This window comes from Triticum aestivum, chromosome 5B, assembly GCF_018294505.1.
Source record: "Triticum aestivum cultivar Chinese Spring chromosome 5B, IWGSC CS RefSeq v2.1, whole genome shotgun sequence".
NCBI lineage: Eukaryota > Viridiplantae > Streptophyta > Magnoliopsida > Poales > Poaceae > Triticum > Triticum aestivum.
This window is the reverse complement of record NC_057807.1, coordinates 161,540,314-161,612,402: the sequence shown is the minus strand read 5'-3', so window position 1 is coordinate 161,612,402 and position 72,089 is coordinate 161,540,314. Positions and strand designations below refer to the sequence as shown.

At 45.6% G+C, this 72,089-nt stretch overlaps 1 pseudogene; it reads right to left on the bottom strand.

Moving 5' to 3' along the window:
- Positions 1–35,524: 35,524 nt before the first annotated feature.
- LOC123110911 (probable serine/threonine-protein kinase At1g54610) lies at positions 35,525–40,775 on the bottom strand (annotated as a pseudogene).
- Positions 40,776–72,089: the final 31,314 nt, after the last annotated feature.

The following is a 72,089-nucleotide window of genomic DNA, read 5'->3' as shown; positions in this document are numbered from 1 at the left end:
ATCCCCCCCCCCCGGCAAATTACTAAAGTTCTTGTTACATGAAATAAACAAGTTTGTTCTTTTTTGTGCCTACATAGTTTTTTATTCTCTGAACTTCTGTCGTAGCTCCCTCTGAACTTCTATACGTATGTCATGAATGTTCCCTAGTTTGTTTTAACCTTTTCTTTTAATTTTTCGAACTCTAGGATTAGTGATTTTTTTTCTTGAACTTCGTTGGTTTTCATTTTTGGACTCGAAGGGGTTGGCATATCAACTAATATCTTTTTTATCATTCCTCTTAAGCATCTTATTTTATGAACTTCTAGTGTTGACGAATGCACTAGACTTTGGGAACACCTCGTTCTTTCATTTTTTTGAACTTTTTTCAGCAGTAGTAATACTTGAACTTCACTGACTTTTTTGTGGAGCAACCAAATGTGCAGACCACATAGGGAAGAGGGCACATTTTCTTTCGTTGTGGATATTTTTAAAAAATCACATGGAGAGAACACAATCACAAAGAGGAAAATAAAGAGGGGAAAATATGCATTTTTCTTGTTTTTTGCTCATACATAGAAAATGTGTGTATCCACATTTTTAAATTTTCTGTGTTCTTTCTTTAATCTACATGACAGAAAATAGTCTTTTTCAATTCAGTGTACTACGCACACACACACACACACACACACGCATGCACAACAAATTCGCATTTTTTTGGCTGACATCAATTCACTTTTTTCTATTCAGGCATAAAGACAAACACATTTTTATGCACTATAGCTTGCCTGCAAGTATCATACTTCTTTTATCGGACTCGAGTTCTCTGCAATCCTTGAAGCTCCATTGGGAAGCTAGCAAGCAACCGTAGTGCTCTCAGATGAAAATCAATCGACCAAAAAACAGCCTCTCCACCTCCACGGGTTCGTTCACGATCTACTTGTGCTTGTTCGACTCCATCGACGGGTGGTGCAGCCTGCTGCTGCTAGCATTCAGAGACAAATACCTTTTCCTAGGCAGCCATACAAAGCAGCAACTTCTTGCAACAAGAAGAGGTTGAACATGAACAGAAAGCTAACACAAAATTCTACCTCGCCATGGTCCTTGAACTTGTATCCTGATTTCTTTTGAACTGCAACAGTTTTGTGCAGGGATCCGACGAGCTCGCCATGGCGTACACCACACGTAGAGGAAGATGAGGTGAGGTCACATCCCCATGCGGAAATGCACCCCAAAAACAGCACAAAGATCACATACATCATTCTGAACTCCGACCTTCTTTTCTGCACATTATGTGATATTCTCCCCTTCCTGATAGTGACATTCTTTATTCCTATATTCACGCAGGTAGCGAGCACCGGCAGCACATAGGTCTCTGCAGACACAATTTTTAAACATAGGCAAACAAGAATCCACCACAAGCATTCAGGAAGATATTCTTTGTTTATTTTTTTGGTCAAACTTGTTTCATGAACAAGCATTCTAAACAGGAGTGTGTGACAAGCATTCAGGAAGTGCATAAGTGTCAGATGCATAAGCTTCAAGCTTCGAGTCTCTATCTGATGTATAGTCCACTTGAGAATAGAAGTGAAAAGCCCAACAACAATACTAGAATGACGCTTGCCATTGGAGTTAGTCTGTCAATTCTTCGCGTGGGGCCTAGTTCTGTTCTCACCTTGTTGTATGAGATCATAGCACAAGGAGTTGCATCTGAGCTCCTGCCGTTTCTACAATTTTTGATCAATGAACACAATTGGCCTGCTAACAGTCAACACATTGGACTGCAGCCATACTTATTACAGAAGAAAACAGTGGTTTTGCAAAATTTACAGGGAACAGTCACCTTTTTGTGAAGAACATCAATGACATACAGAGCACGACGCCTGCGGGGCTTCACCAACGAACATCAGGATGGCGCGACGGTGGTTGGAGAAGAAGTTTGAGCAGAGGAGGGGAAGCCATCCATGGTGAGTCAGAGGTGTGCAAACAAGGAACAGAGCGCGGGATCACGGGTGAAAGGCGGGGACAGTGGCTAGCGGGGTGGATGGCGGCGGTGCCGGCGGCTGGTGGGGTTAATGGCGGCTGGCGGCGGCACTGGATCGGGTGGATCCAGCAGTGACGCGCATTGGCATGGCCGGCAATAGGGATGCGGGAGGAGGTCACCGACGGGGTTGCAGGAGGAGGCGTTACTCTATATCTATATCTATATCAGAATAGCGTTAATCTATATCTATATCTATATATTTTTGAAAGAACCGGTGTATCATCGGCATTCATATATTAAGAGGAGAGAGGCGGAAAATATGTTCATGATCAAGTGATCATGGTGGGTTACAAGACTTAGTCATGAAAATATGATATGTGATGGCCCTAGCCCGGATCGCCCAGAGGAGTCGCGAGGCATTTGGCTCCTGCCAGCTTCCAACCTTCAGCATCTCTCCTGATTGCAGCGACGACATTGCATACTGGGCTTGTCTCGTGCCTGAAGGTGCGATTGTTCCTTTCCTGCCAGATGTGCCATGTAGTTAGGAAAATAATTGTCTTGAGCTTCTCTCTGAGCCTCGGTTGTGCCTGTTGGAGGATGTTTCGCAGCCGTGGGGCAGAGGTGGTTGTGTCTTGGATGTTCTCTGAAGTGAGCGCGAGCTTGTCGCAGTCAGCCCAGGTTGCAATCTGCCTCCAAATTGCTCTGGAGACTGGGCAGTCCCAGAATAGGTGAGTTGAGGTTTCCAAGTTTCTTCTGCAGAGGGAGCAAAATTAGTCATTTTCCCATCCTCTGCGTTGCAATTTGTCATTGCACCATAAGCGGTTGCGGAGGAGCAGCCAGAAGAAGATTTTGATGTTTCCAGGAGCCCATGTTTTCCATATGAGTTGCTTGTCATCTGTCTTCGGGCATTCTCTGAGTTGCAACTTGTACACTGATTTGGCATTGTAGCTGCCGGTGTTCTCAGTGTGCCATGTGATCTTGTCCTCTACATGAGGTTGCAGCATTGGGCTTGCAGCTCGCAGCGCCCTCCATAGGACCAGGAAGCTATGAACAAGGCCATCATTTGGGCGTAGGCTGATATCTTGCACCCAAGAGTCATCTGCCAGGGCATCGGCTACACATTTTTTCTTTCCTTCTGAGCACTTGAACAGGCCTGGGAACAAAGTGGCTAGGGTGGGGGTGGTGATCAATGGAGATAGCCAGAACAGTGCTAACTTTCCGTTGCCGAGGGTGACCGTGGTCGCAGAGTCAAATAGAGCTATGTCAGTTTTGTCACATGGAAGTTCAGAGCCCTTCCATGGCCTTTCCTCACTTTGCCATGATAGCCACAACCATCACTGGCGCAAGGCACTAGAGAATCTCTGCAAATCAAGAATGCCGAGGCCACCGTTCTCCGTCGGGGTGCAAACATTCTTCCAGGCAACCTTGCATTTACCTCCACTGAGCTCCTCATCTTGAGTCCAGAGGAACTTCCGTCTAGCTTTGTCAATTTCCTTGAACAGAAGCTTGGGAGGCCTAAGAATGGAGAGGGCGAACGTAGGGATTGCTGATAGAACTGAGCGGATGAGCACCCTCCTTCCAGCTATGGTCATGAGTCACCCCTTCCAACCAGCCAGTCGTGCATGGATACGGTCCAGGATGAACTGGAACAAAACCATCTTTGGCCTTCTTAGGCTTATCGGCAAGCCCAGATATTTGATGGGTAATTGAGTTATTTGGCCACCAAAGTTGTGGAGAACTTCCTGTAGGTTTATCTGCTCGCATCTGATGGGTGTGACCGAGCATTTGGTGATGTTGAGGCGCAGGCCAGATGCTTCTCCAAAGCGGGAAATTATCTCAAAAAGCTTGTCAAGTTCGTCCCTGTCAGGGTTGGCAAAAATGACGGCATCGTCCGCGTACAGGCTAGTGCGCAGCTTTAGCTCTCTTCCTGGTAGAGGTGCAAGGATACCATCCTCGGCCGCTTTGGCAATCAGACGGTGGAGAACATCCATTGCTAGGATGAACAGCAGAGGTGATAAGGGTTCTCCTTGCCGCAGGCCTCGATGGTGTATTAGTGGGGAGCCCGGGTTGCCATTCAGCAGGAAGGAGGACGATGAGGATCGAAGCAGTAGAGCGATCCAGTCCCTCCAGCGAGAGCTAAAACCCAGTTGCTGGAGCAGTTCAAGAATGAATTCCCATGACACGGAGTCAAAAGCTCTAGCAATATCCAATTTGATGAGCAGTGCCGGTTTCTTCTTGCGGTGCAGAGAGCGAACTGAATTCCTTACATACAAGAAGTTGTCCTGCAGGCATCTTGATTTGATGAATGCACTCTGGGCAGGTGAGATTACAGCAGAGATCTTGTCAGCTAATCAGAGAGATAGCACCTTGGTGATTAGCTTGGTGAGGGAGTTGATGAGGCTGATTGGTCTGAAGTCGCCTACTGAATCAGCTCCGTCTTTTTTTGGTAGCAGCGCCACGAAGGCAGAATTGATCTTGGCAAAGTTAGCTCCTGATAAGGCATGGAATTGGTTGAAGACAGCCAACACCTCGTCTTTTATGAAATCCCAGCAAGTTCTGAAAAACTGTCCGTTGAATCCATCCGGACCCAGAGGTTTCTCCGCTGGCGATGCCAGAACTGCAGCCCAGATTTCAGCTTCAGTAAAAGGGGCATCCAGGCCTTCTGTTTGAATAGTGGGCAACTGAATTTTAGCCCAGTTGATGGTGCAGCCTCTTGTCTCTGTGGAACCCATGATCTTGCTGAAGTGCTCGTAGATGGTGTTGGCCTTCTCATCATGCTCGATCGCCACCCGACCGTCGACACGTAGAGAGTGTATGAAGTTTTTCCTTCTTGAGCAGATCTTGGCGTTGAAGAATGCAGTTTTGGCATCTCCTAGTTTCAGCCATGTAATTCTAGAGGCCTGACGCCGCCGAGCGCGCTCCACCGCGGCCAGCCCTACCACTTTTTGTTTGAGCAGTTTCCTGAAGCTGAATTCAGTCAGGGTTAGCTGCCGCTTCTCCATTGCCACATCAAATCTCAGAATGATTTCTGATGTTATATGGAATTGCAGTTTGAAATCACTGAAGAGGCTTCCACTCCAAATCTTGAGGTCTCTGGCCACCCTGTCGAGCCTTGTTCTGATCTTGCTGAAAGCACAATTTTGTGTGGCCAAGCGTTGCCATCCCTTTGCACTGTCTCCCTGAAGTGAGGGAATTTGACCCAGAAGCTCTCGAAGCGAAAACGCGCTCGACGAGGAGGAGCGGTGGCGCTTGCCAGGATCAGAGGGCAGTGATCGGAGCATGATGTGGAGGCGGCTACTAGCATGAAGGAAGGGAAGAGGGCCTCCCACTCTAGGTTGACGAAGAATTTATCGATGCTAACTAGCGTTGGCGATCGCCTCTCGTTGCTCCACGTAAATCTTCTGTTCTTGCATTTGATTTCTTTCAGTGCCGCCAAATCTAGTGCAGTTCTAAACCTACTCATCATTGCTTTGTTCAAGTTGAGGTTATTTTTGTCTCTCGCTTCGTAGATGACATTGAAGTCTCCGTTGATGAGCCATGGAGTACCTAATGGCGGGGCTGATCTAGCTAATTCGTCGAAGAAGGCCTCCTTGTTTGTGCCATCCGACGGGCCGTAGACCATGGTAAGCACAAAGCTTGTAGTCGAGTTCACAAGAGACACGATGGCTGCGATCGAAAACTGGACTATGGCTTGTGAAGAGATGGAGACGATATCTCTGTTCCAGAAGATCGCAATGCCACCTCTAGATCCTATCGCCGGGAGAACTAAGGTGTCTCTCATCCAATTGCCTCCTATGTCACTAACCATGGCTTGAGACCAAATATCTATTTTTGTTTCCTGTAAACAGAGAATGGCTAGTCTCTGTGCCGCGCAAACTTCTCTAACAGTTTCTCATTTTGCCGCCGAATTGAGGCCTCTAACATTCCATGACATGATAGCGTAGTTGATGTCATTCATGGGGGCACGAGAGGTTTCTCCAGAAGACTAATACTAATATGAAGGAAATACACATCAACTACATCCGTGGCATATCGACGACCACCAATAGGCCCCAACTTCCGTCGACATGGAAGCTTCTCCTCTAACCAAACACTAAACATCTGCCCTAACTCAAGCCAGTTGGAGACTGACCGCCTCTGGAGACTACAGATAAGTTGCAGTAACATAAACTAAGCTTTCTCCCCGAGGGGAGCTCCGTCCGGGCCGGCGAGGCCGGCGGCAATGCGAAGGGCAGCTGGATCCTGGCGTGTGAGCTTTGCCAGGCCGATGATGTCATCCTCCGTGAGTGGCTCGTCGAACTTCTTGATCGGGGCTTTGGTCGCCTGAGGTGTCATATTGTCTTTTGGACCCAGCAGCCCGAGGTCGCGGATGATGCGAAGAGTGGCACGGTGCGCCACCGGCACCTCCGTGCGGTTGCCTGCCTGGGCGGGCGCTCTGACGCACTAGGGCTGAAGCAGTCCTTGTCTTCTTCGGTGCTGACGGGCGTGGCGGAGGAAGCAGGGCGGGCTGGGCGTCAGCGAAGAGGCGGCGAGGCGTAGCTGTGGCATCTTGGTCCTAGGTGCCGAGCTGCTGCACCCTCTGTGTGACTGCGCCCAGCTGCATCCCTACCGCAATGGCTGGAGCCGGGGCGCAGCAGGCCTGAGTAGAGAGAGCAGCAGCTGCAGGCAGGGTGTTGCTGCTGGATGCGTTGTCGGGGAAGCAGAGCGGCTCCACCGTCGCCGCCTCGGCTTCCAGATCGACGTCGTTAGCCACAGCAGGAGGGGGCATGGGAGGGGCCAGTGTTGGGGCGTCGTCGAAGAAATCAGCCACCGGGTCAGATGGGTACTTCTAAGCAGGGGAACGAGTCGACTTCACTTGCTTGCCCTTGAGGAGTTGCGACGGTGCTGATGCTCGCGACGGCTAGAGGGTGTGTGGCTGCGCTGATGATGCTGGGGTTGGTCTGTCGCCTCACTGCCACGGGAGGAGCGCCTGCGCCCCAGCAGGGTGTCCTTCCAGGAGCGCCGGCCTCCTCCATCGTCGCCGTCGTGGCTGCGCCTGTGGCCTTCGAAGGGCATGCCGTGGCAGCCAGTGCTCACCACGACCGGCCTGGAACGCTGAGACCGGCCATGGTCAGCAGTGGCTCGGCCATCTTCGACCTTGATGTGCCAGGTGCCGGTGTAGACTGCTGGGAACGGACTGGTGTCGACCTCGGACTCGGAGGAGGGGAAGCCGCTCTGAGGCGAGGAGGAGGAGCGCGGGGACAGCAGCGTCCAGTCCTCGACGCGGTCGACGTGGATGAGAAGGTCCCGACGCCGAACCCACGGTGGGGGGGGCACGTCGCGGCTCGGCAGGGAGAAGCCGTACATCTCTTCGGTCCGGCCGGCGCCGCGCTTGATGAACCAGAGGGCGCGCTTGGTCGGGATGTGGGAAACGTCCCACACCCAGACCCACACTCCGAAGGTCTTCGTGTGATCTTGCTCGAAGGTTCTGGAGTCGAGCCGATCCACCCTGCACCGGTCGCCAAGGGCCTCCTCGGCACCCTCGAGCGACCAGAGCTGCATCGGCAGGTCTTCGATCACCAGCCGCACGTGGATCTTGAAGTCGTCGTGGGTCATGTGATCATCCTCGTGCCAGGGCCTGATCCGGAGCGCGCCCCTGTCGACGATCACCATGCCCTAGTGGACGGCGAGGTCGTGGTGCGCAGGGAGGTTGAAGAGAACGAGGAAATCCTCCGGGTGGTGGTATGTGACCCTCAGCAGGTGCGGAGGGATGCGCAGTTGCGCCTCCAGTGCCTTGCCGACAGCCATGGGGTTGGTGGGGCGCGACTTGTCGACGGCAGACAACAGAACAGCGTGGTGGCGAAGGATGGACTCCTGACGCTCCATGGCAGGGGTGGAGGTGATGATCTTGTGGCTCTCGCGGGGGCGACGCGAAGGGTCAACGTGGAAGTGGAGGCTAGCTGCCATGGCGGGTGGCGGTGGAGGGTGGTTGGGCGGCGGAGGGAAACGGAGACGCTGGTGCACCGGCGCCTTGGGGGGCGCCGGGCCGCCAGCGGGGCAGTTACGGGGGTTGCGGCTACACTCTCTACCAAAATGGCCGGTGTTCTTGCAGTAGATGCAGCGGAGAGGGTCTCTACAATCGATCCGGCGATGCTGTGTGCTAAGGCAGCGGAAGCAGAGACCATCGAAGCACCTTAAGAAGGCAGCGCGACCCGTGGAGGCATTGAAGGCAGGGCGCCGGGGGGGCGCTGGTGCGCTGGGGCGGCCGGTGGGGATTGAAGAGCACGCCGGCTTTTCCGCGAGCGATACGTGCTCCATCCCTCCTCATCACCAGAAGGGGAATGGTCGGCGGCCGGTGACGGAACAACCACGATGGATCTAAGTTGGGGTCGCCCAGAAAGGGGAGGCGCAGGAATATCCAGTGGAGAAACAGGGGGGCGGCATGGGAGCAGTCACCCCGGAGAAGGAGGCGCGGCGGATCCGGTGATGGGATGCGCGGCGACAGCTGCGAATCCGGGACCTCGGACGGACCGGAGGGCGTAGGGGTCACACCCCCAGATCTAGTGGACGCCCATGCCGAACGGTCCGAAGGCGAGCCGACAGGCGTTGAAGGCAGCGGAGGGCATGAGGCCATGGTTGTTGATGAGGCGCAGCTGCCCGAGCGGGCAGCCACGGGGGCTGGTGGCCGCCGCGGCCGGAGGGGCCCGCGGCATGGAGGAGGGGCGGAGGAGCGGAGGAGGGCTTAAGAAGCCAGGTTCCACCCGCTACTGAATATATATATATATATATATATATATATATATATATATATATATATATATATATATATATATATATATATATACAGACGGTCTATTCTGCTAATATTAGCAGAATAACTATTCTGCACACCATTTCCGCACTGCACGCTCAACGCAAGTGCACGTCATTGTTTGAACGAAGTGTGCTGCAGTACTCACACGAGTGAACTTCGTGTCGAAAAAAACTGCACGCGGCGTTTTTTCGGTACTGTTTTTGCTCTAGTTTTTTAACCATTTATCGAAATGAGGCGTGTAATATACCGTTGAAAAGCTAAGGATTAGGCGCAACTTCGACATGTTGAACACTTTTCGAGATTCCACACAGGTTAAGAGCAGTTCTGAAAATGGTGCAGCGGATGACGAGTGGCAGCGAGCGTTTTTTCACGTTTTCTTCTAAACCGCTTGTCGGAATGAACCAAACGATACGCCGTTGGATAGATATCGTTGAGGCGCATCTTTTCCATATATAAATGTTTCTCTAATTCGTTACGGTTTAAGAGCAGTTTCAAATTTACTAAATCGCGGAATTCTGTTTTTTAATTTTTTTTCAAATTTTCGGTATTGTTTTCGCTCTAGTTTTTTAACTGTTTGTCGAAACAAGGCGTATGATATGTCGTTGGAAAGCTATGGACAAGGCGCAACTTTCATATGTAGGAATAATTTTGAGATTCCTTACGGTTTTAAGTTAATTTTGAAAATCATGCGGTGGAGGACGAGTGGCAGCGGCCGTTTTTTTTTTAATTTTTACAAACCGGTTGTCGAAATGATTGAAATGATATGTCTTTGGAAAGATATCATCGAGACGCAACTTTTTCACGTAGAACACACTCTCTAATCCCTTACGGTTTAAGAGCAGTTTTAAAATTAGCAAAAAGCGGACACTCTGTTTTTCGTGACACCAAAATCGTTGTCGGACAGAAGAACGCACTGCTTCAAACTGAAAACCGCACTGCAACAGACAGTGAAGTGAACTTCATGATTTCTTTTTGTCGAACATAAACTTTCTCGCACAAGTTTTTTTTGTCTTTTTTTCAACTTTTTTCCGAACGAGAGTGGACCACAACACTTTCGAAAGTGAACCGTAACACTACCAAAAGTGAACCTCATGATTTTTTGTTGTCTTTTTTCTGTACTTCTAATTTTTTACGCGCGTTGACCAAGCGAGTGGACCTTTCATCGGACAGAAGAACGCACTGCTTCAAACGGAAACCGCACTGCTACAGGCAGTCAAGTGAACTTCGTGGTTTCTTTTGTCGGATGCAAATTTTGCAAGAACCACATTCTTTTTTTTTGTCGTCTCTGTAGCATGTTTTTTGCACTTCGGATTGGGAGTAAGTGAGCCGCGACTACCTAAAGTGAACCGCATGAATGAACCTCTAAAAAGAGGATTTTTTAAATGCATTTTGTTCTAAATGGAGTGTACTGAAAAATGATTCCTTCGTAGTGGACTTTTTTAAACCAAAGTGCACCGCATGGTCCAAAAGAATGAACCACAGTGCATTGAAGCAAACCACATTATTTTTGCAAAGTGAACCGCGACACCAAACCAAATTATATACTATGTCCATACAATTTTCAAAAATAATTTCTCCAAAAATAATAAAAAGTGAACTCCTCTGTGCAATATTGGACAAGGTGAACTCCTCTATACTATGCACTGTGCTGCAAATCTAAACATACATTTTTTTAATAAAAATAGTACAAGGCAAGCCGTATATTACAAGGTGAACTCTTATGGGGGTCCGCACGCTGGAACTAGCCATACTGCATTATTTGTGCGCTGCCTGTTCTAATGCTAATAAAAAATATTACAAGGCCAACCGCATATTTTTCATGGAGTGAACCTCACTGAAACGAACCGCTTTGTTCCATCCTACCAGCAGTCATTTTCTTTGTGTCTTTTGTGTTTTGCATCACAAGGAACAAAGTGAGCCGCAACAGATAGAGGAGCGAACCTATCCAAGAGACAGTGAATTTTTCCTAAAAGGAAATATGAACTTCTAGTTCCCTAGGAAATTACAAAAAAAGTTAACTACATTTGCACTTTGATTTCTCCTCAGAAAAACAACAAAAACAATGTACTGCACACGGAAAATCTTTATCGTCGTGGCAGTGAGCCAACGAGGTGGATGGGCCATGGAAAGAGAGCAACTCTTCTCGTCCACTCGTCAGGCTGCAATAGAGCCGAGAGGTAGTGAGGTCAACGTACACCAACGCTGCTATAGCTGCTCATTAGGTGGGAATGAGCTGCATCAGCAGCACTGCATGTTTGCTCGCTGAGGACTGAAACACCTGAACCACAAGAATCAAGAATAGTAAAATGCATTGAAAATTTTATTCTGAAAACAAAAAAGTGAACTGATCTTGCGTCCAACTGCAGAGCAGTTGACTGGTGACCAAAAGCAGTAAATCACACCACCTGAGGTTCTCGGGTGGGTTGTACTACAAGCATCCGAGAGGAGGAACCGAGGCTGCATCAAAAAGAGATGCCCAAGCTCGGAGCGAACTGCACGCGCCGCTGGCTGAAGGAATACACGAGCTGCGTTGCCCCCACAAATGTACTGCATGCGCGCGCATGCCAGCCTGCATGGTCGTGCTGCCCCACCGTGGATCCATGGCAGAGAGGAACAATTAGGGAGCGCCGCTGGCCACGCACGGGTCCCGACAGGCGCAGGGTCGCGTCGGGCGACATCATACTATTATCCTCGCGCTTGATCCTGAATTAGAGGTGCCGGCCCTGCTGCCCCACGTCGGCGCCCTCGTGGATGTACCCGGGGCCGGCCGAAGGAGAGGTTGTGCTGGCTACTACCGCCGGTGTCCTTTGTCCGCAGGTAGGACAACCCGCCGGAGAGGGTGTGGATCTGGCGTGAACCCGGCGACCACCGAGGTGGGGATTCGTTGTTCGGGCTCGGCGGCGTGACCAATCGTTGGTAGTTGGGTGGGTTTCGAGGAGGCAGGGGAGGGAGAGGTGGGGCATCGGGGCAGAGCATGGGGGCGGCCGGCAGGAAGCGATTTGGTTGCCGGCGGGGAAGAAGCGATGGTTGGAGGAGGTGGGGGCAGTTGGTTGTGTGCGTGGCGCCGCGGTGGTCGGGAGGGTCATCCCCATTGTCCCCGGGGCGGATCCCGATAGGTGGTGGGAGGGTGGAGCGTTGTGGTGGTTGGGGCCGTCCCCGCGGTCGCCGGCCAGATCCTGGCAGGTGGTGGTGGGCGACGGGGCTAGCAGCAGGTGGTGGTGGGGTGGGGCGGCGGGGCTGAAGGCAAGTGGTGGTGGGCGGCGGGGCGAGCCGCAGGTGGTGGTGGGGTGCGGCGGCGGGGCTGAAGGCAAGTGGTGGTGGGCGGCGGGGCGAGCTGCAGGTGGTGGTGGGGTGCGGCGGCGGGGCTGAAGGCAGGTGGTGGTGGGCAGCGGGCTCACGACGGGTGGTGGTGGGGTGTTAGAAGGAGGTGATGTTAGCAGAATAAGGTGTTAAGGGTGTTATTAGAATAGACCCACACATATAATATATATAGACACACATTATTAAAGCAAGGTGATATTTTTGGTTTCGTCCCGCGGTTAGATGATTGTTTTAGCTTTTTATCCGATGAGGTGGTACTATATATTCACATGAAAATATTTATCGTTGTTTCATGCATTGAGAAACCATAGTCCAAAGGCCACTACGCCTCAACCGAGTGGGCCTCGGCCTTTCTCTGATGGGCCCTCTCCTACCGCCTTGACCAAAAAAGTGAAAAATATATGTTCCATATATGAATTGAACTCTCAACCTCTACTTCGGTCCCGTAGGTGGTAGCTAGCCGGTCTAATCCCACCTTGCTTCTTTGCACTAAAAAACTAATTTAAATAGTGCTGCGAGTTGAAATCAATAAACTGGTTGGGATCAATAGTGCTGGAAGCGACAGCGCCACTGCTGGGGACTTCCCAGTGGCGCGCGGGGGTTCCGGGCTCTCGGTGGCGGGGCATGGCGCGAGAGGTGAACAACGGCTTGGCATGCAGGGACAGGATGGCTCCACGGGTTCCTGCCAGATGGGGACGACGCAGGCCGCTGAAATCGTGAGAAGAAAGAGAGAGAGATGAAACGGGAGGAAGAAAAGGAAGGGGGAAGGAGGTCCTCCAGCGGAGCTCCGGCGAGGTTGCTTGCCGGCGGCGGGGCATGGATGCAGAAGGGGTGTCGCGGTGGTGCAGCCGACAGAGGCGGCACGTCCCCGGGGGAAGCTCGTGGTTGGGTTGGGGGTATGTACAGTTGTTTCTTTTATTTTATTATCTGGACGGAACTGTGAATAGGACGCTGCAGCGCCAGCGAGGCGGCTGATTTCTTCTAGCTACCACTGACGTGTTAGCCCTAGTGTGCATGCACGTATAGATTTTTTATTTTGTGCTGAAAAAAGGTACAATAGATTTTGTTTGTTGGATACAGAATCCATACATGTACGTGGATTCAAGTTCTATACGTGCATGCTACAGAATTAGTGGTTTGTATTTTCCCCCTAAATCTGCTTATATAATTTTAAAAAGTGTCTACATGCTTTGAATTGTGTAATTTAAAGTGTGTTCATGCTTTTTGAAAAAATAAGTGATTTTTCAAAAAGTGCCCTTGCATTTTAAAATGTATGTATTGTTTTTCAAAAAGAGTTTATGTATTGAAATATTGCTCACATTTATTTAAAAACGCCCTTTTTAAAATGTGTTCATGTAATTCTAAAAGTGTTTGCATGTTAAAAAATGTTTGTAATTAAAAAAAGGTTATGTGGTTCAAGAACATTCTCGTGTGTTTTAAAAAAGAATAGGCATGCATTCTAAGAAAATACAATTAAAAGCGTGTTGGATTATAGGTACGGTGTATGTAATAGGTGCGGGGTAGCTCGTGTAGGGCGGCCCTTAGGTCTAGCTTGACTAGATTAATTTTAGAAGTTATAAATATTCCTTTGCGTTGGCACGGTTGAGTGATAAGTTAGTTGAGTGGTGACGATGATCAATGGGGGATTTTTTTTCCTTTACCACATGCGAGCCCCAAATTCCTGATTAATTGTTCTTTACGAGCCGCTAATTGAAGCTGTCCAACAACCTGGGTTCATTTGTTTGTTGATCCATCCTGTGTGAGATTAATGCTTAGTGCCTTTTCACGTGTTTTCTCTTGACATAGAATGTGATATGCATATGTTTGTCTACGGTATTTGCTCACAAATATTGACAAGTACTACATTATTTCTTTCTCGCAAAAAAAAGTACTACATTATTCCTGTTATTAATCTACAAGTTTTTAGCATAACATGAAACCGTTTAGTTCGCCAAGGAAGCCTACAACTATGTGGAGTAACCTACGCCTCTTGCCAACATCATGATTCAGCTCCAGAATTCATTGCATGTGTGTGTCTGATGTAATCGTCAATTCATCAGAGCACCATCTGTGTCCCGTAACATTTTTTTTAGCCGGTGTCAAGTAAGACTAGGAGTACCGTTTATGTCTGGAGAGAGGGACACGACCGCATGCGGACGGCATCCAGGCAGTGTTTCCTGATATCGACGAGACGGTCTTTACCAAAACACAAAAGATACATGTTCTGCTCGCTGCTACCAAGTTGGTATACTTGCTACTCCGGGTACTCTAAATTGTCGAAAATGTTATACGTATTACTTATTGACATTGTTCTAATTTAAATTTCAGTGTGAAGTAATTATCTGAAACTAACGTTGTTCACCTATATCAGTTGATTTGGGATAATGGCCTATATCCCGAACTAAGTCAAAAAAAAACTCGATCAATTCATTGTTCTTCACCTAGATCAATTGATTTGGGGTCATGTCCCATGTCTCGAACTAAGGGCTCGTTCGGATGTCCGCTGGCTTCTCGAAAAGCCAGCTTCTCGGAAAGCCAGCTTCTCGTGGCGCCCAGTGAGCGTTCGGCAGCAGAGAAACGTTTTCTCTCGCCACAGCTCTTCGGAAGGGCAGTATCGATGTAATTTCGAGCAACGTGCGAGAGTTGTAGTGAGAAAACAGTTCGGCTAGCACTTCAGAATGGCAGTATCGATGTAATAACGACCAACTCCTACTCCTCGTTTCTGCGAAGCTGCTCCAGAAAATTGTACTGCACCGTTCTTTTTCTCCAGAAGCTGGCTTTTAGGAGCAGTCGCATTTGGCTAGCTTCTCGCCAGCTTCTGGAGAAGCGCGAAGGCGGAGGACTTCCGAACGGGCCCTAAGTCTATAAATCTGCCCTCAAACATACCGTCATTGTTATCAGGGTCATGTATCCCGCAACTCAGTTTCTCGATATGGTAAACCACTATTCATGGCAACTGACATTTGCTCCATACCGAAGCACCTGTAATGATTATAATCCATTCAATGAAAGAAGATTTTAAATCATGCATCGTGAATGATGAATCTCGTCATTCAATATGTACCAACCGCCGCAAGTCTATGTCATGCTCGGTGAATTTTTTTCCAACACACACCAATATACGACACCGTCAACAATCTAGACAATGTCCCTCATCCGATTGTTTCGTTGGTCACACATCAAGATCTATGCCATATTTGGCGTGAACCAGAGGTTACTAACTCTGGCATCATCTTGATGAGGTCATCGGAATGATGTTCCTAAGTAAAAGTTATGTGTCATTTTTTTATTATTTTGTTAGCATCATCAGTACAAGTTTAGAGCAGCGAGCCGCCGGAGCTTCGTCTTCCACCTTTTTCCCCGTTGTTTCATACAAACTATACCGCAGCGTTATATGTTTTTTCTACACTCTCAGGCATTTATCCTATATGTACTATTCTGATCCAAGGATCATAATACTTATTCTGATCACAACGGCCCTATAAAGGCGCGACGAGGCGTTCCGGAACTCTGAGAAAAGACACCCGACCCAAGCCCCTCGATTACATCCGCCGCATCCCCCGCCGCCCACCAGGCCACTGCCCTGGCTCCCACCGCGCCGCCGCCGCCGCCCACCACCACGAACCAGCGCCGCCGCCCACCATCACGAACCAGCGCCGCCGTCATCCCCCATCAAGATCCCGCGCCGCCTCCGGCCACCAACAGGATCCCCGGCCGCTCCCTCTACCATCGCGGCTATTTCCCGACGACTGCTCCGGCAGCTCCCTCTACCCATGTTGCTGGTCTACGGTGGGCCGGTGGCTCCTCCCCGGGCTAGCATCCCCCCCTGTTGGCTTTCCCCGCCATTGCTGCTCCTCCTCGGGGCTTCTCCCCCAGCTCACACCATGTATTGCCTCCAGCCGCCGCCATGGACTGCTCCTGGAGTCGTCATCATCTCCCATGCGCTACAGCCTCGGGTCAACCTTCCTCGATGCGGACGACTGTGCATAGTCCTCTCCTCTACATCTCTCCGGCGTCCATCCCCTACCTATTGTTCTCTGTGTGTGTTCTTGCATGATTTTGATGTTCAGTGTGCTCGCGTACAGCATCCCAAAATGAACAGCAAGCGCCAGTTTCAGTCGAGGTCTGAACATGGCGGCCTTGTGGCTGCAATTTACTGTAGAACAAAAATTGAGTTGAACAAATGAGTAGTACTAAAGTTCAGAGAGTCTGATGATAGAAGTTCAGAGAAACCAAGTTGAGCATGTCAAAACAGAGCGAGTTGCTGCAGCGGTGGAGATCAGATTCAGATCAATGTGTGCAACTCTAGAAGTTCAAACATGGCGCGGAGCACTCGCATGGCGGGCGAGCACCAATGTAACGGGAAATAGGGTGTGGCTATATATGAGCGGGCCAACGCTGGATGGCGCAGATGGGATCCTGGGCCTCCATCGCACGCGCTTTAGGTGTGTCCTCCGCAAAGCAGCTATTGGTACTACTAAGCTGGTAGAAAGAAGATTAAGATAGTCTTATAACCCTGAAAATTTCAGAGAAAAAGAACACAAAAAAGAGAGACGGAATTTATTTATTTTGAGCGTTCGGTGGTGACTGGAGAGAGGACATGGATAAGAAATGAAGTTGTGGTCGAGAAAAAGGCCACTGGTTTTCACGTGGCGCACCATTCACTTGGCTATGAGATGTAAAATCTACCTTCATTAGTTTATTCTTAATCAAACTTAGTTACGAAATTACTCTCTCTTTCTCTCTCCAATCGATTCTCATCTAATGGATGCATGCACTGATTCCTACTCCCTCCGTTCCGAAATAATTGTCTTTCTAGCCATCTTAAATGGACTACAACATACGGATGTATGTAGACATGTTTTAGAATATAGATTCACTCATTTTGCTCCGTATGTAGTCACTTGTTGAAATATCTAGAAAGACAATTATTTCGGAACGAAAGGAGTACTAGTCTCTGTAATAGGATTTTACCTTATATATTCGTACAAGTTTTTTAATGTACTTTCCCTCTTTTAAAAAAACCTAGAAGTTCAAATTTAAATAACACATAAAATCAATGTTTATTACGAAAATCAAGAAGGTCAAAATAAAGAAATAGAGCAGTTCAAGAAGTTCAACTAGGGAAAAGATGTCCAAAGATGTACAAAGTAAAAAAAAAGTAACTGTGAGCAATGTTAAATTGTTGTTTCTTATTTTAGCTAAGTGAAAAAGATAGTTCTAGAAACAAATGAAAATACCCCATCACTATATTTCTACTTCATCATGTGCGAGAGTCCAAAAAAAAGGTCTTGAAAAGTGCACATCCATAAGTGCATTAAAAAATGCCCCCAGGAAGTTCATATACAAAAATAACCGGAAAGTTTAAATATGCAATACAAACATTAAGTTTGTACATGCAAAAAAAATCTCATGTTCTGATGCAAAAAATATATCAAAATATGTATTGTATCATTAGTTCATAAAAGAAAACACACAAGGAAGTTGTGGAGAACTTCCTGTAGGTTTATCTGCTCGCATCTGATGGGTGTGACCGAGCATTTGGTGATGTTGAGGCGCAGGCCAGATGCTTCTCCAAAGCGGGAAATTATCTCAAAAAGCTTGTCAAGTTCGTCCCTGTCAGGGTTGGCAAAAATGACGGCATCGTCCGCGTACAGGCTAGTGCGCAGCTTTAGCTCTCTTCCTGGTAGAGGTGCAAGGATACCATCCTCGGCCGCTTTGGCAATCAGACGGTGGAGAACATCCATTGCTAGGATGAACAGCAGAGGTGATAAGGGTTCTCCTTGCCGCAGGCCTCGATGGTGTATCAGTGGGGAGCCCAGGTTGCCATTCAGCAGGAAGGAGGACGATGAGGATCGAAGCAGCAGAGCGATCCAGTCCCTCCAGCGAGAGCTAAAACCCAGTTGCTGGAGCAGTTCAAGAATGAATTCCCATGACACGGAGTCAAAAGCTCTAGCAATATCCAATTTGATGAGCAGTGCCGGTTTCTTCTTGCGGTGCAGAGAGCGAACTGAATTCCTTACATACAAGAAGTTGTCCTGCAGGCATCTTGATTTGATGAATGCACTCTGGGCAGGTGAGATTACAGCAGAGATCTTGTCAGCTAATCAGAGAGATAGCACCTTGGTGATTAGCTTGGTGAGGGAGTTGATGAGGCTGATTGGTCTGAAGTCGCCTACTGAATCAGCTCCGTCTTTTTTTGGTAGCAGCGCCACGAAGGCAGAATTGATCTTGGCAAAGTTAGCTCCTGATAAGGCGTGGAATTGGTTGAAGACAGCCAACACCTCGTCTTTTATGAAATCCCAGCAAGTTCTGAAAAACTGTCCGTTGAATCCATCCGGACCCAGAGGTTTCTCCGCTGGCGATGCCAGAACTGCAGCCCAGATTTCAGCTTCAGTAAAAGGGGCATCCAGGCCTTCTGTTTGAATAGTGGGCAACTGAATTTTAGCCCAGTTGATGGTGCAGCCTCTTGTCTCTGTGGAACCCATGATCTTGCTGAAGTGCTCGTAGATGGTGTTGGCCTTCTCATCATGCTCGATCGCCACCCGACCGTCGACACGTAGAGAGTGTATGAAGTTTTTCCTTCTTGAGCAGATCTTGGCGTTGAAGAATGCAGTTTTGGCATCTCCTAGTTTCAGCCATGTAATTCTAGAGGCCTGACGCCGCCGAGTGCGCTCCACCGCGGCCAGCCCTACCACTTTTTGTTTGAGCAGTTTCCTGAAGCTGAATTCAGTCAGGGTTAGCTGCCGCTTCTCCATTGCCACATCAAATCTCAGAATGATTTCTGATGTTATATGGAATTGCAGTTTGAAATCACTAAAGAGGCTTCCACTCCAAATCTTGAGGTCTCTGGCCACCCTGTCGAGCCTTGTTCTGATCTTGCTGAAAGCACAATTTTGTGTGGCCAGGCGTTGCCATCCCTTTGCACTGTCTCCCTGAAGTGAGGGAATTTGACCCAGAAGCTCTCGAAGCGAAAACGCGCTCGACGAGGAGGAGCGGTGGCGCTTGCCAGGATCAGAGGGCAGTGATCGGAGCATGATGTGGAGGCGGCTACTAGCATGAAGGAAGGGAAGAGGGCCTCCCACTTTAGGTTGACAAAGAATTTATCGATGCTAACTAGCGTTGGCGATCGCCTCTCGTTGCTCCACGTAAATCTTCTGTTCTTACATTTGATTTCTTTCAGTGCCGCCAAATCTAGTGCAGTTCTAAACCTACTCATCATTGCTTTGTTCAGGTTGAGGTTATTTTTGTCTCTCGCTTCGTAGATGACATTGAAGTCTCCGTTGATGAGCCATGGAGTACCTAATGGCGGGGCTGATCTAGCTAATTCGTCGAAGAAGGCCTCCTTGTTTGTGCCATCCGACGGGCCGTAGACCGTGGTAAGCACAAAGCTTGTAGTCGAGTTCACAAGAGACACGATGGCTGCGATCGAAAACTGGACTACGGCTTGTGAAGAGATGGAGACGATATCTCTGTTCCAGAAGATCGCAATGCCACCTCTAGATCCTATCGCCGGGAGAACTAAGGTGTCTCTCATCCAATTGCCTCCTATGTCACTAACCATGGCTTGAGACCAAATATCTATTTTTGTTTCCTGTAAACAGAGAATGGCTAGTCTCTGTGCCACGCAAACTTCTCTAATAGTTTCTCATTTTGCCGCCGAATTGAGGCCTCTAACATTCCATGACATGATAGCGTAGTTGATGTCATTCATGGGGGCACGAGAGGTTTCTCCAGAAGACTAATACTAATATGAAGGAAATACACATCAACTACATCCGTGGCATATCGACGACCACCAATAGGCCCCAACTTCCGTCGACATGGAAGCTTCTCCTCTAACCAAACACTAAACATCTGCCCTAACTCAAGCCAGTCGGAGACTGACCGCCTCTGGAGACTACAGATAAGTTGCAGTAACATAAACTAAGCTTTCTCCCCGAGGGGAGCTCCGTCCGGGCCGGCGAGGCCGGTGGCAATGCGAAGGGCAGCTGGATCCTGGCGTGTGAGCTTTGCCAGGCCGATGATGTCATCCTCCGTGAGTGGCTCGTCGAACTTCTTGATCGGGGCTTTGGTCGCCTGAGGTGTCATCTTGTCTTTTGGACCCAGCAGCCCGAGGTCGCGGATGATGCGAAGAGTGGCACGGTGCGCCACCGGCACCTCCGCGCGGTTGCCTGCCTGGGCGGGCGCTCTGACGCACTAGGGCTGAAGCAGTCCTTGTCTTCTTCGGTGCTGACGGGCGTGGCGGAGGAAGCAGGGCGGGCTGGGCGTCAGCGAAGAGGCGGCGAGGCGTAGCTGTGGCATCTTGGTCCTAGGTGCCGAGCTGCTGCACCCTCTGTGTGACTGCGCCCAGCTGCAGCCCTACCGCAATGGCTGGAGCCGGGGCGCAGCAGGCCTGAGTAGAGAGAGCAGCAGCTGCAGGCAGGGTGTTGCTGCTGGATGCGTTGTCGGGGAAGCAGAGCGGCTCCACCGTCGCCGCCTCGGCTTCCAGATCGACGTCGTTAGCCACAGCAGGAGGGGGCATGGGAGGGGCCAGTGTTGGGGCGTCGTCGAAGAAATCAGCCACCGGGTCAGATGGGTACTTCTAAGCAGGGGAATGAGTCGACTGCACTTGCTTGCCCTTGGAGGAGTTGCGACGGTGCTGATGCTCGCGACGGCTAGAGGGTGTGTGGCTGCGCTGATGATGCTGGGGTTGGTCTGTCGCCTCACTGCCACGGGAGGAGCACCCGCGCCCCAGCAGGGTGTCCTTCCAGGAGCGCCGGCCTCCTCCATCATCGCCATCGTGGCTGCGCCTGTGGCCTCCGAAGGGCATGCCGTGGCAGCCAGTGCTCACCACGACCGGCCTGGAACGCTGAGACCGGCCATGGTCAGCAGTGGCTCGGCCATCTTCGACCTTGATGTGCCAGGTGCCGGTGTAGACTGCTGGGAACGGACTGGTGTCGACCTCGGACTCGGAGGAGGGGAGGCCGCTCTGAGGGGAGGAGGAGGAGCGCGGGGACAGCAGCGTCCAGTCCTCGACGCGGTCGACGTGGATGAGAAGGTCCCGACGCCGAACCCACGGTGGGGGGGGCATGTCGCGGCTCGGCGGGGAGAAGCCGTACATCTCTTCGGTCCGGCCGGTGCCGCGCTTGATGAACCAGAGGGCGCGCTTGGTCGGGATGTGGGAAACGTCCCACACCCAGACCCACACTCCGAAGGTCTTCGTGTGATCTTGCTCGAAGGTTCTGGAGTCGAGCCGATCCACCCTGCTGTTGGGGAACGTAGCAGAAATTCAAAATTTTCCTACGTGTCACCAAGATCTATCTATGGAGAGACTAGCAACGAGGGGAAGGAGAGTGCATCTACATACCCTTGTAGATTGCTAAGCGGAAGCGTTCAAGTGAACGGGGTTGATGGTGTCGTACTCGTCGTGATTCAGATCACCGATGATCCTAGTGCCGAACGGACGGCACCTCCGCGTTCAACACACGTACAGCTCGACGATGTCTCCCACGCCTTGATCCAGCAAGAGAGAGGGAGAGGTTGAGGAAGACTCCATCCAGCAGCAGCACAACGGCGTGGTGGTGATGGAGGAGCGTGGCAATCCTGCAGGGCTTCGCCAAGCACCTACGGGAGAGGAGGAGGTGTCACGGGAGGGAGGGAGGCGCCAAGGGCTCAGGTATGGATGCCCTCCCTCCCCTCCACTATATATAGGGGCAGGGGAGAGGGGGGAGGCGCAGCCTTGCCCCTTCCTCCAAGGAAGGGGTGCGGCTAAGAGGGGGGAGGAGTCCATCCGCCCCAAGGCACCTCGGAGGTGCCTTCCCCCTTTAGGACTCTCCCCTTTTTCCTATATCTTGGCGCATGGGACTCTAGGGGCTGGTGCCCTTGGCCCATGTAGGCCAAGGCGCACCCCCTACAGCCCATGTGGCCCCCGGGGCAGGTGGCCCCACCCGGTGGGCCCCCGGGACCCTTCCGGTGGTCCCGGTACAATACCGATGACCCCGAAACTTGTCCCGATGGCCGAAACAGGACTTCCTATATATAAATCTTTACCTCCGGACCATTCCGGAACTCCTCGTGACGTCCGGGATCTCATCCGGGACTCCGAACAACATTCGGTAACCACATACAAACTTCCTTTATAACCCTAGCGTCATCGAACCTTAAGTGTGTAGACCCTACGGGTTCGAGAGACATGTAGACATGACCGAGACGTTCTCTGGTCAATAACCAACAGCGAGACCTGGATACCCATGTTGGCTCCCACATGTTCCACGATGATCTCATCGGATGAACCACGATGTCAAGGACTCAATCAATCCCGTATACAATTCCCTTTGTCTAGCGGTATGGTACTTGCCCGAGATTCGATCGTCGGTATACCGATACCTTGTTCAATCTCGTTACCGGCAAGTCTCTTTACTCGTTCCGTAACACATCATCCCGTGATCAACCCCTTGGTCACATTGTGCACATTATGATGATGTCCTACCGAGTGGGCCCAGAGATACCTCTCCGTTTACACGGAGTGACAAAATCCCAATCTCGATTCGTGCCAACCCAACAGACACTTTCAGAGATACCCGTAGTGTACCTTTATAGCCACCCAGTTACGTTGTGACGTTTGGCACACCCAAAGCACTCCTACGGTATCCGGGAGTTGCACAATCCCACACCCAGACCCACACTCCGAAGGTCTTCGTGTGATCTTGCTCGAAGGTTCTGGAGTCGAGCCGATCCACCCTGCACCGATCGCCAAGGGCCTCCTCGGCACCCTCGAGCGACCAGAGCTGCATCGGCAGGTCTTCGATCACCAGCCGCACGTGGATCTTGAAGTCGTCGTGGGTCATGTGATCATCCTCGTGCCAGGGCCTGATCCGGAGCGCGCCCCCGTCGACGATCACCATGCCCTAGTGGACGGCGAGGTCGTGGTGCGCAGGGAGGTTGAAGAGAACGAGGAAATCCTCCGGGTGGTGGTATGTGACCCTCAGCAGGTGCGGAGGGATGCGCAGTTGCGCCTCCAGTGCCTTGCCGACAGCCATGGGGTTGGTGGGGCGCGACTTGTCGATGGCAGACAACAGAACAGCGTGGTGGCGAAGGATGGACTCCTGACGCTCCATGGCGGGTGGCGGTGGAGGGTGGTTGGGCGGCGGAGGGAAACGGAGACCCTGGTGCACCGGCGCCTTGGGGGGCGCCGGGCCGCCGGCGGGGCAGTTACGGGGGTTGCGGCTACACTCTCTACCAAAATGGCCGGTGTTCTTGCAGTAGATGCAGTGGAGAGGGTCTCTACAATCGATCCGGCAATGCTGTGTGCTAAGGCAGCGGAAGCAGAGACCGTCGAAGCACCTTAAGAAGGCAGCGCGACCCGCGGAGGCATTGAAGGCAGGGCGCCGGGGGGGGGGGGGGCGCCGGTGCGCTGGGGCGGCCGGTGGGGATTGAAGAGCACGCCGGCTTTTCCGTGAGCGATACGTGCTCCATCCCTCCTCATCACCAGAAGGGGAATGGTCGGCGGCCGGTGACGGAACAACCACGATGGATCTAAGCTGGGGTCGCCCAGAAAGGGGAGGCGCAGGAATATCCAGTGGAGAAACAGGGGGGCGGCATGGGAGCACTCACCCCGGAGAAGGAGGCGCGGCGGATCCGGTGATGGGATGCGCGGCGACAGCTGCGAATCCGGGACCTCGGACGGACCGGAGGGCGTAGGGGTCACACCCCCAGATCCAGGGGACGCCCATGCCGAACGGTCCGAAGGCGAGCCGACAGGCGTTGAAGGCAGCGGAGGGCATGAGGCCATGGGTGTTGATGAGGCGCAGCTACCCGAGCGGGCAGCCACGGGGGCCGGTGGCCGCCGCGGCCGGAGGGGCCCGCGGCATGGAGGAGGGGCGGAGGAGCGGAGGAGGGCTTAAGAAGCCAGGTTCCACCCGCTACTGAAATATATATATATATATATATATATATATATATATAGACTTGCTAAACTAATCCTGCGCGCATTACTTCTTAGGGTACGCTCCGGCCAGACCCAACCGGCCAGAATACGCGCTATCTAGCCGCAAGGGCGCGCGCGTCGTGAAAATTCCACCGTAATGGTTTACGACCAATACTGGTCCACTCGCTTTGCCAGTTCCATTCCTTCGTAAAAAATAATTACTACAATATGGTACATGCATTACTACATAGCAGTAATACGTTTACCATCCGTTCGGATTGAAGTATCTGTAATCCGTTCGTTGGTAAAACAATTTATTCATTACCATCCACTCCATCATTTTACTGCCGGGAGTTAATGAGCATGTAGTAATTCGTTACTACATAATACAATGGAGTAATGTGTTAACAGAGCAGGGTCGTTATTTTTCAACAAAAGGCACATGCAGTAATGCGTTACTACATAGCAGCCTAGTTTTACTATGTTTACCATGCACATTAGGATATAAGCATCTCTAATTTGTTCGTTGGTAAAACAATTTGTTTCATTATTACCACCCACTCCATCCTTTTTACTGCTAACAAGTCATGTAGTAATTCGTTACTACATAATGGAATTGATTTACTATGTTGACCAGACCAAGGGATCGAACCATCTCATTGCTTGGTAAACAATTCTCATCCATTACCATCTCTTCTATCTATATTACTACAAAAAATTAGCGACCTACGAATCAGGACGTCGCGAACAATGCATGGTAACCAAATTAAGTCTGTTACTTTCTCTTACAAACCCTTTTACCACAAATGTGCCTACTCCTGGTGCGACCCGCCCGCCCGATTAGGCCGGAGCGCACGCTAAGGCATTATACGCGCTCGCTTACAATAGCGCAGCCGTATATATATATATATATATATATATATATATATATATATATATATATATATATATATATATATATATATATATATATATATATACAGACGGTCTATTCTGCTAATATTAGCAGAATAACTATTCTGCACACCATTTCCGCACTGCACGCTTAACGCAAGTGCACGTCATTGTTTGAACGAAGTGTGCTGCAGTACTCACACGAGTGAACTTCGTGTCGAAAAAAACTGCACGCGGCGTTTTTTCGGTACTGTTTTTGCTCTAGTTTTTTAACCATTTATTGAAATGAGGCGTGTAATATACCGTTGAAAAGCTATGGATTAGGCGCAACTTCGACATGTTGAACACTTTTCGAGATTCCACACGGGTTAAGAGCAGTTTTGAAAATGATGCAGCGGATGACGAGTGGCAGCGAGCGTTTTTTCACGTTTTCTTCTAAACCGCTTGTCGGAATGAACCAAATGATACGCCGTTGGATAGATATCGTTGAGGCGCATCTTTTCCATATATAAATCTTTCTCTAATTCGTTACGGTTTAAGAGCAGTTTCAAATTTACTAAATCGCGGAATTCTGTTTTTTAATTTTTTTTCAAATTTTCGGTATTGTTTTTGCTCTAGTTTTTTAACTGTTTGTCGAAACAAGGCGTATGATATGTCGTTGGAAAGCTATGGACAAGGCGCAATTTTCATATGTAGGAATAATTTTGAGATTCCTTACGGTTTTAAGTTAATTTTGAAAATCGTGCGGCGAAGGACGAGTGGCAGCTGCCGTTTTTTTTAATTTTTACAAACCGGTTGTCGAAATGATTCAAATGATATGTCGTTGGAAAGATATCATCGAGACGCAACTTTTTCACGTAGAACACACTCTCTAATCCCTTACGGTTTAAGAGCAGTTTTAAAATTAGCAAAAAGCGGACACTCTGTTTTTTCGTGACACCAAAATCGTTGTCGGACAGAAGAACGCACTGCTTCAAACTGAAAACCGCACTGCAACAGACAGTGAAGTGAACTTCATGATTTCTTTTTGTCGAACATAAACTTTCTCGCACAAGTTTTTTTTGTCTTTTTTTCAACTTTTTTCCGAACGAGAGTGGACCACAACACTTTCGAAAGTGAACCGTAACACTACCAAAAGTGAACCTCATGATTTTTTGTTGTCTTTTTTCTGTACTTCTAATTTTTTACGCGCGTTGACCAAGCGAGTGGACCTTTCATCGGACAGAAGAACGCACTGCTTCAAACAGAAACCGCACTGCTGCAGGCAGTCAAGTGAACTTCGTGGTTTCTTTTGTCGGATGCAAATTTTGCAAGAACCACATTCTTTTTTTTGTCGTCTCTGTAGCATGTTTTTTGCACTTCGGATTGGGAGTAAGTGAGCCGCGACTACCTAAAGTGAACCGCATGAATGAACCTCTAAAAAGAGGATTTTTTAAATGCATTTTGTTCTAAATGGAGTGTACTGAAAAATGATTCCTTCGTAGTGGACTTTTTTAAACCAAAGTGCACCGCATGGTCCAAAAGAATGAACCACAGTGCATTGAAGCAAACCACATTATTTTTGCAAAGTGAACCGCGACACCAAACCAAATTATATACTATGTCCATACAATTTTCAAAAATAATTTCTCCAAAAATAATAAAAAGTGAACTCCTCTGTGCAATATTGGACAAGGTGAACTCCTCTATACTATGCACTGTGCTGCAAATCTAAACATACATTTTTTTAATAAAAATAGTACAAGGCAAGCCGTATATTACAAGGTGAACTCTTATGGGGGTCCGCACGCTGGAACTAGCCATACTGCATTATTTGTGCGCTGCCTGTTCTAATGCTAATAAAAAATATTACAAGGCCAACCGCATATTTTTCATGGAGTGAACCTCACTGAAACGAACCGCTTTGTTCCATCCTACCAGCAGTCATTTTCTTTGTGTCTTTTGTGTTTTGCATCACAAGGAACAAAGTGAGCCGCAACAGATAGAGGAGCGAACCTATCCAAGAGACAGTGAATTTTTCCTAAAAGGAAATATGAACTTCTAGTTCCCTAGGAAATTACAAAAAAAGTTAACTACATTTGCACTTTGATTTCTCCTCAGAAAAACAACAAAAACAATGTACTGCACACGGAAAATCTTTATCGTCGTGGCAGTGAGCCAACGAGGTGGATGGGCCATGGAAAGAGAGCAACTCTTCTCGTCCACTCGTCAGGCTGCAATAGAGCCGAGAGGTAGTGAGGTCAACGTACACCAACGCTGCTATAGCTGCTCATTAGGTGGGAATGAGCTGCATCAGCAGCACTGCATGTTTGCTCGCTGAGGACTGAAACACCTGAACCACAAGAATCAAGAATAGTAAAATGCATTGAAAATTTTATTCTGAAAACAAAAAAGTGAACTGATCTTGCGTCCAACTGCAGAGCAGTTGACTGGTGACCAAAAGCAGTAAATCACACCACCTGAGGTTCTCGGGTGGGTTGTACTACAAGCATCCGAGAGGAGGAACCGAGGCTGCATCAAAAAGAGATGCCCAAGCTTGGAGCGAACTGCACGCGCCGCTGGCTGAAGGAATACACGAGCTGCGTTGCCCCCACAACTGTACTGCATGCGCGCGCATGCCAGCCTGCATGGTCGTGCTGCCCCACCGTGGATCCATGGCAGAGAGGAACAATTAGGGAGCGCCGCTGGCCACGCACGGGTCCCGACAGGCGCAGGGTCGCGTCGGGCGACATCATACTATTATCCTCGCGCTTGATCCTGAATTAGAGGTGCCGGCCCTGCTGCCCCACGTCGGCGCCCTCGTGGATGTACCCGGGGCCGGCCGAAGGAGAGGTTGTGCTGGCTACTACCGCCGGTGTCCTTTGTCCGCAGGTAGGACAACCCGCCGGAGAGGGTGTGGATCTGGCGTGAACCCGGCGACCACCGAGGTGGGGATTCGTTGTTCGGGCTCGGCGGCGTGACCAATCGTTGGTAGTTGGGTGGGTTTCGAGGAGGCAGGGGAGGGAGAGGTGGGGCATCGGGGCAGAGCATGGGGGCGGCCGGCAGGAAGCGATTTGGTTGCCGGCGGGGAAGAAGCGATGGTTGGAGGAGGTGGGGGCAGTTGGTTGTGTGCGTGGCGCCGCGGTGGTCGGGAGGGTCATCCCCATTGTCCCCGGGGCGGATCCCGATAGGTGGTGGGAGGGTGGAGCGTTGTGGTGGTTGGGGCCGTCCCCGCGGTCGCCGGCCAGATCCTGGCAGGTGGTGGTGGGCGACGGGGCTAGCAGCAGGTGGTGGTGGGGTGGGGCGGCGGGGCTGAAGGCAAGTGATGGTGGGCGGCGGGGCGAGCCGCAGGTGGTGGTGGGGTGCGGCGGCGGGGCTGAAGGCAAGTGGTGGTGGGCGGCGGGGCGAGCCGCAGGTGGTGGTGGGGTGCGGCGGCGGGGCTGAAGGCAGGTGGTGGTGGGCAGCGGGCTCACGACGGGTGGTGGTGGGGTGTTAGCAGAATAAGGAGGTGATGTTAGCAGAATAAGGTGTTAAGGGTGTTATTAGAATAGACCCACATATATATAGACACACACTATTAAAGCAAGGTGATATTTTTGGTTTCGTCCCGCGGTAGATGATTGTTTTAGCTTTTTATCCGGTGAGGTGGTACTATATATTCACATGAAAATATTTATCGTTGTTTCATGCATTGAGAAACCATAGTCCAAAGGCCGCTACGCCTCAACCGAGTGGGCCTCGGCCTTTCTCTGATGGGCCCTCTCCTACCGCCTTGACCAAAAAAGTGAAAAATATATGTTCCATATATGAATTGAACTCTCAACCTCTACTTCGGTCCCGTAGGTGGTAGCTAGCCGGTCTAATCCCACCTCGCTTCTTTGCACTAAAAAACTAATTTAAATAGTGCTGCGAGTTGAAATCAATAAACTGGTTAGGATCAATAGTGCTGGAAGCGACAGCGCCACTGCTGGGGACTTCCCAGTGGCGCGCGGGGGTTCCGGGCTCTCGGTGGCGGGGCATGGCGCGAGAGGTGAACAACAGCTTGGCATGCAGGGACAGGATGGCTCCACGGGTTCCTGCCAGATGGGGACGACGCAGGCCGCTGAAATCGTGAGAAGAAAGAAAGAGAGATGAAACGGGAGGAAGAAAAGGAAGGGGGAAGGAGGTCCTCCAGCGGAGCTCCGGCGAGGTTACTTGCCGGCGGCGGGGCATGGATGCAGAAGGGGTGCCGCGGTGGTGCAGCCGACAGAGGCGGCACGTCCCCGGGGGAAGCTCGTGGTTGGGTTGGGGGTATGTACAGTTGTTTCTTTTATTTTATTATCTGGACGGAACTGTGAATAGGACGCTGCAGCGCCAGCGAGGCGGCTGATTTCTTCTAGCTACCACTGACGTGTTAGCCCTAGTGTGCACGCACGTATAGATTTTTTATTTTGTGCTGAAAAAAGGTACAGTAGATTTTGTTTGTTGGATACAGAATCCATACATGTACGTGGATTCAAGTTCTATACGTGCATGCTACAGAATTAGTGGTTTGTATTTTCCCCCTAAATCTGCTTATATAATTTTAAAAAGTGTCTACATGCTTTGAATTGTGTAATTTAAAGTGTGTTCGTGCTTTTTGAAAAAATAAGTGATTTTTCAAAAAGTGCCCTTGCATTTTAAAATGTATGTATTGTTTTTCAAAAAGAGTTTATGTATTGAAATATTGCTCACATTTATTTAAAAACGCCCTTTTTAAAATGTGTTCATGTAATTCTAAAAGTGTTTGCATGTTAAAAAATGTTTGTAATTAAAAAAAGGTTATGTGGTTCAAGAACATTCTCGTGTGTTTTAAAAAAGAATAGGCATGCATTCTAAGAAAATACAATTAAAAGCGTGTTGGATTATAGGTACGGTGTATGTAATAGGTGCGGGGTAGCTCGTGTAGGGCGGCCCTTAGGTCCAGCTTGACTAGATTAATTTTAGAAGTTATAAATATTCCTTTGCGTTGGCACGGTTCAGTGATAAGTTAGTTGAGTGGTGACGATGATTAATGGGGGATTTTTTTCCTTTACCACATGCGAGCCCCAAATTCCTGATTAATTGTTCTTTACGAGCCGCTAATTGAAGCTGTCCAACAACCTGGGTTCATTTGTTTGTTGATCCATCCTGTGTGAGATTAATGCTTAGTGCCTTTTCACGTGTTTTCTCTTGACATAGAATGTGATATGCATATGTTTGTCTACGGTATTTGCTCACAAATATTGACAAGTACTACATTATTTCTTTCTCGCAAAAAAAAGTACTACATTATTCCTGTTATTAATCTACAAGTTTTTAGCATAACATGAAACCGTTTAGTTCGCCAAGGAAGCCTACAACTATGTGGAGTAACCTACGCCTCTTGCCAACATCATGATTCAGCTCCAGAATTCATTGCATGTGTGTGTCTGATGTAATCGTCAGTTCATCAGAGCACCATCTGTGTCCCGTAACATTTTTTTTAGCCGGTGTCAAGTAAGACTAGGAGTACCGTTTATGTCTGGAGAGAGGGACACGACCGCATGCGGACGGCATCCAGGCAGTGTTTCCTGATATCGACGAGACGGTCTTTACCAAAACACAAAAGATACATGTTCTGCTCGCTGCTACCAAGTTGGTATACTTGCTACTCCGGGTACTCTAGATTGTCGAAAATGTTATACATATTACTTATTGACATTGTTCTAATTTAAATTTCAGTGTGAAGTAATTATCTGAAACTAACGTTGTTCACCTATATCAGTTGATTTGGGATAATGGCCTATATCCCGAACTAAGTCAAAAAAAAAAACTCGGTCAATTCATTGTTCTTCACCTAGATCAATTGATTTGGGGTCATGTCCCATGTCTCGAACTAAGGGCTCGTTCGGATGTCCGCTGGCTTCTCGAAAAGCCAGCTTCTCGGAAAGCCAGCTTCTCGTGGCGCCCAGTGAGCGTTCGGCAGCAGAGAAACGTTTTCTCTCGCCACAGCTCTTCGGAAGGGCAGTATCGATGTAATTTCGAGCAACGTGCGAGAGTTGTAGTGAGAAAACAGTTCGGCTAGCACTTCAGAATGGCAGTATCGATGTAATAACGACCAACTCCTACTCCTCGTTTCTGCGAAGCTGCTCCAGAAAATTGCACTGCACCGTTATGTTTCTCCAGAAGCTGGCTTTTAGGAGCAGTCGCGTTCGGCTAGCTTCTCGCCAGCTTCTGGAGAAGCGCGAAGGCGGAGGACTTCCGAACGGGCCCTAAGTCTACAAATCTGCCCTCAAACATACCGTCATTGTTATCAGGGTCATGTATCCCGCAACTCAGTTTCTCGATATGGTAAACCACTATTCATGGCAACTGACATTTGCCCCATACCGAAGCACCTGCAATGATTATAATCCATTCAATGAAAGAAGATTTTAAATCATGCATCGTGAATGATGAATCTCCTCATTCAATATGTACCAACCGCCGCAAGTCTATGTCATGCTCGGTGAATTTTTTTCCAACACACACCAATATACGACACGGTCAACAATCTAGACAATGTCCCTCATCCGATTGTTTCGTTGGTCACACATCAAGATCTATGCCATATTTGGCGTGAACCAGAGGTTACTAACTCTGGCATCATCTTGATGAGGTCATCGGAATGATGTTCCTAAGTAAAAGTTATGTGTCATTTTTTTATTATTTTGTTAGCATCATCGGTACAAGTTTAGAGCAGCGAGCCGCCGGAGCTTCGTCTTCCACCTTTTTCCCCATCGTTTCATACAAACTATACCGCAGCGTTATATGTTTTTTCTACACTCTCAGACATTTATCCTATATGTACTATTCTGATCCAAGGATCATAATACTTATTCTGATCACAACGGCCCTATAAGGGCGCGACGAGGCGTTCCGGAACTCTGAGAAAAGACACCCGACCCAAGCCCCTCGATTACATCCGCCGCATCCCCCGCCGCCCACCAGGCCACTGCCCTGGCTCCCACCGCGCCGCCGCCCACCACCACGAACCAGCGCCGCCGCCCACCATCACGAACCAGCGCCGCCGTCATCCCCCATCAAGATCCCGCGCCGCCTCCGGCCACCAACAGGATCCCCGGCCGCTCCCTCTACCATCGCGGCTATTTCCCGACGACTGCTCCGGCAGCTCCCTCTACCCATGTTGCTGGTCTACGGTGGGCCGGTGGCTCCTCCCCGGGCTAGCCTCCCCCCCTGTTGGCTTTCCCCGCCATTGCTGCTCCTCCTCGGGGCTTCTCCCCCAGCTCACACCATGTATTGCCTCCAGCCGCCGCCATGGACTGCTCCCTGAGTCGTCATCATCTCCCATGCGCTACAGCCTCGGGTCAACCTTCCTCGATGCGGACGACTGTGCATAGTCCTCTCCTCTACATCTCTCCGGCGTCCATCCCCTACCTATTGTTCTCTGTGTGTGTTCTTGCATGATTTTGATGTTCAGTGTGCTCGCGTACAGCATCCCAAAATGAACAGCAAGCGCCAGTTTCAGTCGAGGTCTGAACATGGCGGCCTTGTGGCTGCAATTTACTGTAGAACAAAAATTGAGTTGAACAAATGAGTAGTACTAAAGTTCAGAGAGTCTGATGATAGAAGTTCAGAGAAACCAAGTTGAGCATGTCAAAACAGAGCGAGTTGCTGCAGCGGTGGAGATCAGATTCAGATCAATGTGTGCAACTCTAGAAGTTCAAACATGGCGCGGAGCACTCGCATGGCGGGCGAGCACCAATGTAACGGGAAATAGGGTGTGGCTATATATGAGCGGGCCAACGCTGGATGGCGCAGATGGGATCCTGGGCCTCCATCGCACGCGCTTTAGGTGTGTCCTCCGCAAAGCAGCTATTGGTACTACTAAGCTGGTAGAAAGAAGATTAAGATAGTCTTATAACCCTGAAAATTTCAGAGAAAAGAACACAAAAAAGAGAGACGGAATTTATTTATTTTGAGCGTTCGGTGGTGACTGGAGAGAGGACATGGATAAGAAATGAAGTTGTGGTCGAGAAAAAGGCCACTGGTTTTCACGTGGCGCACCATTCACTTGGCTATGAGATGTAAAATCTACCTTCATTAGTTTATTCTTAATCAAACTTAGCTACGAAATTACTCTCTCTTTCTCTCTCCAATCGATTCTCATCTAATGGATGCATGCACTGATTCCTAGTACTAGTCTCTGTAATAGGATTTTACCTTATATATTCGTACAAGTTTTTTAATGTACTTTCCCTCTTTTAAAAAAACCTAGAAGTTCAAATTTAAATAACACATAAAATCAATGTTTATTACGAAAATCAAGAAGGTCAAAATAAAAAAATAGAGCAGTTCAAGAAGTTCAACTAGGGAAAAGATGTCCAAAGATGTACAAAGTAAAAAAAAAAGTAACTGTGAGCAATGTTAAATTGTTGTTTCTTATTTTAGCTAAGTGAAAAAGATAGTTCTAGAAACAAATGAAAATACCCCATCACTATATTTCTACTTCATCATGTGCGAGAGTCCAAAAAAAAGGGTCTTGAAAAGTGCACATCCATAAGTGCATTAAAAAATGCCCCCAGGAAGTTCATATACAAAAATAACCGGAAAGTTTAAATATGCAATACAAACATTAAGTTTGTACATGCAAAAAAAATCGCATGTTCTGATGCAAAAAATATATCAAAATATGTATTGTATCATTAGTTCATAAAAGAAAACACATAAGGGTTAGATGTGTGTGCAAAAAAGGTTTAGTTTTTATTTTCCCCATTCTTAACAAAAAAGAAAACTCGGAAGTTCAAATTTAATAAAATGAATAGTTCAAACTTTACCTATTCTCTAAAACCAGGAAGTCCAAAATAATAAAAATGGAGCAGTTTGACGTTTATAGAAAACTCGGCTTTTTTACAAAAAATGAAAACAAGAAGTTCAAATTAAAATAACGTAGTAGTTCAATTTATACAAAAAATTCAAATTATTTCGTTTGTAGGAAAAATAAAATTATGAAGCTCATTTATAAAAGAATGGATGCTTATTTAAAAACATATTGTTCCTATGAATAAAACTAAGAAATTCAAATTAAAATAACCGAGAAGTTCTAAGTTTATAAAAATCTTGGTTTTTTTCTCATTACTAAGAAATAAACTGAAAAGGTTGAAATTAAAATAAAAGGAATGACTAAATAAAATATTTAAATAGAATTCTCCCTTTTTTAAAATACCAGAAGTTCATTTTAAAATAACGAAGTGGTTCGATGTTTATAAAAAAATCTAGGATTTTACTATTTTTAAGAAACTCAAATATCCGTTATTTTTAAAGTACAGTCAAATTTGTTGTTTATTTAAAAATTAAAAACAAGTAATTACTCGAAATAGATAAATGTGTAGTTCAAATTAAAATAACACAGAAGTTCGGAATTTATCAAAACCTAGGATACATGTTAAAAATACAAAAGACACAATGCCATTTTATTTTTTTAGAAACAACTCATAAACGAAAAACAATGTTGCTAGAAGTATAAGTGCTCGGCCCGAGAAAGTTCAAAATTCGCTGCTCGAGGTAGGCCTGCTCCTGCACCGGCGGCGCGCTGACACACTCGCGCACTCGCCCGATCCGTGAGTAGCGCTCGATGGGGGTCGGCTCTGGCTCTGGCTCCGGCTCGGCCTTGACAGGGGACGATGGCCTCAACGGTGGCACGACGCAGTCACCGGCTACGGATAGCGCCACAGCCTCCGCCATGTGCGCCTGGTACTCCTCCTCCTCCTCCTCCTCCTCCTCCTCGCTTTCACGGAGGACGTCGGCCAGCGCCGCCTGGTAGGTGGCCTCCTCCTCCTGGTCCTTGTCGCGCATGACGAGGGCCGGCGGCGAGGAGCCATGGCGCACGTCGCGGACGCCACACCTCCTGGCCTCCTCGTGCTCGAACCACCGCTGCCACACGGGCGAGTCGAACGCGTACGTCGGGTCTTGGCGCTACTCCGGCGTCAGCAGCTGCCTCCGGCGCCGCACCTCTTCCGCGTGCGCCCGCGCCGACCGCGGCGCGTCGGCACTGGGATCCTCTCCGGATCCAAGTGTCAGTCATGTGCAGCGTCACGTCGGGGTAGGGGAGTAGGACGCGATGCTCCCAGTGCCACTTCACGTGGTGCACTGGGACGGCGATGCGCTGCCTCGGCCGGTGGGAGGACGACGGGGGAGGCAGGGGGCACACGGGAACGGTCGCCTTGCCCTTTCCCTTGCCGGAGAAGAGGCCCATTGTGGTGGCTAGGGTTTGCTAGGCTTTGCCGCCGATGGGGGAGCACATGGGTGATGAGATGCGAACGGGGCGTCTGAAAGCGGACGAGGACCCCCCCCCCCCACACACACACACCGCACACTCGGATTAAAAAAGGCCAACCACCGTCATTGACGCGTGGGCCCGCGGTGAGCGGCTATCATTAATAAAGCTGACCGCGGCAGTTGGGCGGCCGCCAGGACACGCGGCGAGTCCGCTTCGCGTCCGCACCGACGCATTTCAGCCGTAAATTTGAGCCGCAAATGGATCCACGAAGGACGCGTTTTAGGAATGGGTCGGCGCGTTGGGCCAACACTTTTGTCCGCGACGACCCAAACATACGGCGGAGGACGAAATGGGTACCTGCGTTGGAGTTCAGGTCTGTCTAAGCAAGAACGGCTCATAATTCAAGTGTACCAAACCTTGATGAAACTCTAGGTTCAGGTACTATATACACTAACAAGGAGTTACCATAAAAAATACACTAACAAGGATCTATAAATTCAGTCATGCCCTGCGCTTTTTCAGTTTATAGAGTATATAAACACCCCCAATATCCTATATGAGAACACACGGTTACATGCTAAAACTCTATACAGGGGGGACCTGCAGCAACGTGAAACGGCAGCTTTGCAGACGAATGTGGCGCTGACACCTCTGAAATCCGGTCCATGTTCGCAGAGCTCCCGTACGACCTTTTCAGCTGCTCGCTACCTGCTCGTCTTGCCGAGCCGTGCCTTGCGCACCGCCTCTTGGATGTGCCTCTCGTGCTCCTTGAGCATGTCCTCGATATTCCCTCCCGGCGGCACCAATGGCCCCGAGTGGTGGATCCTCCTGAGCTTCCTTCCATGATTCTGACCACAGAAAGGCAATGGTACGAGCCATGTGAGATGAAAGAATATAAATCCTCAATACTTCCCTTAGCAGTAGCACACTGATCATAGCGTCCTGCACCTCTAGGGGGTTCTTGTTGTGAGATGATACAGGCCTATCAGGTGGCTGATTCTGAACCTCAACTGCATTCCTCAGATCTGTCGTGCAAAACTGTGGTATATGTGAATGCGATGATGCCTTTGTCCTCGAGGTAGAGGAATTTGCGACATGAACAGAACTGCAGGCACAACCAGGCGTCGTTGGATGATCTGTGTAACCTCCCATGTTCCATGTAGAGCCAAATCCAGGAACCTGCACCGTGGTTGGCAACCGGCGTGGCTCCACCCGGAAACCGGGCACGCTATCCTCGGGGTAGAACTTCACGCTGTTGCTCTTTGAACTGGCATGCGCGTGTTCCTGCAGGGTGACAAGGACAGGCAGATGTACTTCCGAAGGTGCATGCCTTATAAAGAGATGTGCTCATGTTTTAGGGGTAACTTTTTAGGAATTTGCCCATGTTTTTTAAAGCATAAAACCTGTTAGCTGTACATATTTAGAATTAACAAAACAGACTAATTATTTGATTTTTTGTACAACAATCTATTAATTGGGAACTCAAGCAATAATCTGGAATCGCTACCTTCGATTCAGCAGCACCATTGACAGCACGACTGGTTACATGATTTTCATTTCCTGGTTTGGAACATTCAGCTCCTCGTCCACCAAGAGCTGCCTTTCTTTGCCTGCAAGAACATGAATGCAGAGTATTGGCATTTGATTGAACCGCCCAACAAGGAGTGCAATGAGTCCAGATGGAACAAGAAATGGTGATGTTGGCAAGTGCACCTCCTCTCTTCCTCTTGCCTGAGTCTAACATCATACTCCTTGCTTGCTGGAAGTTTCGGTAGACTTGAAGGGTCACAAGCAAGTGGCTCTGTTTTAAAAAACTGAAAGAGATTTGAAACATAGGATAAGTACTACAGATCCTGAGATATTCACGTAAGCAAAGTACTACAGGTAGATGCACAGTCACACAAGGGAGATCAGAAAACCGGCAGCAACTAAGGTTACCACTTACCACTGATCAGTGGCGGAGCCAGCGTTGAGTCGTTGGGTTCAGCTGAACCCAACGATTTTTCCGTCGCTCCATAGGCATGCATGTATTTTTTTGGCATGAACCCAACAGAAAACCGTGGCTGAACCCATCAAATAAGGATCCCACGTACAGAAAAAAAAAGAAAAAAAAAACAAGATCCCACGTACTCCCTCCGTCCACGAATAAGTGTACTTCTAGCTTTTGTCCTAGGTCAAAGTTTTAAAACTTTGACCAACTTTATAGAGAAAAGTATTAGCATTTATGACACTAAATTAATATCACTAGATCTATTTTGAAATGTACTTTCATAATATATCAATTTGATGTCATATATGTTATCACTCTTTTGTATATAGTTGGTCAAAATTTCAAAACTTTGACTTAACATAAAAGTTAGAAGTACACTTATTCGCGGACGGAGGGAGTAGTAGCCAGTCAAAAGCCCAAAAGCCCACATCATGTGAAGTGCCTAGGTTTGTGCGTCAGTTCTCTGTACGAGTACTTGGCCGCCGCGGCGCCGCCTCTCGTCTCGTTGAATCGCTTCCTAAGAAAACTCAAGCAATCTCCTCTCTCCTGTTGGGTGTTCTACCGTCGACTGGTCGCCAGAGGCCAGCTGCTGAGCGACAACCCAACCACTAATACAGATTCAAGGTAATGAATCACAATCTGCGCATCTCCTCTGTCATATCTAGTCTACTACGACCCAAGTATTGATTTTTGCGCGAGTTTTCTATTTGCTTATCCCCTGTATTTTGATTACATGGACTATTGAACGATATTTATGAACTAAAAAAGCAAACCACCAGATCGAGATAATGATGCAGACATTTCAAGGCCAACTATTATACCCAGAAAAAATGCATCAAATTTCGATGCTGCAAGTAATCCGGCTGATCGAAAGAAATTTTGGGAGTACATAAAATTTTCTAAGAAGCTAGATGTGATTAGGTGAAGATATTTAATCATTGGATCTTATGGGTAACACCTAACTTTGATTAGGCACAGAGGGTCATTGAAGATGCTTCACCAAGATTTGATCCAGAATGATGGTTCACTTGAGTATAGTGACAATGTGCATAAGACCTTTTGTTTAGGCTGTTTTCATTTCAGGGATAATAATAAGGGACAAGTTAAAAGTGATACAATACCAAGTACTATAATGGTAGTTATGATAGATGGGTCAAACTAACTTATCGTTTTTTTCAGCGTTTCAGCAAGATGAGTAAGCTATACCTGAATCTATGAAGTTTTTTGGTCCTGGACTAGCTATAATATCTAATCGGTATGCCGTGCACTCTTCAATTTTTTATGTAACACAATATATGACAAGTGATGTCATATTTTCAGCTGTATCTTGCTTTTGAGTGCTATAATCTTTCTTGTGAGATTGTGTGAAATTAGACTTTACACTCGATTAATTCGTATCGATCTTCAAAAGTCAATAAATGAACCCAATGGCTAAATTTGCTGGCTCCGCCCCTGCCACTGATAGCTATTCATTTCAAAATATACTAACAGCGGTCTAATTTTAACTACACTAATATGTCAAACTTCCGAGAAGTTAAAAAAAAGGAGACCATGCAGGAGAGCTGCATGTATATTCATTAATATGTTGCAACACCAAAGAAAAGTCTGAAGAAGTTTTGTAAGCCAGGTATTGCACCATACAAAAGATTCTTATGAGAGGATCAGAAACTTACATCACTCTGAAGAGCTGAGGAAGCTGTTCCACGAACTTCTGGTTCTAATGAAAGCAAGGAGTCTATGAGAACTACTGTGGAAGGAGGAAAATCTTTGAAAGTCTCAGCAACACACCGCCTATATTGCTGCTGAGGCTTGAACATCGCTGTTTCTGGCACCTTTGATTTCTTGCAATAGTCATCCATCGGCGACCCACAGAGCTTAAAGATCTTGTGAATTTGCTCCACCTACGATAACATTATTGTAAAAAAAAAATCATAAGACTTCAACCAGCATAAAAATCTGAAAGGTAACTGATGTTGTTTCTGGATCTTCAAAGGCAAAATAAGAAATACCTCGGTTCTTCCTGGCATGATTGGTTTGCCAGCAAAGAGTTCTGCCACAATACACCCTGTACTCCACATATCCACAGCGACACCATACTCTGTGGAACCAAGTAAAAGCTCTGGTGGTCTGTACCACAATGTCACAACACGGCTAGTTAGTGGTTGTGGATTGTCAGGGTCGAAAGATGTTGCCAGGCCAAAGTCTGCAATCTTCAGTACTCCATTGCTGTCAATCAAGAGGTTCGATCATTTGATGTCTCGATGCAGAACTCCATTTTTGTGACAATGATCAAGGCCATGAAGCAGCTGCTGAACGAAGCACTTTATCTGACATTCATGTTTAATTGTTTTAGTCAATGTAAGTTTCTTAACTGTTCAATGCAAGAGTCGGACGCTAACCACCTGTGACTCGGTGAGTTTGAGGCCTGGACTTGCAATAAGACCGGAAAGGTCATGTTCCATGTATTCGAAAACCAGATACAGGCTCTGCGACACACGAGATGTTACAATTCCTTCAAGCTTTATGATATTTGGATGATCCAGTCTCCGAAGAATATGGATTTCTCTAGCCATAAAGCGAACACTTTCAGGATCCATGTTGACGAACCGCACCTTCTTTAGTGCAACAATCTTCCCTGTTTCAAGATCTCGGGCTTTATACACAATACTGTAAGTTCCTTGTCCAATCTACAACTCAAAAGAAAGCATTCAATTAATCAGTATTCTTTATCAGGAAATTTAATATACATAAGCCACGCAATCAAATCAGTTGTTCACCTTGTCTAATTTCTCGAATGAATCGGCTCGTCGAGGCAACCAGCCTTCTACTGCTTTAGGCGCCACATTTGCAAGCCAAGTTGGCCACCCATAAACAACATGCTCACCTGAGAGCCCTTTCAACTCTGCATTGTTACAACTGCTGAACCTAGCATCAAAAGCTACCACCACCTTCTCTCCAGCATATGGCATGACTTTGCTGCCATCATTCGTACCTGATGCAGTCTTAGGGTCATCTTTACTTGATGGTTCTCTGTTTTCGGAAGTGGCATCAGCATGATCTTTGGCGCCTTTGGAGCAAAGGCAGCCCATAAGCACATGTGATGCCTTCTTGAACAAGTGAATCAGATCGAGACCAATCTTTGCAGTCTTTCTAGCCAATATCTGCGCTTGACAAGAAATGACCATTGCCTCAGATTCTAAATCTTGCTACAAGCTTGTTTATTTACTTAACCAAACAATGATTGAAAGACTTTCAGATGATCTTTCCCACTTTTATGGTATTCTTGGAAAACAAACTACAAGCTTAATTTTGATGTAAAAAAACATATTTGAGAAAATAGATGAAGTGGTACAAATAACCAAACAATAATCCGACAGAAACTGAATCCTTGAAAACAGTGCCAAATTGGACCTCAAGCTAAAACAGTCAAAAAAAATTCCTTTCATTGAATTATGTGATTCCGACCAATGTGGCAAATTTGCCTGTGATTTGTAACCCACAAAAATTCTTTTAAATCCAGGCAAGTAAATATGGAACACGAAACACAATTCATGGATACAATTCTGACCTTTGGAAGGCAGCTGAACACTGAAAACTTCAGCTTGGTGTAAAGGCACATGCCAATAACAAGAACCAAGAACCTGGTATCAATCTGTTTTTCCCTAGCAAGAAAACATCCGCGATGCTTGGTGTAAAGTGCGTTGGTGCCGGGTAGACTTTTAACCGACAATGTCCGCGATGCTTATGAGTGCGTTCATGCTATTGGAACAAGGAAGCGGAAGAAACCATTATGCGCAGTTAAGTTAGATATGATGAAGGTGTATGACAGAGTGGAGTGGTCTTTCTTGGAGCATATGATGACCAAGCTGGGGTTCCCTCATTCATGGACGGCCATGGTTATGAGGTGTGTATCTTCAGCTAGATTCTCGGTGAAACTCAACGGGGACTTCTCAAACAGATTTCTTCCCTCCCGAGGTTTACGCCAAGGAGATCCTATTTCTCCTTACCTCTTCTTATTCTGTGGCGAGGGTTTCTCGGCCCTTTTGAAACAGGCCCAGCGGGAGAAGGAGATTCAGGGTGTGGCTTTTGGGCGCACTGTCTTCACGGTCACACATTTACTTTTTGCTGATGACAACATTGTGTTACTAGAGGCCTCCAGCAATAATATAGCGCGGCTTCGGCAAGTATTACAAGAGTACGAGGAGGCGTCAGGTCAGAGAGTTAATTTGCAGAAGTTGTCTATCTTCTTCGGAAAGGGACGCGGTGATGAGAAGGATTCTATAAAGAATCTAGTTAGGATCTAGTCCGAGGCGCTGAATGAAAAATATCTAGGGCTACCACCTATGGTAGGCTGGTCAAAAGCATGCCAGAGAAGCCTCGAGGGGAAAGGTCTCTGGCTGGAAAGGATAAGGCTTGTCGAAGGCGGCAAGGGAAGTACTCATCAAGTCGGTGTTGCAAGCTACACCGACCTATTCGATGAGTTGCTTTCAGCTCTCCAAGAAAATGTGCGGGAACCTTAAATCCATCTCTTCAAAATTTGGTGGGGGGCAACCGACGGTGAGAAAAAAGTGCATTGGGTGCCCTGGGATAAGATGTGCACTAGGAAGCAAGCTGGTGGGATGGGGTTTCGTGACTTTGAAGTGTTTAACCAAGCTCTCCTAGCTAAGCAGGTTTGGAGGATTCTGATGACCCCCACATCCTTGTGTGCGAGAGTGTTGAAGGCACGGTATTTCTAGGTTATGGATACCATGGCTGCACCATGCCCACGGAGTTGTTCATATACGTGGAGAAGTCTGATGCATGGAAGGGGTCTTCTAGCTCACGGTCTTATTTGGTGAATTGGTGATGGATCAAGAATTAATGTGATGCATGATCACTGGATTCCGAGGGCAGGTAGTATGGTTCCACTGGGAGCCAACTACGTACCAAATACGGTGAAAGTGGAAGACCTACTAGTGGAGCAAGGGACAAGTTGGGATGAGGGCAAGCTGAAAGTGATTTTTACTCCTAGCGATGCTAAAGATATAAGGCAGATTTTGGTGGAAGGTCCTGGTACAGAGGACTACAGAGCCTGGAACTTCACAAAGAGTGGTATGTTCACTGTCAGGTCAGCGTATCATCTCGGTATGAATATTAAGGAGTCCAAAAAGGCACTGGCCTCTGCATCAGATTCCGTTGCTGCCCACAAAACCTGGTTGGAGCTATGGTCGACCGGTGTTCCGAATAAGGTTAAGATACATGGCTGGAGAATGTTAAAAAATGGGCTTGCGGTGGGAGCCGAACTTCTACGGTGTCGGGTTAAACCCGATTTCTTTTGTATTGCTTGTGGGAGGGAGGGGACTATTGTCCACAGGATGTGGCGCTGCCCCCATTCAGTTTAGTTCTGGAGAGTGCTAAGTCAAGAGGTCGGGGCACCATTACCGTAGCTTTCGAAACACATTCATACGCTGGACTGCATGCGATCATGGGTGTTTGACTGGTTTGCGGCGGCGGCCCATGAGGAGAGGCAGATTGTAATGAGGGCATGGTATGAACTGTAGCTGGCGCGCAACAGTGCGAGGGAGAGCAAAAGAATTGAGGATCCGGGTGCGATCGCCGAGAGAGTTGTCTGCCTTGGCAAGGAGTGGAACACAATCGGAGAGGCTCCCACGAGCCCACCTGTGCACCGGCCCATGAAATCCTGGAGGAAACCGGAGGAGGGTTGGACGAGAGTCAACACGGACAAGGCAATGGCAAAGCAGGGCGGATCTGGAGGAGGTGGAGCTGTTCTTAGGGACTACCATGGCATGTTTGTGGCAGGAGCGTGCCATTTTTCCCAGCTGGTGCGAATCCAGAGACTGCGGAGCTATTTGCTTGTCGTCGAGGTATTCTTCTAGCGCAGGAAGTGAACGCCCAAAAGGTGGTGGTGGAGCTGGACTCACAGACTGCAGTGGGAAAAATCGCCAACCAACATCGGGACTTATCGGCGAACAGACAAGTTATTCAGGAGATAAAGGAACTACTAGGCCAGTTTCAAGAATCTAGGGTGGTATGGGTACGTCGTTCCGTAAATAGAATAGCGCATATTCTTGCTAGGGAAGGTTGTTGTAAATCGTTGTGTAAGATTTGGTTCCATGTGGCTCCGGGGTGTATTAGCTCGAAGATCTCCGTACACAAAGCTATGGACAATGAATAAAGTAGCAACGCTTTCCCGCAAAAAAGAATAATTAAATAGTCGGCACTTCCGTATTGAAAACATGTCAAAACAGAAATCTTTTTGTTTTCAGACTTAAAAATGTTATTTATAAATAAAAAATTTGATTAAAAATATATTTCATCATTAAACCTGTCTCAACGAGATTTTCAAAACTAGATCCCATATTGATATGTTTCGACGATTTTTTAGCCAAAAGTATCCATGATGTTTACACCGACGTTGCCATAGTCTTTACACTAAAGTTGGCATGAAATGTTTCATCTATTTTTTATTCTAGATTTAATGCTACCATTGTACTTCAACTACTTATTACGACAATTTTTATTAATTGACCATGGAAATTTTTAGTAATTAAGCATGGCAAATTTAATTCATGGATCATGGCATTTTTTAGTAATTCAACATGGCAAATTTAGTTCATAAATTATGACAATTTTAGTTTATAGATCTTGGTAATTTTAGTATTTTAACCATGGAAATTCTAGTATTTTGACCATGAAAAATATTTTTTGTATGGACCATGACAAATTTTAATGCATGTATCATGACAAATCTAATAGCAGCGATACATGCGTGCCTCGCTACTCCTTCTGTCACTGGGTGAGGACACCGCAAGATCGAACCCATTACAAAGCACCCCTTCCCATTGCAAGAAAAATCAATTTAGTTGGCCAAACCAAACAAAAGTTTCGGAGAAGAAATACGAGGCTATAATAATCATGCATATAACAGATCAAAGAAGACTCAAATAATATTCATAGATAGAACTGATCATAAACTCGCAATTCATCGAATCCCAACAAACACACTGCAAAAAGTCATTACGTCAAATAGACCTCCAAGAACATCGAGGAGAACATTGTATCGAGAATCAAAAGGAGAGAAGAAACCATCTAGCTACTGCCTACAGACCCGCAGGTCTGTGGTAAACTACTCACGCATCATTGGAGGAGCACCAGTGAGGATGATGACCCCCTCCGTGTTCGTGTTCCGCTCCGGCAAGGTGCCGAAAAGGGCCTCTAGATTGGATCCCGTGGTTCTGGAACTTGCGGCAGCTAGAATTATGTTTTGTCGACTCCCCTAGGGTTTCTAGAATATTTGGGTATTTATAGAGCTGAGAGGCGGTGGAAAGGACCTCCATGGGCCCCACCACCCACCAGGGCACGCCAGGGGCCTCTAGCGCTCTCAGGTGGGTGGTGGGCCCCACAGGCCTTCCCTTGTGCACTTCCTTAGCTCCCAAGTTGTCTTCTCGGCAGAAAAAAATCTCCAAAAAGTTTCGTTGTGTTTGGACTCCGTTTGATATGGATATTCTGCCAAGTAAAAAAACAAGCAAAAAACAGCAACTGGCAATGGGCACTACGTCAATAGGTTAGTCCCAGAAAATGATATCAAGTTGCTATAAAATGAATATAAAACATCCAAGAATGATAATATAACAGCATGGAACAATCAAAAATTATGGATACATTGGAGATGTATCAACATCCCCAAGCTTAATTCCTACTCGTCCTTGAGTAGGTAAATGATAAAAATGGATTTTTTGATGTGGAATGCTGCCTAACATGTTTATCACATATTCTTTCATTTTGTAATATGGACATTTGGAGTTTTAGATGGTTCAAAGCAATAGTCTATATTTGACATCAACATGGCACCTGCAGGGTATGGGTATGGGTAATGTGTGCCCAAACTCGCACCTATATCAATATGTTCTGCCCAAACCCGTACTCGTACCCACACCTCGGGTTTCTAATTGTTCCCGTATCTATACCCAGCAGGGTATGGGCAATACCCACGGGTAAAAATACCCATCTCGGTATTTATATTTCAGCATGTTCAAAGTTGAGAAAACAATCATCAAGACATTCAAATAATCCATTCATACATCGTACGCATTCGTCAGTAGACCAATCATCAACACATTCATGCATCATAGAAATTTTAAAAAGTGTTAAGTGTGGAGCATCACCAAATTGGACGCTTGTCATGCTCTGCCCTTATCATTGGCAGATCACATACGTTCCTCGTAATAGTAGCCAGACGTTGCATAGGGCAGCCACGGCCACGACCATGTCCCACCTTGTAATGACCAGGACACCTAGGCCTTTTCCCTTTTGGAGGTGGCTACAGGTGCGAGGATAAAGAATCTACTTGACAAGTTGTACTTAGTGCCTGGCAACCTAGGTTTTTTTTTTCTGAATCTAGTCAATGACACATGGGACCTACTTGACATGGTGTAGTAGTATATGGGTTTTCTGGTTCACGGGTATGGGTATTGCCTTCCCGTACTCGTACCTGCCTTACCCGATGGGTACAACTTTTTCCCATTTAAAACCCCATGGGTATTTTTATTTCTCATACCCTTACCCTAATAGGGTTTTCACCCGCCGGGTTTGAGGGTAGCGGGTACCCATTGCCATGTTGAATTTGACATGAAGATTTCAATACTCAAGCATATCAACAAGCAACCATGTCTTTCAAAATATCAATACTAAAGAAAGTTATCCCTAACCCATAATGCTCAATAATTGATCCATTCACGAAGCACACTCGAATATTAGCTACATCCAATGCACAAGTATGATCATAGTGCTCCCTAGTTGGTGCTTTATAAGAGAAGATGGAGACTCAAATAAAAATAAAAATTGCATAAAGTAAATAAATAGGCCCTTCGCAGAGGGAAGCAGAGATTTGTAGAGGTGCCAGAGGTCAAAGCTTAAATTGAGAGATAATGTTTTTTGAGAGGCATGCTTTTTCCCATCAACGAAAACGACCAAGTAATTCCCAATACTTCCCATGCTACATACATCATAGGCGGTTCCCAAACATAAAATAAAGTTTATTCTTTTTTCTATCATTCTTTCACAATCCATGGCTAGCCATTTCCACGGGTGCCTTCCCACTACTGCAGGATGCTGCTAACGCAACACTACAATCACATACCCTTTGAGAAACTGTGTGCGATGCATTAATCGCAAGCAGTAATGTAAAAAACCCGTCAAAAAAGATGCAAAACATTTGCGATGACGGAGACATCAAACACGGTTCAGTTTTTAGTTGCGTGTGCGACGAAGGGCATACTGTTGATCCATACGAATTGTTTGTGATGAGACAGAACACTAGAAACGGACAACCATATCAAGGTGTGTGTGATATACAGCATACAGTTCGTTCAGATGAACTGTTTGCTATTAGGAAATGCAACAGAAACAATTAGCCATATCAAGGTGTGTGTGATATACTGCATACGGTTCACTTGGACGAACTATTTTCGATTAGGGAACGCAACATAAACGGTTCAACTTAACAAGATGTGTTTGATATGCGGCATACAGTTCATAGATGAACTGTTTGCGATGAGCCAAAAAAGACACAAACGATTCATGTAAACAAGATGAGTGGGATACGCGGCAAACAACCCACTCGGATGAACTGTTTGCGATGAGAAAATATAACACAGACGGTTACTAGAGTTAATTCATGTGCGATTCTATGTGTACTAAAAACTTTGAAAAATGATGCTAGTTGCTTGCGATGGCTCGAAGAATTGCACACGATGCGTGTGCAAGTACTCATGTGCGATGATTAGTAAGTTACACATATGTTTCCTTATGTTAACACGTGTGTGGTAACACGTCACACCGCATATGGTTGTCGGGTTGTGTGCTCCACTTAGTCTTCCCGCGCTCCAGTGAAGGCTTCCTGCGCTCTAGCAAAGGTTTCCCGCGCTCCATAGGGGTGAATTGTAAAATCCCCAATCCCCTAGCCAGCTGCTAGCTATAATTAACCACAACAATGACCGCCAGCAGTGACTCGCTACTGATCCACTTGCTAGCTAGTTACCCACACATGCCGGCATACCCCCAACGGCCGACAATAGGATGGAGTTGCGTGACGGGAATGGGCGCCGGAGATCATAGTTTAGGTTAATTAATTATACCTCTAGAGCTGGATGATTCTGGCTCTGGAAGTATAATTAATTAACATAACCTAAGATCAAATAACTAAAGCTTCCCTAATGTGATCGTGCGCCGGCCCCAACCGCTAGCAGAGCACGCGCGAAGGGACGCGACCCGAGCGAGCATTGGTGCCTAAACGACGAGTAGAGTGAGAAGGCACGCGAGTAGAGCACGCCGCGGCTGCCTAAACGGCGAGCAAGCACATGCATAATTATTGCATATAGTAGATGAACATAGCCGGGAATAACCGTCCAACAATATTTTTTTCGATGACATGCATTGATATATTCTTAGTTAAATCTAAGGTCAAAGTTTGGTACTACAAAATACGAAGGGGGCCAATAAACCACAACAGAGGTAGTACCTACACGAACACCAGACACCCAATATGAAAGAAAATATGGGTCAAACCCTAGTTGAAAAGGGCAACAATGTCTAACTCCAGCTTACAAAAGATACAAAAGCACAAGGATTAATTGTTCATCAGGTTTACACATAACCCGGATTGAACAGGGCAATAACATCTAACTCAACCAAAGTTTTTGGCAGTCACAATCAAATGGATCGGTCCAATCCATAGAATCAAGATCCCGGTACAAAAGATCTACTGGTCCATGATGACAACAAGTTGTTGTAAATATAAGTCGAGCACGATCAGAAGCCCTTAGGTCCGCCTGAAACTTACTTTTATGCTGTTCAACATACAGTTCCATGAGAAATTTCTTGTTGAAAAACTTAATCCTCACAGACAACAGTGCCCTCGCATTCCTCATGAAGAATGTGACAAAGCTAGTGCTTACATTGTTGGATGCATATCCTTCCACCATTATTGTCTTCAAACAAATATCATGAGATCTGAGAAAATCCTTGTGCTTCCTCTGCCATCGATTGGTTAGACCTTTTTCTCAAAGTCCTAGTACCTAAATAGACAAGATTGAAAATAGTTAATGTCTAAAATAGAGTATGTCAAAGGAGCGGCAGCTGAACGGTTAATTCTTGTACATTATATATGGGCTTTCAATGTGTGTGAAATCATCACCTTTATATACAAATTCTCCAAACATGGAAAGCATCGCAACAAGCCAATAGTGGTGTTCAGATCAAGACACCCTATATAAATATATAAGGTCTTGACAGAATCCAGCACCCCTGATACGCCGTCCATGGACAAGCTCTTCATTCAGCATAGAACATAATATTAGCACTGAAAGTGTACTCCGAGATGATATTTAACTTATGCGCACAAATGAAAAATGCAGATTACTAAAGTGTACATGGATAACATACAGTACCTGAATAAGTGTGGAGCCAACCAACAACTTGTAACCTTCAAACGGATGAGGAAATACACCCAAGGTCTCCAGTTTAGGCACAGAGACCATAGTTATTTGCGAAGGTTTGTAACAACAATCAAGGAGTAACCTTTGAAGTGAAGAGGCATCTTCAATGATGAGGTCATGTCCTTCAAAATGAATTCCAATGCTTACAAGGTGAGGTGACTTTATTTTGAGACAAGGGATATGGATTCCTAGTCCAAAAACAAGCACCAAATGCTCCAGTGCAGGGCAGCTCGAGTGGATGATGCTGTGCAGTGAGGCCACCGACAGATCAACCAACACAAGCGCAAGTTTTTTCAATGGTGGGAGTCGAAGCATTTGCACCAGACTGTCTGCTAGATGGCACTGGGTCAAGGTGGCGGTGTGGAGAGAGGACGAAAACCATGAGATGGGCATCAGTGGTGAGGGCACAGATGCAACTCTTGGTGGTAACCTGTCGCTGTAGTAATGGTAGAACTCAAGCTGCTGGAGTTTCTCGAATTGACGGGATGTCAGCCAGGTGGCCACCATGCAGGGTATGTCCAGCAGGTAGCATACCGAGATGCATATGCATTGAACGGAGCCCCGGTGGGAGGAGATGATGGCTCCGGGGAGTTCAGAATCATCATCGACAGATAGCTGATGACAGTAGAGATTAAGAGGCGCGGTGCGCCGCTGATTGCGCCACCGAGATGCAAGGACTTGTGTGTGGCAGCCATCCTTGTTGGGGAGAAGGTAGACGATCTCCCCAATGATGGCTTCCGGGAGATCGTTGATGCGGTCCACACGAGATTCTACTGGTTCCTCGGGTCCAGGGGGCGTGGCCGCTTCTGGCCGCGCAGTCGGGTCCAAGATCTATATCTGGCGGCCGCGATGGACGGAGCCTCATCTATGTACATAACAATCTGAAAGAAAAAATGGCAGAAACATACATGTAGGATATTCAAAATGAATTCTTAAGATCTGGAAGAAACAAAGACACAAACATATATGTAGGACATTCAAAATCAATTCTCAAGACCTGGCCACAAATTATTAGCACGCATGCTAACCCTAGTCGGAATATTAGCAAAAATCATTTGTACAGAACAAACAATTAATCACTAACCCTAGACGGATACCATTCAAACAATCAATACACTATGTGCATCTAACGGATCTTAATTACTCTGATTTCTTGTACCGAGAGAACATAACCATAGGATTTGTATTCCAAAAAAATTAGAGAGGGGGGAGTAACCAGAGAAAACACATGATATGTTTGCCGCACAAATGGGTATATAGATGACTAACCGGTTTTCTGTAGGAGTCGCAGTCGTTGCCGGAGTTCCTGTTGACCTCTGGCTCCGGCTGGGGGGGGCACGATGGCGCCGACAAAGTCAAGGTCATGCTGCTGCCCATGCCAGACCTTGTCGACGGCGACGACAACCTCTATGCCCAGCTTCACGCATTGCACGGGTGCTTCACCAGCCCCGGCGTCACCACTCCCTTCGATGGTGCGCTTCGGCGGCATCCTCATACACTCCAGAGTCCAGAGGTTGGTGACCACTGTGGATCGGGGGTGCGGCCGCCTATTATGGCCGGCGGCTCGGGTATGCCGTTAATACGGACCAGTGGGAGCGAGGCGGGCGAAAGTCAAAGGCTGTCTCGCCTCCCGGTGAGCCTGCGCGACGGACTTCTAGCATTCCCACCATCATTTCACACAACTACTTGCACGCCTCCCGGTGACAGTGCACAGAGAAAATGCCTCCCATCAATTCACACACCTTCACGCATGCCTTCCGATCTGCCTGCGCGGCAGACCGCTGGCATGCGTCCCGTCAACTCACGCCTGCTCGCACGGCACACGGGGTGTGTGAAAGCACCTATATTTATTTTGTTTTTTGATGATTCATTCTACCGCTTTACTGCTTAACCAAAGCATGGCACGGTCTAACACACACGGTCCGAATAAATTATCCGTATAAGATATTGGTTGCCAGTTATTAACAATCTCCCATTTGTAAGAAGATTATATCAAAACGTGTCTCAGATTTGACGAAAAAATACAATATCACAGTCTACTGGTGTCCATATATATGACACCCTGATAAGTTTCATGAATTTCAACTAAGTTTTGGATTTACTGAATTTTAAAAATCTATATTCTCAATGTTTTGAAATCTCTTGCGTGGGGAAACATGCACCGAGGGACACATAGGCGCGCCCAGGTGGGTTATGCCCACCTCGGTGGCCTCCCGCACCACCTCTTTGCTCTATAAATACCCCAATATTTCAGAAACCCTAGGGGAGTCGACGAAAATCAATTCCGGCCGCCGCAAGTTCCAGAAACACCAGATCCAATCTAGACACCATCACAGAGGGGTTCATCATGTTCATCATAGAGTTATTGTTTTCCCGCCGTTTGCTATTTTTCTCGAGAGAAGCCACTAGTGAAACCTACGGCCCCCGGGTCTCTTCTTTAATATATTTGCCTTCGCGATCTATTTTTATTTGCTTTTATTTTCAGATCTATTAAACCAAAAATACAAAAATACCTTACTGCACTTTATTTTATTTGCGATCTATTTATCCAATCTATTACAACTTTATCCCGTCTCAGTGCCAATTTCCGGCGTCGTTACTCGAAAGGGATTGACAACCCCTTTAACACATCGGGTTGCGAGTATTTGTTATTTGTGTGTAGGAGCTGTTTACATTGTGTTGCGTGGTTCTCCTACTGGTTCGATAACCTTGGTCTCATCACTGAGGGAAATACCTACCGTCGTTGTGCTGCATCATTCATTCCTCTTTGGGGAAATACCAACGTAGTTCTAGCAGACATCAAAAGGAATTTCTGACACCGTTGCTGGGGAGACATCATCAACATCAACCAGGTTCCTAATCACAAACTCATCTCCTTGCAATTTACATTATTTTCCATTTGCCTCTCATTTTCCTTTCCCCCACTTCAATTTTTTTTGCCGTTTTATTCGCCCTCTTTTTCGTTCGCCGTTTTCTCGTCAGATCTGTTTTTGAGTGCAATCTTGTTGTGTAGTCACCATGACTCAAGAGAACACCAAGTTGTGTGATTTCTCAAATACCAACAACAATGATTTTATTAGCACTCCGATTGCTCCTCCCGCCACTAGTGCGGAGTCTTGTGATATTAGTACTGCTTTGTTGAATCTTGTTATGAAAGATCAATTTGCCCAATATTCCTAATGAGGATGCCGCGTCCCATCTTAACACATTCGTGGAATTATGCGATATGCAAAAGAAAAAAGATGTGTACAATGATGTTGTGAAGCTGAAATTATTTCCGTTTTCTTTGCGAGATCATGCAAAAATTTGGTTTTCTTCTTTGCCTCGCAATAGTATCGATTCTTGGAATAAGTTCAAGGATGCTTTTATTACTAAGTATTTTCCGCCCGCAAAATTCATTTCCCTTAGAACACAAATCATGAATTTCAAGCAACTTTAACATGAGCATGTTGCACAATCTTGGGAAAGGATGAAATCGATGCTAAGGAATTGCCCAACTCATGGGTTAAATCTTTGGATGATCATACAAATAATTTATGCGGGATTGAATTTTGTTTCTCGTAATCTTTTAGCTTCCGCCGCGGGGGTACTTTTATGGAAATTGCTTTGGTGAAGCTACTAAATTGCTAGACAATATTATGGCAAATTACTCACAATGGCATACTGAAAGAGCGCCTACAAGTAGAAAAGTCAATTCGGTAGAAGAAATACATTCTTTGAGTGAAAAAGTTGATGCTCTTATGAGGTTGGTTGTTAATAAAATTGCTCCTATTGATTTTAATGATGTGCTTTTGTCTACTTTGATTGAGCAAAATAGTGATGCCATAGATGTGAATTTTATCTCGCGAAACAATTTCAATAACAATGCTTATAGAGGTAATTTAAATCCTAGGCCTTTTTCTAGTAATTCCTCTAATAATTATGGTAATTCTATGGTAATCCTTCTTATAATAATAACAGAAACACCTCTAATCTTGAGAATAATATTAAATAATTTCAATACTCAAAAAGTTTTCAATGCTACGATAGAAGAAAAGCTGAATAAAGTTGATGATATGTCTAGAAGTATTGATATAATTTCTCATGATGTAGAAACTCTCAATATGAAAAATTTTGTGCCTAAATTTGAAGAATCAATTAAAGATCTTTATGTTTCTATGGATGAAAGTAAGAAAAGAACCGCTATGCTTAGAGCTAAAAGAGAATTTTTAGAAAAACCATTTTCTAGTGATTGCTTTCATAAAAGTGATGAAGATCTTAAAATGATTGGTGTTTCTTCTATTGATTCTTTGTTTAGTAAAACTAAGATTGCTGATAGTTTCTCTTTGGTTGATTGTATTTCTTTTTTTGCAATCCATGATAAATTCACCCCATGCTTATGAACAAAATAAAGCTTTTACTAAACATATTGTTGATGCTATGATGAGAGCTTTTGAAGAAAAGTTGGAATTAGAAGCTTCAATTTCTAGAAAATTACATTATGAATGGGAACCTACCATCAAAGTCAAGATTAAAAGTTATGAGTGTTTTGCTTTATGTGACTTGGGTGCTAGTGTTTCTATAATTCTGAAATCTTTATGTGATGTGCTTTGTCTTACTGATATTGAACTATGCGCTTTAAATTTGCACCTGGCGGATTCTACTATTAAAAAGCCTATGGAAAGAATTAATGATGTTCTTATTCTTGCAAATAGGAATTATGTGCCCATAGATTTTATTGTTCTTGATATTGATTGCAATCCATCTTGTCCAATTATACTTGGTAGACCGTTTTTACGTACTATTGGTGTCGTGATTGATATGAAAGAAGGCAAATATTAAATTCCAATTTGCACTAAGGAAGGGTATGGAACACTTCCCTAGAACAAAAATTAGGCCACCATATGAATCAATCATGAGGGCATCGTATGGATCTAGAACTAAAGATGACAACAGTTAGATCCTTCACATTATGCCTAGCTAGGGGCGTAAAAAGATAACACTTGTTGGGAGGCCACCCAACTTGTATCTTTTTTGGTTTTTGGTTTTATTGCAGTTTTCAATAAAATACCCAATTATGCCTCTGATTAGATGTTTTTTTGTGGTTTAAATTAGTGTTGGTGCCTAACAAGGCCTTTGGGATGATTTGGTTGAGAGTTGATTTGATCTTGCTGAAAAACAGAGACCTTTGCGCTCACGAAAACATTTCCCATTTTAAACAGAAGAGTGATTTAGAGTTGATTATTTTTGCAGAAGATTAATAAAAAAATTGCTCACGTTGTCCTAATTTTTCAGAAATTTTGGAGTTACAGAAGTATTCGAAGTAGTCAGATTGCTACAGACCGTTCTGTTTTTGACATATTCTGTTTCCTTTGTGTTGTGTGCTTGTTTTGATGATTCTATGGTTTTATTTGAAGAGTTTTTGCCATAGAAAAGTTGGAATATAGTAGATATGATGCAAACATAAAATATGAATGGGTTTGCAATAGTACTTATGGTAGTGGTTTGCTTTCTTATACTAACGGATCTCACGAAGGTTTTGTTGAGTTTTGTGTGATTGAAGTTTTCAAGTTTTGGGTGATATTACGATGGATGAAGGAATAAGGATTAGCAAAAGGCTAAGCTTGGGGATGACCGAGGCACCCCAAGATGATATTCAAGAAGTAGCACGCAACTAAGCTTGGGGATGCCCTCGAGTGGCATCCCCTCTTTCTTCTAACAACCATCGGTATTTCACTTGGAGCTATATTTTTATTTGTCACATATTATGAGTTTTGCTTGGAGCGTCTTGTATGATATGAGTTTTTGCTTGTTTTGCTTTGTGTTTTAAGTCTTGAATCCTTGCTGGACACACCTTTTTGAGAGAGCCAAAAATTATGCTATGCTTGCTCCTATGCTTCACTTAAAATTTTAGAGCCATGGAATTGCTCTAGTGCTTCACTTATTGCTACATCTCTTTTGTATCTACTTTTCCTAACGCTTTTCCTCTTGTTTTGGACTCTAATTTGCATGATTTGAGTGAAACTAACCTAGACTGACGCTGTTTTTAGCAGAACTGCCATGATGTTGTTTTTGTGCAGAAATAAAAGTTCTCAAAATGGAACAAAACTTTGCGATGATTTTTTATACAATAAAAGAAAATATCTGGAGCCAAAAACAACAGGAGGGGGGCACCTGGGTGGGAACAACCCACCAGGGCACACCACCTCCTCCAGGCATGCCCGGGTGGGTTGTCCCCACCTGGTGGCCCCGAAGACCCTGAAACCGACGCTATAAAATCGCATATTTCTAGAAAAAAATAAGGGAGAAAGAATTATTGCGTTTCAAGAGACGGAGCCACTGTCATCTCCTGTTCTTCATTGGGAGGCGAGATCTGGAGTCCGTTCGGGGCTCCGGAGAAGGGGATCTTCGATCTTCGTCATCACCAACCCTTCTCCATCGCCAATTCGACGATGCTCCCCACCAGGAGTGTGTAATTCCTTCTTAGGCTCGCTGGTCGGTGAGGAGTTGGATGAGATTCATCATGTAATCGAGTTAGTTTTGTTAGGGCATGATCCCTAGTATCCACTATGTTCTGAGATTGATGTTCCTATGACTTTGCCATGCTTATTGCTTGTCACTTTGGGCCCGGGTGCCATGATTTCAGATCTGAACTGTTTATGTTATCACCATTATATCCATGTTCTAGATCCGATCTTGCAAGTTATAGTCACCTACTATGTGTTATGATCCGGCAACCCTGGAGTGACAATAGTCGGGACCACTCCCGTGATGACCGTAGTTTGAGGAGTTCATGTATTCACCATGTGTTAATGCTTTGTTCTGGTTCTCTATTAAAAGGAGGCCTTAATATCCCTTAGTTTCCAATAGGACATCGCTGCCACGGGAGGGTAGGACAAAATATGTCATGCAAGTTCTTTCCATAAGCACGTATGACTATTAACGGAATACATGCCTACATAATATTTATGAACTGGAGCTAGTGTCGTATCGCCCTAGGTTATGATTGTGTCATGATGAATATCATCCAACGAATCACCGATCCAATGCCTACAAATTTACCTATATTGTTCTTGCTAAGTTACTACTGTTGCTGCTGCTATCGTTACTGCTACAAAATCACTGCTATCACTGTTACCGTTACTATTGCTGTTGCTACTATTGCCAAAACTATCATATTACTATGCTACTAATCACTTTGCTGCAGACAATTAATCTCCAGGTGTGGTTGAATTGACAATTCAGCTGCTAATACTTGCAAATATTCTTTGGCTCCCCTTGTGTTGAATCTATAAATTTGGGTTGAATACTCTACCCTCGAAAACTGTTGTGATCCCATTTATTGTGGGTTATCAAGACCTTTTTCTGGCGCTGTTGCCGGGGAGCATAGCTATATTTGTTGAGTCACTTGGGATTATTATAATTATGATGGATCTTAAGGATGCTAAGAATAATATTTTTTCCTCTAAAATGAGGGAAGGTAAGGAACTGCCATCCAGCTTCGCTTTAGATTGACCTTCTGTTATAAGTAAACTTGCAACACCACCACATGCTATTAATTCTGATATGTCGCGAGTTGTTGATGATGCTACCTCTGCTATGAATGCTACTCATGATGATGCTAGTACCTTGCTTTATGACGATGTGCCACTAGGTGAATTTCTAGACGAACAAATTGCTAGAGTAAGACAACATGATATTGTTGAAACTAATGATGAGCTTGAAACTGCAAATCTTGAAACACCTACTAGAACTAGTCCTCCTAGATATGAATTGCCAAAGGTACCAGAAGGTTATGCTATGAGTGAGGAGGCAACTAGAGATATTCTTGCTTGTAAAGGATAGAGATGATCTAAAAAAAATATTATGCAAGTATAAAGAAAGATCTCTGAATGCTAAAATGAAATGTGATCCTAAGTTTGCTACTTCACCTATCTTTATTGATGATAAGGATTATGAATTATCTGTCAACCCAGAGTTAGTTACTTTGGTTGAATCTGATCCTTTCCATGGTTATGCAACAGAAACTAGTGTGGCACATCTTACTAAGTTGAATGATATAGCCACCCTTTTTGCTCATGATGAGAAGATTCACTATTATTATATTCTCAAGTTAGTTCTGTTATCATTAAAGGGTGATGCTAAAGCTTGGTACAATACTCTTGCTCCTGGTTGTGTGCGTAGTCCCCAGGACATGATTTATTACTTCTCTGAAAAATATTTCCCTGCTCATAAGAAACAAGCTGCCTTGCAGCAAATATTTAACTTTGTGCAAATTGAAGAAGAGAGTCTCACACAAGCTTGGGGGAGGCTTCTCCAATTGCTTAATGCTTTGCCTGATCATCCTCTTAAGAAAAATGAAATACCCGATATCTTCTATAATGGACTAACTGATGCTTCTAGGGATTTCCTAGATAGTTGTGCTGGTTGTGTTTTCAGGGAACGAACTATTGGGCAAGCTGAAGAATTATTGAATAACATATTGAAAAATTATGATGATTGTACTCCTCCTGAAACACCTATTAAACCCACTCCAAAGAAGAGGGGTATCTTATATCTCAGTCCTAAAGATATGCAAGAGGCAAAGAAATCTGTGAAGTAAAAAGGTATTAAAGCTGAGGATGTTAAAAATTTACCACCTATTGAAGAAATACATGGGCTTGAAGCACCACCACCACCTAAGGTGGTAGAGGTAAAATCTTTAATGAAATTCAATGATAGTGATGATCCTCGTAATAAACATCCTAGACAATGCCTTTATGAGTTTGATAATTACATTAGAAAGCAAGATCACTTCAATGCAAATGTTATGAAACAATTGAAATAAAAGTCTGATATGATTGCTCACTTAAGTGACTTGTTATTTAGAATCTCAAATGATGTTAGGGGTGTAGGAAAGCATGCCTCTATGGTTCAAACTCAATTAGAACAAGTTGCTAAATCTCAAGGAGAGTTGCTTGATGAAATGAACAATAATATAAGTGACTTTGCTATTAGAGTAGCAACTAGAGGAGGTAAAATGACTCAGGAACCACTTTATCCTGAGGGACACCCAAAAAGAATTGAACAAGACTCTCAAAGAATTAACACTGATGCACCTAGTCCTTCTAAAAAGAAAAAGAAGAAGAAAAATGATAGGACTTTTCATGCCTCTAGTGAACCTAAAGTAGAAAAACCTCCTGATAATGATAACGAAGTTTCTATCTATGATGTTGAAACTCAATCTGGTAATGAATACTCACCTTCTGATAATGAAAAAGATAATGATGAGGTTCATGAAAACACTCAACCAAATGATAAAGAACCAGACAATGATGTTGAGATAGAACCAACTGTTGATCTTGATAACCCACAACCCAAGAATAAAAGATATGACAAAAGAGACTTCGTTGCTAGAAAACATTGTAAGGAAAGAGAACCATGGGTTCAAAAGCCTATGCCCTTTCCACCTAAGTCAACTAAAGAGAAAGATGATGAAGAATTTGAACGCTTTGATTAAATGATTAGGCCAGTCTTTTTGCGAACTCGCTTGACTGATATCTTAAAAATGCCTCCTTATGCAAAGTACATGAAAGACATCATCACCAATAAGAGAAAAATACCGAAAGCTGAAATCCCCACTATGCTTGCTAATATACTTTTAAAGGTGGAGTACCTGAAAAACTTGGAGATCCGGGAATACCAACTATACCTTGCTCCATTAAAAGAAATTATGTGAAAACTGCTTTATGTGATTTGGGAGCTAGTGTTAGTGTTATGCCTTTCTCTTTATATGAAAGACTTGATTTGAATAAACTCACGCCTAATAAATCTTTGCAAATGGCTGACAAATCAACTGCCATACCTATCGGTATTTGCGAGGATGTGCCCGTTGTTGTTGCTAATGTTACTATTTTGACTGACTTTGTTATACTTGAGATGCCCGAGGACGACAACATGTCGATTATCCTTGGTAGACCCTTCTTGAATACCGCAGGAGCTGTTATTGATTGCAATAAAAGCAAGGCCACTTTTCATATCAATGGTAATGAGCATGCGTTGCACTTTCCAAATAAACAATTCCAAATGAATCGTATTAATGTTATTGAAAAATCTCCGACAATCACTATTGGAAGTTTTCAACTTCCTCTACGTAGTGTAAAAAGGAAATATGAAATGCTTATTGTTGGGGACATTCATATCCCCATTGAGGTAACTTAGTGATTTACGAAAGTTCTTCGGTTTCATATTGATCAAAAGTGGTTGTTAATAAGACTTGATCAACCTTATTAATGGATCATTTTTTAGAGGTATGAAGTTGATGAACTTAGTGAGCACTACCTTTTGTCCCTACCTTTTGTTTTCTGTTTTTCTTAGTTAAATAAAATAAAATGCCATGCTTTATGTGTTTTCTGAGTTTTTCATGCTTTAAAAAATGACCCAAAAATAAAAATTCTCAGAATGCCCTGAAAAATTAATACAATTTTTTTCTGAATATTTCTGAATTTCTAGTGAAAATAATATCAGAGGGAGGTGCACTAGGTGGGCACAACCCACCTAGGCGCGCCAGGACCCCCAAGCACGCCCTGGTGGGTTGTGGTCCCCATGTAGGCCCCCTCACTTACTTCTTCTTCCCACATCACCACATTCCTCCAAAAAAAATCACCATTGCTCTCTCTCTCTCTCTCTCTCTCTCTCGTGCTCTTGCTCCCGAAACCACAGATTTCGATCTCTTTGCTCGAAGCTCCATTTCCGAAGCTATTTCGGGGTTTTGTTGCTTGGTATGTGACTCCTCCATGTGTCCAATTAGTTTTTGCTTTAGTGGTTTATATTTTGAATAATTAGCTACTCTTGGTGCTGTTGTAGATGAGCTTGCATGTTAAATTCTTAGAGTTCTAAGTAGTATGAATGCTTCATATGGCCTCTATACATCCCTATGAGTAGTTGCTATCATTTTTGTGAAGTTTTGTTGAGAAAAATTTTGTGGACTAAAAATTTCAGAATTTTGTTCATAGGAAAAAGATGAGTTTCATTAGGAAGTTTGCTTCCAAGAACTCCAAGGAGGTTATTGGGGAGTCATCTGACAATGATCTCCATGCCCGGAGGTTGGCGGAGTTACGGTCGTGCGAGTGGCCGCATAATCCGTTCATGGAAGGGGCCAGAATCCTTCAAGAGTTCACACAATATGTTGATAATGCCGGCCTCACCGACTTCATCGCAGCTGAATGCGAACAGTATCATCTCCTCACAAATTCCTTTGTGCAAAAATTTCATTTCCATTCTAGGAATAATCCCCATGAGGTGTCATTTAATTTATATGCTGAAAACCACTAGATACCACTTACTGAATTTTGTGACATATGCATGCTTCCTTCTTAGGGTGATTTGGTAGAACCTAGGCCCGCGGAGTTTGAAGGTTTTTACCATACTCTGATGGTTGGGGATGAGTGGGGAGTTTCGAGTACCACCACCGCTAGCTTGCATTTCCCTGCTGTACATTATTTTGCTATATTTATTGCAAAATGCTTACTTGCTAGAGAAAGGGTAGGTGCCCTTAGCACCCCAGACTTTGCTGTTTTGCGTCGCGCACTTTATGGCGACAACACTTATAGCTTGGGAGCTATTGTGGCACGTTGCCTTCACCTTAACAGATATAAGGGTAAAATACATGGGGGCATTTACGCTACTCGCTTGGCGACTCACTTTAACGTGTAGATATGCTAGCATGATCATCCTTTGCCCATGGTTTACCTAGATCGATCGGCTATGGAAGACCACCAGTTTATTGCTACGGATTACCCTGACATTGATATTCCTTACAACTTAGTTTTCAGTGTGAAAACTCGTGATATTATTCCCTTGCCTGCACGTGCTTTGTTTGATCATGTTGCCAGGGACGGAAACGGGATTATGCCTGAGGACATTGTCGCTTATCAGAACAACCTGGCTGCAGCACAGGAGGAGCCTCATCAGTGGGACCCTCAGGTGCCTGCTCCCCAGTACTTCAACATTGTATCTCACGGTTTCTACGACTGGTGATTACCAAGTTAGGCCAAAAGCCTAAGCTTGGGGGAGTACGTATTTCCACCGATATTACATTCATGTTCACACATTTCATTCCAGTTGTCAGTGTTCACACTTATTCATTGTATCATCCATGTTAGATTTATTTTCTTGCTTTCTTCTTGTGTGTTTGAAAAACTTTAAGAAAATCCAAAAACATGTTTCTTGCTTCTTTTTGATTTTTCTTCCTAGTTTAAATTGTTGTAGCACTAAAAAGAAAACCCAAAAAGATTTCCATGTTCTTCTTTTACTTGTTGGGAGATTTCCCGTGTAAATAGTTTTTCTTGTTTTTGCTTTTCTCTTTTCATTTGTTCTTCTTTTACTTGTTGGGAGATTTCCCGTGTAAATAGTTTTTCTTGTTTTTGCTTTTCTCTTTTCATTTGCTTGTTTATGAAAAACCAAAAACTCCAAAAATATTTTAGTGTGTTTCTCTGAATTTCTTTTCTTTTTATTGAGTCACACCGAGGAGAAGACCATGATGAAAAAGTTGAGTGGCTCTCATTTGAATTATTGTTAATCTAATGAAGAGGAGCAATTTGAGAAAATGCCACGTCTTTCCTGGGACTTTGCTCCCATAGCACACCTTTCTTTTTATTGGATTGTATAGCCCATCTTTGACTAATGGCTAGACAAAATAGCACAAATTGATTTTTTCCTTCTTTTCCACGGTCTAGAACCACATCTCTTTTTTGCTATGACGAAATTGCCCCCAGGTCGTTTCCTGGATACGAAACGATCAAACCACGAGAGACAGAACGAAGCACGACGCCGCCGCCTCACCGTTCCTTCTCCCAGCGCCACCGCCTAGCTGTGCCTCCTCCGTGGCGTGGCGCCGCCTCACCGTGCCTCCCCCCTGAACCGACGCCTTGCCGTTCCATCCTTCCAGGCGCCCTGCCACGTCGACGTGCTTCATCCCGCCGCCGCCTCATCCCGTTTCTTCTCCTCCCCAACAATCCACACGTACGTTCTGCCGCCGCCCCTGACAGGTTGCCTCTCTCTCTCTCTCTCCACACACACACACACGCACACACACACACACATTTGATCTGACATGTGTATTGTGGAACCCTAGGCCATGGAGATTATGGTGGAGGAGGAGAGCTAGTGAGCAGGCTTCACAAGTAGGAGTAGAAGGGTGTTGTTTGCCAAGATGGTGCCAGAAGGTGCAGCTCCGAAACAGTTAGAGCCAGAGGGCGCAGTTCCGGAAGGGTTAGTCGTTCAACCTATGCTTTTGAATAGGAGGGTTACGTGAATTGTTAACTCAAATATTGACGAATATTTATGCCTAATCAATGATTCTATTCGAAATTTTGTAGGGAGGAAGGTGCAGAATTGCGCGTTGTCATTTATAAACTAATTGTTAGAGTTCTTCGATTTGTTGCAAAACTTGATGATGGCAGCGAGCATCAAGTTGCCCAACATGATTTGGAGTTTGAGGTTAACATGAAACGTTTTTCGGTTGAAAAAATGATAGAACTCATTGGGTCCAAAATTGTTCGGGGGAGCGGACAAGAGGTCCATATTTTGTGCAAGGACAAGCATTTTGACTCAGTTGAGAGGATTGATAACTACTGGAAGTTGCTGACATCATTTCTTGAGAGATGGGAAGAGAAAGAATTGCTTGTGCTTGCTCAAGTTGTGGAAATTGCAAAGGGGTTTACGGCATCATCTTGTTCAGAAAATATCCCTTCTAGTGAGATAGTCGACAACATCATTTCCTCAAGTTCTGATGTTTACCAGTCAAATGCTAGTAGTGCATCATGTGTTGATGATGGTAATGTGCTTCGTAATAATGAGAGATATGTGCAATCTGATGGTCAAGTTACTATTGACTGGTCTAGTCTTGAGATAACTCCTATAGGTGATGATATAATAGCTCCTATGTCCCAGGAAAACATGTGTGAGGTACTTGGAATTGAGGATGAGGTTGAGGATGCTCAACCAATAAATGATCCAGCTCCGATTGTTGTGTGCCATGCTAATGAGGAGTTAATAGCCGAGGGAGCTATACCAGTTGATGACCAAGTTCCTGAAGACATAGAAATGTCATATGACAAAGATCATCCAAAAGTTGAGAAAGGTTCAATCTTTCCAACAATGATCGATTGTAGGAGGGCTGTGAGGCAATGGGCAATCAATGAAGAATTCAACCTTGGGACTCACAGAGCTGACAAGAGTAGGTGGATGGCACATTGTATGGCTAAGGATTGTCCATGGAAAATAACATGTCGCATTATGGCTGATAAGACAAAGACCAGGGTACTAACATAGCTTAATATTTCACTTTCTCTATTATTTTTGTTATGGTAGCATCATGTTATTGTAGCAACGCTAACAACTTTGTTATGTATGCAGGTTAACCAGATAGGACCGGCACACACATGTGTTTCAAGTAGTAAGCTCAATTCAGCAATGGCCTCGCAAGATTGGGTTCAAGAAAGGTCCAAGAAAATTTTAAGGAAAACTCCAAACATTGGTTGCAAGGATTTACAAGAAAAGTTAGAGGAAGACTGGAATGTAACCACTGGCTATCACACTGTATGGAAGGGGAGGGAGAGAGCAAAGGATGAGATATATGGTTCTTGGGGTAGTAGCTTCCGTTACCTATATAATTTTAAAGCAGAGATGGAACTTAGATCCCCTGGAAGCATTGTTGAGGTCGATATTAAGCTAACGAAAGGTAAAGTTTACTTTCACAGATTTTTTATGGCACTTAAGCCTTGTGTAGATGGATTCCATGCTGGATGTAGGCCTTATCTTAGCATAGACTCAACTGCATTGAATGGAAAGTGGAATGGTCATTTAGCTGCATGCACAACTTTAGATGGACATAATTGGATGTTTCCACTTGCATTTGGCTTTATTGAGGTTGAAGATGAAGATAATTGGACATGGTTCATGACATAGTTGCATAGGGCATTAGGGCCAATTTCAAAGCTTGCTATATGTACGGATGCATGCAAAGGCCTAGAAAATGCAGTTAAGAAAGTTTTCCCTCAAGCAGAACAGAGGGAGTGCTTTAGGCATTTAATGCAAAAAATTTCAAAAAGATATAATGGTGACATAATTGGACGCATGTGGGCTGCTGGTAAGACACATAGACCTTCAATGTTTGAGTACCACTTCTCCAAGGTTCTAGAATCTAGCCAAACTATGGGCAAGTACTTGCAAGAGTACCATAATTTGAAGTGGATGAGGTCTAGTTTTGACACTGAGATCAAGTGCGATTACATTCATAACAACCTTGCAGAGACCTTCAATAATTGGATAAAAGGAACCAAAGATCTTCCCGTAGATGTGTTAGCTGACACGCTTAATGGAAAGATAATGAAATTGGTTGCAACAAGGAGAACAATTGGGGAGAAGTTACAAGGACGAATGTTGCCAGCAGTTGTACAACAAGTGAATAATAGAACAAGGGGGCTTGGGCACTTGAAAGTTACCAGATCAAGTAATTGGAAAGGTGAGGTCAGGGACATCAACAAAGACAATTTGAGGCATGTGGTTAACATAGAGAAAAGCGAGTGCACGTGTCTTGAGTGGCAGCACACAGGTAAACCGTGTGAGCATGCACTTGTTTTCTTGATTGGAAAAAGGAACGTGAAGATGGAAGATTATCTTCATGAGTACTACTCTCTAGAAAGGTTTAGGGCAGCATATAGGGGGGTTGTAGAGCCCCTCACAGATAGATCACAATGGCCTAATGTTAAATTAGACTTTGTATTGCATGCACCACTCCCCAAAAGTTCCGTAGGAAGAAAAAGGAAGTTGAGATTTAGAAGTTGCCTTGAAAAGGGAGGAGGACATTATAAAAAGAAACCACCACCAAAAGGTCAATTAGGAAGCCAAAACAGGTGCAAGAATTGTAACCAACGTGGACATAGGCAAGCTGGATGCCCAACTAATGGAGTGAAGAAAAGGTCATTTATATTTATTCACATTTGCTCAACTCATATTTTCACTTCTATTGCTCGAGTTTGTAACATTGTTTCAATTTGTTGACAGGAAACCGAAACCTAGAAAGATAAAACCAAACACCGAAGTAGATGTTGAATGTACAATCCCAGGAGATGCTCTCCTACAAGTCAGCCCTCGTCCTATTACAAGGAGGTAAAAAACAATGCTTCTTTTCAATTTCTCAAGTGGGCGTGAGGTATTTTTTTCTCAAACTACATATTGTGCAGCCAATCATCTCTTTGTAGCCCTCTTGGAGGGATGTCTCCATTGGCTGCCCCACAAGCCAGCCCTCGCCCTATGATGAGGAGGTATTTTTTTGGCTTATTATCTTCAATATATCTACAAATGTGGCATGTTTTTATCTTTAAAAAATGCCTTTTCCTGTAGTCAATCATCTCTTTCTAGCTCTCTTGGTGGGATGTCTCCATTGGCTGTCCCACAAGCTAGTCCTCGACCTATGACGAGGAGGTAATTTTATTCTGGCCTATCTTTAATATCTCTAAAAATGTGGCATATTTTTACCTTAAACTATGTTTTCTCGGTAGTCAATCATCTCCTCGTAGCCCTCTTGGAGGGATGTCTTCATTGGGTGTCCCACAAGCTAGCCCTCGACCTATAACGAGGAGGTAAATTTCTTTTGGCTTATCTTTAATATCACTACAAGTGTGGAATGTTTTTATCTTTAAACAATGTTGTTTTGTGTAGTCAATCATCTCTTCGTAGCCCTCTTGGAGGTACATCTTCATTCACTGTCCTACAAGGCAGCCCTGGTCCAACCACAAGGAGGTGAAAAGAAATCTGATGTTTTTATTGAATTATGTATAACATCGGTCTCATTTTTTAATGCATGAAATTGATGTATTATGCAGGCAACTTTCTATGGAAACAGGGACTCCCGCTTCTCCACCAAAAGTAGTTGCGAAGGCCGCAAAAAAGCTCACACCAAGGAAGAGAAAAAGAGTGTAGCATGCCATTCTGTGATATTGTTATGCCTTTAGTGATCTGCATTAAGTCGATGCCACTTCTTTAAGAAGTCGATGCTTTTCAATTGAATTCATGTCTTTCAGTGTGTTGTGATCTTTTTTCTAGGATAATGTCTTGTGATCTTGTCGTGTGTACTGAGATGATTATTCACTTTTTGTTCTGGATGCAACTTGTCAGACTAGGACTCGCCTTATGCTTCCAATATATATTCATATCTATTAATTCTGGATTATCATATATATTCTTGTGATATGTGAAGAAGGTACACAAATATAGAGTGGTCATGTCAAAATTTTACGTGAAAATGCTGTAGAAATTTTGATTATATCTATACCAACAAAATAATATATCATTACATGCTACATCCCAATCTGAATTTTGATTACATCCATACGAACAAGCATCCATATCTTCTTACAACAATTGCTACAGCCGTCAACACGTAACAAATTTGTTAGTGTATCTCACTGGTATTTGAGCCATATGCTAACAAAGCTAGCAACCAGAGCAACCAGTAGCTACAACTACAACTGATGGAGCAGCATGTACAACAAGCACTTCTCCAGCCAGCACAACCACGAGCTACGTCTGGACGGGTGTCAATCTGCATACGTACATGCGGCAAGTGGGAGAGGACGAATGACAAGGCGCTGCTGCCGGAAAGGAGGCATAGTGAGACGGCCGCTCGCCGGGGAGCTGGCACAGTGAGGCGGCGTCGTCGGGAGGAGTCACGACGATGCGGCGTTGTGCTCTGCATTCTGTGGTCGTTTCATATCACCAGGAAACAGCCGGGGGCAATTTCGTCCTAATAAAAAAGAGATGTGGGTTTGGACGTGGAATAGAAGGGAAAAATCAATCTGTGGTATTTTGTCCAGCCATTAGTTAAAGGTGTGCTATACAATCTAATAAAAAGAAAGGTGTGCTATGGGAGCAAAGTCCCATGAAAGATGTGGCATTTTCTCAAATTGCCCCATGAAGAGCCCATATTACCTTGTCTTCTTCTCTTTTGAATAAAATGTTTGCAGATTCCAGCTTAGTCCATGGCTCTCTTGCACTATTATCATTTTCAAATCGTTCGGTCCTGCAAGTGAAAGGCAGTAATGACGATATTCGATGAACTGGCCATGATAGAGGGAAACGGGTATGAACTTGACTTGTTCTGTTTTTGTAAATATGTTTAACCTAGTATCCATGATTCAGCCTATTATGATCAAACATGTTTGCAATGACAATTAGAGATTATAGTTTCTCATGCCATGCATAAGTAGGTGGGAGTGGATAATGATTTATCTTGGATGTCAACATTGCGTTAAAATGATTGTGATGTAGTATGATGATATGGTATCCTCCTCTGAATGTTCGAGTGGCTTGACTTGGCACATGTTCATGCATGTAGTTGAATCAAAACCAACATAGCCTCTATGATATTTATGTTCATGGTGTTCATATCCTACTCATGCTAGTATCCAATGTTACTTGTGCATAATGCATGTTCATGACCGTTGTTGCTCTCTAGTTGGCCGCTTCTCAACCCATTTGCTAGCCTTCACCTGTACTAAGTGGGAACTCCGCTTGTACATCAAAAACCTAAAACCCAAGCTATTCCAAATGAGTCCACCATACGTACCTATATGCGGTATTACCCTGCCGTACTAAGTAAATTTGCATGTGCCACCTCTACAAACGTCAAATAAATATCCCTTTTGTGTGCCTGGATTGTTCATAGAGTGACATGAGGTAGTTGGTATCTTTCATGCTAAGCGGGTTATTCTCAGGCTGGGTGTTTATTCACTCACCATTACACGAGAAAAGAATGGTAATAGGGATTCGCAGTCCCAAATTGCAAAAATAACTTATCAATAATCAAACAAAAACTCCTATGGAGCAAAAACCTTTATTTACCGCTTGGGAACTGCTACTAATTTGTTTAGCATGGAAGATATTGATAACTGATGGTCGTGAAGTAAACAAGAAGGGTGCATGTCTCAAAATTTCATTTACCACTGTTTAAAAAAAACTTGAGCTCTGGCACCTTTGCAAATCACTGCTTCCCTCTACGAAGGGACTATCTATTTACTTTTATGTTGTGTCATCACCTTCTCAAATAAGCGCCAGAACCTGAGAGCACTGCTGTCATGCTGATGCATTGTGTGTAGCTAACGTTGGATGCATCATGACTGGATCTTTTCTACCATGAATTACAATGTTTACTCACTGCTTGAACTTTGGGGGTGCTCTGCATTTATGTTTTGCGGTCTCAGAAAGGGCTAGCGAGATACCACTATTGTCATATTGTATCATGGTTTTTTTGACAATGTCTTGCTGTTTGAGATATCTTATTATTTCTTGCTAGTTGATTATGTCATTGATATGAGTTAATATAATTTTTTAAGAGTTATTGTCGACATGGTTAGTTATAATCTTTGTTGAAAACCTGGGTGTTGTTTAAGCTTATTTATGAAACAAGAGCAAAAGAGTTCATAAAAGTTTTTCTTTTTCACTTTTAGTTTATCAACTAAATTGCTTGAGGACAAGCAAAGGTTTAAGCTTGGGGGAGTTGATACGTCTCAGAAATAAAAGTTCCCGGACTGACGCAGTTTTCAGCAGAACTACCATGTTGTTGTTTTTGTGCAGAAATAAAAGTTCTCGGAATGGAACGAAACTTTGCGAGGATTTTTTATACAATAAAAGAAAATATCTGGATCCAAGAACCATCAGAGGGGGGCACCTGGGTGGGCACAACCCACCAGGGCACACCACCCCTTCCAGGCACGCCCAGGTGGGTTGTTGTAACGCCCCGAGACCGACGCTTCAGAAGACTTCCAGCTACTCCGAGTTTCGTCGTGTGATTTGTTTTGTTTGTTGCATCATTTGCATTGCATCATGCCATCATGTTATTTTTTTTAAAAAACTCAACTAAATAAATCGTATGGATTTTTTTCGATCCATTTAAACCAAGGGAATTCACTCGTGATTTCTCTTTATAACATATTAAAGCCTCTCAATATTATTAGGGAGCTATAATAAAATATTCCATTTTTGGAATTCACCATAACACACTTGCAAAATCCCAATGCTTATGTTGTCTTAATTCTTGATCTCCAACTTTGCCATTTATTCTTTCATCATCTTCCGGAGCTCCACCAAATATCTCAACATTTTTACTACTCCTAAAGTCTAGACTCCATTCAAACTCCTTTGGTGCAAGTTAAATAATTTTAGATTTAACTTCTCCTATTTTGTTGGAACCATTTTTGTTGGGTTGGAAATATTCCGTAAAGCCTTACAAATATGTCCCACCATTGTATTCTTGTTCTTGGCCTTTCTTTTAATTCTTTTGAATTGCTCTCTATTTTTTTTCTGCTAAAGAGAGAGAGAGAAGGAGCCCAGCAGCCTGGGCCTCCCATCGTCCCGCGTCGGCCCAAGGCCAAGGCCCAGCCGCCCCCACCAATCCCTCCTAACCCTAGCCCGAACCCCCCTGCCCGATCCCCCACTCTCCCTCGTCTCCTCCCTCGCGCCGTCACCACACACGCAACACACCAGGGAGGAGTCCCCGCGCCCGATTCCCCAGCTCCTCGAGCTGGAGGGCCTCGCGTGCGAGCTCGACCCCGAGCGCCTGAGATGCTCTTCCTCCCTTCTCCTCGTGCGCCCGCAACCATCACCTCCCTGCCATGGCCGCGTGCCACCCCTCTCCTCCGAGCGCCGCGTCGGGCCTCCTGCGCCGTAACTGGAGTCCAACTCCGGCGCCCCTGCCTCGCATCGTCTTCTTCAACCCCCTGCCCGAGTCCCCTGCATCACGCCCCGTCGCCGGAGCCGCGTCAAGCCGCCGTCCTCTCCTCGCCGGTGCGCCCCCCTTCATTGCCCGCCTGTTTGCCTTGGGCCCCGGTGTAGCCTCCCCATGTACCTGCAGTCGTCGCTGCTCCTGAAGATCAAAACCCGAGGCATGTGTGCTCCACTGCTAGTTTCATGGACGACGAGTACCTCTACGATGACCCTGGATGTCTACAAGATGTGTATCACTACCGCCGATGTGATTTTTGTCAAGTCCGACTACGACGTGCACGACTACATTCGATGTGGATTTCGTCAAGTACCCCTTCGGATATGCCAAGTTCGACTACATGATGCGTCAAGTACCTCTACCGTCGACCCCGTGGGCGTCAAGTTCCTCTCCGAACGTGTACCACGACTTCCACTACGTCGTGTACGACTACTTCCCACGACAACCCGTGAACGACTACCTCCACTACGGCCCGTGAACGACTACTTCCTCTACGAAACGCGTTCCGCCCCGAATGCATGCTTCAAAGGTATAACCCCGAGACGACGACCGCGATGAGATGCCCTTGCATGTATGAGATGCACCGTTTGCACCGTGTTCGAATTGTCACTCGTTTTCCATGCCACTAACCCGTGGGAACCCAGTAGTCGGGAGCACCCCACCATCTCTAGCATGTTGCGCACATCCGCACGCCTCCTTTTGCACCGGTATCTCCATGAGTTACCGGGACCGGAATGTTGCCGTGGCACCATTTTTGTTTCGCCGCCGTGGCACCCTTTTTGTTCCGCCATGGTGACCAAATGCTTCATAACATGTTCATGTCAACATTTTCATAAAATTGCATAAAACTTGTATATGTCATCCGCATCATGATAACAACATTTAAAATGTTTAAACTTGTTGTTGCATTAAATTGCTAAATGCATATGGGGATTTACCGGATTTGTTGTTTTTATATCCGGCCCCATTTAAATTGTTTAGACGGTATAGTTTATATTATGCTTCACCTCTTGCCATGTTTAACAACAGTTAATATTGTTGGGTAGCTTAAACGAGAGATAACTAAATAATTGATGTGGTGTTCCGTCAACATGCACCTCGTTGCATATTGAGCTCCACTTAACTTGTAGTATTGTTTGTTGCACTTTGCCATGCCATGCCTCATTAAACCGGACATGCATCATCCTTGATTGTGCATCATGACATGTTTATGCTTGTGTGTTTACCATGTTGTTTGTTTCTTTCCGGGTTGCTTCTCTCGTTAGCTTCAGTTTCGTTCCGGAGTTGTGAGGATTCGTTCGTCTACGGCCGTTTGTCTTCTTCATGGACTCGTTCTTCTTCCTTGCGGGATTTAAGGCAAGATGATCATACCCTCGAAATCACTACTATCTTTGCTATGCTAGTTTGCTCGCTCTTTTGCCATGCCAATGCTACGATGCCTACCATTTGCTTGTCAGCCTCCCAAATTGCCATGTCAAACCTCTAACCCACCATGTCCTAGCAAACCGTTGATTGGCTATGTTACCGCTTTGCTCAGCCCCTCTTATAGCGTTGTTAGTTGCAGGTGAAGATTGAAGTTTGTTCCTTGTTGGAACATGGAGATGTTGTTCCTTGTTGGAACATGTTTACTTGTTGGGATATCACAATATATCTTACTTAATTAATGCATCTATATACTTGGTAAAGGGTGGAAGGCTCGGCCTTATGCCTGGTGTTTTGTTCCACTCTTGCCGCCCTAGTTTCCGTCATATCGGTGTTATGTTCCCGGATTTTGCGTTCCTTACACGGTTGGGCTATAATGGGAACCCCTTGACAGTTCGCCTTAAGTAAAGCTCCTCCAGCAATGCCCAACATTGGTTTTACCATTTGCACTAACAACCTACCACCTTCCCTTGGGTTCTGCAGACTCAAGGGTCATCTTTATTCTAACCCCCCCCGGGCCAGTGCTCCTCTGAGTGTTGGTCCGAACTGAGCTGCCTGCGGGGCCACCTCGGGGAAACTTGAGGGTTGGTTTTACTCGTAGCTAGACTCATCTGAGTGTGCCCTGAGAAAGAGATATGTGCAGCTCCTATCGGGATTTGTCGGCACATTCGGGCGGTGTTGCTGGTTTAGTTTTACCCTGTCGAAATGTCTTGTTGTACCGAGATACCGAGTCTGATCGGAGTGTCTCGGGTGGAGGTCTATTCCTTCGTTGACTGTGAGAGCTTGTCATGGGCTAAGTTAGGACACCCCTGCAGGGTATTATCTTTCGAAAGCCGTGCCCGCGGTTATGTGGCAGATGGGAATTTGTTAACGTCCAGTTGTAGAAAACCCGAAGTTGACCTTAATTATAATACATCAACCGCGTGTGTAACCGTGATGGTCTCTTCTCGGCGGAGTTCGGGAAGTGAACACAGTGTTGGAGTTATGTTTGACGTAGGTTGCTCTAGGATCACTTCTTGATCGCTACTAGCTTCACGACCGTGCCTAGCTTCTCTTCTCGCTCTCTTTTGCGATTGTAGCCACCATATATGCTAGTCGCTTGCTGCAGCTCCACCTCATTACTCCATCCTTCCTATAAGCTTAAATAGTCTTGATCTCGCGGGTCGAGATTGCTGAGTCCCCGTGGCTCACAGATACTTCCAAAACTAGTTTGCAGGTGCCTATGTTACCGAGCAGGTGACGCAACCAAGCTCAAGGAGGAGCTCGATGAAGATCTTGCCCTTTGTGTTGTTTCGTTCTAGTTGATCAGTAGTGGAGCCCAGTTGG